Raw genomic sequence first — 72,089 nt, forward strand, 5'->3', positions numbered from 1 at the left:
CCACTTAAGTACGCATACCGGTACGCATACTTAAGTACCCGGATTGGGCTTGTTTTTAGTTCACAAACTCCAGCAGAAATTCATGGGATGTGAACTTCCGGCAGTACGGGTACGCGGACTTAGCTCCGGACATCCTAAACCAGTAAAGTACGCATACTTTGGTTCAAGGATTTTGGACTTACACAAGTATGAGTTCTCATACAATGTTTATATCCATTCAAGGTTATATATTCTAAACTCTCATTTCAATCATTGAAACATTCTTAGAGGATGTTATATAGTGGTTATTCACACACTTATTTTTCGTCAAAGCGATTTCAAGAGATTGAAAAAATCAACATGACTTTCGTTACGAGTAAAGATGAACTTGGCCAAAGCGAAAGCTGACCAACACACATTTCTAGAAATAGATAAGCGAGATAAACTAGGCTATAAATAGCAAATTTGTATAATCAAAGTTTATATAGTAATACGACTTTTGTCTCAAGATAGGAGATTGAATAAATATACTTTTGAGTGATAGATAAGTTCAAGTCTCCACATACCTTTTTGTCGATGAAGATCCACCAGTTCCTTGAGTAGTTATTCGTCTTTGCATGATGAACGCCGTGGAGTCTAGAGCTCAACTACACTTACTATCCTAGTCCGAGACTTAGCTATAAGTAGACTAGAAATCAAGACTTATAGTTTTGGAAACTAAACTTGACAAACAAGCTTGAGATAGCAACGGTTGCGAGTTCGACCGAGCAGTGCTCTAACAATCTCTCCCTTTGTCAATTTTAGTGACAAAACTATCAATACATATGTAATACAAAATAAATAAACTTTTCAGCTTCTCATCCACATGCATGATCTCCTTGGTTCTTCAACATTACTCGAAATCTTCGTCACTTCCAAGTACTCCAATGATTCCAAAGATAATCAAATCAACATCACCGTTGTTGAAGGTCCGTATCCATAACAATGAGAAATCAAAAGCTCTTAATCATTGTTACACAGTGTCATAGTATTATTACACAGCGTCAAAGCTCAATTGTATCACAACTTCAACAATAATACTATGGTGATGTGTATCACTCCCCCTTAGTCAATACTTCATCTCACATGAAAACCACTCCCCTTACATAATGATCTGAAAACCATATGTATTTGTAGTGTGAACTACACATCAATTCTCCCCTTTTTTGTCAATAAAATTGGCAAAGGTAGGAAAACTAGTGGGATCCTAATGAAATTTCCATAGAGACACTTTATGACCAAAAGAAAGTACATATCAACTTTTTAGATGAAATCATATAGCCGAAACTAAATGCATTCATCAAGGAGTTTATAAAGATATAAGATAACCCCTATAATATTCCACAACCGCACTCCCCACAAAGATTTGACAATTAAACACAAGTTCAATTAAGAACTCTCCCCCATAAAATGTCATTCCCGAAAGAACAACAAGAGCGACCTTACTTTCACAAGAAAAGAAGGATTTCTTTGGACATTAAAAAATCACATAAAAATATGAATTTGTATCCAAATATTTCAATTAAATTAACCACGAGAGAACCGATGACTAATTTAATCGGAAATGCTCACATAAGAAAACTTATGGAGTCGCACAATATATACATAAAAATATGCATCAGGGAAGATCAATACTGCGGAATAAACAAAGATTCATTCTATTCTTCATCACTATTTGCAGAATGACATATAATAAATAGACTTAATCTTTGTAAACAAAAGCCCATCCTATCTTCCTATAGATGGTGGATTTTCGACAAGGGCTAAAATTGTAAACTCATAATTATACGAAGCTATGATCCAACAATCAGACGTGAGTATTGAGACAGGGGTCTCTCATCGAATTCTCAACGGAGAGTACTTTCTCTCAGAGTACATGTAAATATGTAGTATCACGACTGGACAACGGTGTATCTCATGAATACTGAACACTTTCAATGATTATTTCTATACAGTATCACGAGATGGACGGCTCCTAGACAGCTTGCTCTGCTAGTATAGAGCGATACAGTATCACAAGGAACCCAGGAATAAGCTACCTATTGGGAGTTGCTCACCTTGAGCCATCTTAATAGCGAAAGGGATTACGAAAGGCTTTAACAAATGTCCACTGTCTTCGAATATGTATCTGGATAACCATAAGCATAAGAAAGCGATAATAGGTAACATACCGGTGATGGGACTATCAGAAACTTCATCTCTTGGCCACCAACGTGTCAACCAATGGGCATAACAACCTTTACTACCAGACGCCTTGTTCACTTCTTCCATCGCAGCTGTCAGAGTGTCAAAAACCACTTTTTCCTCATCCGAAAGACCTCCAGAGAAATTACCTGTAATCGGGAGATGCATCAAGGCAGCCACATCTTCTAAGGTAACAGTAAATTCTCCCCATCTACATATGAAGGTGTGAGTGGGAACACACCAACGAGCCAGCAAAGCCACGATAATTTTCACATCATGATTAATAGACAAGTCTCCAGAGGCTTGAATAGCTCTCGTCACTTGTGCCTGGTTGAGCATAGGCCCGACATGAGGGAAGCCCAACATATGCCTCGCCCATCCAGATTTTTTTTCCAAAGGGCGTCGAGAAAGCTTAAACTCTATGGTCGATGCAAGGAAAAGCCCTCGTTCGAGACAAAGCCGTATTACCATCTTCGGGGTCACCAATTTATTCTGGGTCACAGTCCTAGGGTTGATCAGAAGACGATATACTGGGGATTTGAGATATGCTTCAGCTCCTTTTGGATCCTCCTCAAAGAATGCGTCATCTATATTCGGAATGTTCTTCACGCCAGTGGCATCCTCCTCTTCTTCACCAATGGAGGTCTCGTCCATGCATGCATCATCCCCGGAGATGTCATCATCAGTATACGATTCGTCCCTTGAAGTATCGTTGGCTGGGGAATTGGTCATTTTGCTAAAAACAAATGCAAAGTCCACATTACATTCTACTTCAGTATGCTGTCCAGACACGAATCAAGGAGATACAACAAAAATGGTAACTCTTAACTCTTACCTTTTGTACTTCCACTAACAATAGTAATAGTAACGATAGAGTTAACACTTCAAAATCGTTCGTCTCTTCGAAAACTGCAAAAACAAACGAAACTTTATTAATTTCGAAACTGATTTTTCATAAAATCACGGACACAATTTTCATAATGTGAACATTCACACAACTGACCTATGAAGTTTACAACAATAAAATATTTCATCATAAATATATTGTCTATCTTCGAAGATTCCTCAAAACCCACGTTTCTGATTTTTCAAAAAACAGCAATTAATGCGACATTGCTTACATAAATTCTCAAGGATTTTATCTAATGAAAACAAATTCATGCAAATAAAATATATCATCATATTTTGCACAATATATGTCACGGCTGCATATATAAAAAATAAAAACTATTTTCCTTCGTATCGTCGCTACTTGTCTTTAAAACGAAGGTTTATTTCAAAAATATTATGAAAGCTCACATCTCATATATATGATAAAGTTTTGTATTTACATGAAAGCTCATAAGCAAAATTTTATCGCTGGACACAAGTTTATCATATGAATTTTCCTTCGAGTCGTCGTAATTTGTCTTTAAAACGAAGGATTATTTCGATTTCGTGAAAATTTACTCCTTTTATGATAAAACCGTGGTACACATGAAAGATCATACACTAAGTTTTATCACTGGACCTAAGTTCATATATTAAAAAAATATCTCTCCTAAATCAAGGATTATAGTTAGTTTTCAAAACTAACGATCGAACGAACATACGTTTTCAAAAACGAGTTTTTTTTTCATAAAACTCACACTAATATATACACATGTATATAATTTCTTCTTGATCAAGGCATGCGAAGGTCATGAAGGTCATAGAATCAGCAAACACCAAAAAAAAAAAAAAAACAACGTACCTTGGAGCGCCGGCCAGAAATTGGCCGACGGCGACTGGCGGCAGCGAAAATTCAACTTCTCGTGCTCGTGAAGATGGAGAGGTGATGAACATTTGGTCTTGAAAAAACAATAAAAAAATAGGAGGGTTAATCCCTTTTATGCTAATTTTTACTTCCAAAACCTAATTTTCTAAGGATTTCCTTATTGGGCCTGGCCCGCGAATCCTAACCAACCACGGACTCGTCGTCCAAACCAACGGTTCAACACCAATTTATGCTCATCAAACGACACTCCAATAATGACATTGAAGCCTTCATCAAGTCGTGGTTTGCTCATTCTCTCTAAATCCGGTAACGTCTCAACTTACGACTAAGTTCAATTACTGGTATTATTTATGCCCGGAAAATCACCATTTAATGATGAATGAGGAACACAGCTTTCCTCAGTAAGCAGGAGACTTAATGTAGATGGTGGATTTTCGACAAGGCATAAAATCATAAACTCATAATTTATACGAAGCTCTGATCCAACAATCAGACGTGAGTATTGAGACACGGGTCTCTCATCGAATTCTCAACGGAGAGTACTTTCTCTCAGAGTACATGTAAATATGTAGTCTCACGACTGGACAACAACATATCTCATGAATACTGAACACTTTCAGTGATTATTTCTATACAGTATCACGAGATGGACGGCTCCTAGACAGTTTGCTCTGCTAGTATAGAGCGATAACGTCTTCAGGAACAAACGACGAGTTTACCCTGACTATATAAAGGATATGACTTACCGACAAGCTCATATCGGGATAATTAATGCTCCTATATAGCTTGCTCTGCTAGTATAGAGCCACAAAGTTAATTATTCCTAATTACAATTGCTCTTATTCCATGGTCGAATCCACGACTGATCCCATGGAATGGCAATAACAATTGCTCCTATTCTATGGTCGAATCTGCGACTGGTCCCACAAAATGGCAATAAACAATTGTTCTGATTCTATGATCGAATCCACGGCTTGATCTCATAGAATAACAATAACTATATTATCTCATTACTCCGATTTTATGATCGAATCCACAACTGGTCTCATAAATGGTAATAGATAAATCTTAATTACTCCGATTCTATGGTCGAATCTACGATCCCATGGAATGGTAATTCTCACTTTATTATTCTGAATTCGTAGTCGAATCCTCAGCTGATCCTATGAATTAATAGTAAACATCTTATTACTCAGTTTTGTGAATTAGTCTCCACTGAATTCCACAATTAGTAATAAATAATCAACAACCGGGAGTCTGAGCTACCTCTAAGTAAGCCCCGATTCAAATGGTGAAAGTGTATTCAACGACGATACACTAACAGCCACCGCACGAACGAGTATTTCAAAATACAACGAAACGATGAACCTATGCAAAATAGGGAAGAAAATAATAAATTAAAAATATTGACCAAGGTGCTGGGAACATGGACACACGACCTACTGACCGTGTCGTGGTCAGTTCCACGCTAGTTTTATATTTTTAATACATTTTTATTATTTTCCATGATTTGATGAAAATTCTCTCATCTGATCAAATCTCCTTCGTCTCGAGGAAGCTCCTCGGTTTCATGGTACTTCCATAAATCCATAACAAATAATATAAAATTAAAGAAAGGAGTGTGAGGCGTGACCATTGGCCAATCGGCCATGCCTTGGTCCCAGCCGGCCCGACACCCCACGGTTCCTTATTATTTTATTATTCTTATTATTATTTCTCTAATTTCATGAAAAACTCCTTGACTTCATGGTATTTTTTGCACAAATCATCATATAATAATAAAATAAAATAAAATTATGAAAACTTGTGGGACCAGGCCACTAGTCAGCTGATAGGCACATTTTTATGTCTAAATTGTACTCAATGTCTCTATTGTTAGTGCTCGATTTTTGTACTAATTTTGATGCTTTGTGTGTTTGTAGGTGTTTTTGGAGAAATACACTTGTGTGGAAAAAGTTGCTCAAAAAGTGCTATTTGGACTCCCGGAGAAAAGTACTAAAGGAACCCTCAATTTGGATAAGGGGCACCTCAGTTGGGAACCTGCTATTCGCACCCCCAGTTGGTTAGGGGGACATCATCTTCAACATTTCAAAAATTCGTTTTGGCGGGAAAAATTTATTCTCAACTGTGTAACTTTTGATCGATTCTTGAAGGAGTTCTGGGTAGACTAAAGGGCTGAAACTTAATGGGTAGTTGTGATATTCCTAACAAAGACAGTATGGGTGTTTGTTTCGATCAAATTTGTCTGGATAACTTGGTTTAATCCAAACAGGGAGTTGGAGGAAAAACATGAGCTTACACGAGTTATGGTGAATCTAAACGTGTACTGCACGTGTTTGGAAGCCTTAATCAACACTTTGGAACGTGAAGAAGATTTATAAGGAATTTAATCCAGCTGCAGATGCGTAAAAATCAAAATCATTGATAAAAAAAAGAAAGAAAATATCCCGAGTAAAAGAAGATTATTTGGGATTAATGGAGGAGATTCAACGCGCATTTTTTCTTTAAATAGATTCCCTGGGAGTCCTAGAGAGGGTGTCGAGAGTCTGGGGGGCTGAGGAGAGTCAGAGAAGAAGAAATTCGAGTTTTCCCAAACTCGATTTCTGCTGTTGCTGCTGCTGCACCAAGAACACGAAGAACATAAGACCCACACAGAGCAGTCTTATTTTGCTACAGTTTCAGCGACTGTCGCCCGACAGTCTTATTTGTTACAGTGACAGTTTTATTTGTTACTGTCGCAGGACAGTCTTATTTTCCGAGGGTCGTAGTTCTCTGGTTTGTAACAAATATAATTGTTACAAACCCGGTTTTGAATTATTTCTCCCTTTTCATCATTTGTAAACACCCTTTGAGCAATAATAATGATTTTTGAGCGTGTTTCCAACATGATGAGCGGCTAATTCTCCCACAACCAAGGCAATGAGGAAGCTATTTACGCATGGATAATTGGTAACTATTTTATTCTCTCTAATATTTAATTATAATTCACTCAATCACTGCTTTTGCAGAGTTTTAAATTGTTTGCGTAATTTTCCTAATCAGTTGTGATTCAATTAGATAGGTTATGCTTTGTTTAGATAATCTATGCTTAAGGGATACAATTGATGTTTGAGAATTTGCTTGATTATTAGTGAGTTAAGATATAAAGGACTTAAAAGATAATTAGAGTTTTGGATTATTTACCATCATTAATTCATGTGTAATAGTGGAATCAATGTCTTGGTTGTTTTCTCATACCTCTCGCCCACTTTGTTAATATTTTTGTATATAATTTTATTAAATCTTTAAATTTAATCTTCACAAGTCCGAGAGTTTGAACCTCATTACTACAACATCGTTCAAAAATTAATGTCATTTTGGCGCCGCCGACGCGGATTTGTGCTTAGGTAGAATTTTTAGTTTTTTTTTTAATTTCATTTGTTCTTTTTACGTTTCTTTGGGTGTGTCTTTGTATTACAGGTTTGAAGTTGGATACTAAAGACTTGGAATCAAATCTTAAAGCCAAAAGAAAAGGAAAAAGACAAAGCAAAAAAAAAGAGTGAAAGAAAAATTATAAAAAAAAGGAGAGAATTTATTTTATTTTATTTTAGAGACCTTCCATTTTTTGTAATTATTATTTTTTTATTTCTTTTCTTTTGCACTTTATTTGGACTTTGGACTTGGACAATTTTTGTTTTTAAAACCCTAAGGAAGGGTACATTAAATATAAAACTGTTTGCAGGGAAGGACGACGATTACAATATCGTCTCGGCCCCTCGGGTTCGCACATGACATAGGAGTCGTGGCCCGAGTCGACTTCAGCGGTTCTGCGCCCGTCTGGTACGGGAGGTAAGCTTTCGAAACATCCGCGAATCCCCTGTCAGCGGGTTTATTGTATGCCTTAAGGTGAATATATGCTGAGGATTTGAATACGGTTGTTTTAATTTCCTAGTAAAGGGCAAGGCCTGGCCAAATTAAGATAAAGACTCGGATTTCATCACCGTTTCCTTCTTGCCCGCCTTAGGAAAACGAAACCAAACGCGAACCTAAGCTTAAAATTTTGACTAGAACGAGACCTATAAGGTAACGAGCTTAATAGGAAAGTCGTTCGAAAAATATTGGTTACTCTTTTGAGCATACTTTGAAGTTCATGATGGTTTCTGCGAGTTGAATGCGTGACTGCGCCGCCTTATAATACCGGTGAGACCTTGGGTATCAAAGCTCCTCGCAGCTTCCCTCGTCTCAATTCAACTTACTTAAACTCGGATTGATTCCAGAGAGGTTTGCTCAGATTGTAACGAATTCCTTTTCGAAAGATTAGAAGCTGGTCTAGAAACAATCTTAGTGGAGCCATCATGCTTGTTGTTTGCTAGATTTTATAGGTTTGATTTGGTCGAGTCAGCCTTGTTTGCGATTGTGTAGAATTCCCTTGCAATTAAGAATATCGAACTGGTATGATAGAAGCCAATACAATGATTATCGACCTGAATTTGAATATGAACATCATCATTTTTATGACCATGTTGGGAATAGTGGTTGGGAACGCCATCCTTTGGAAGGACATGGGTCATACCCTGGTGAGCCCAATTACTATCCACACATGCATCAGTCTTACGAGCAAGAAGATTATAGTACTAGTTCTTCGTCTCTAGAGGATACAATCAAACTATTGAAAAGTAGTCCTTTTTATGATCCCTCTGTTCCTATTCCTCCTTTAGAATAGTCCCTCAGGAAGTTAGCTGAGTCGACGCGTAAGTTAGCTGAGATGAATAGTATAATTATAGACGAAAGAACTACAATAATGAGTGAACCTTCTTTAGAAGACCACCTCAAGCGGATAGCTGAGACGAACGAAAGAATTGCTCGAAATTACTTGAATTTCCAATATAGTGTATCCAATAATACCCTTGAGAATGAAGATAGTTATTTACATAATCAAGATAACAAGGTTAGAATTGGTAGCACTACTTGTTTTGATGAGGTTCGATCTTTTTCATGTTATTATGATGAGGATAGTGTTGATGGAGAATCATACTTATGTAGGAATAGTGATCAGGAAATGGATACTCCTATTGAGCTTTACAATGATAATATTATTTCTATTTCAAATCCAAATAATTTAATAATTATTCACCTATTCAAAAGGACGAGGATTTGAGTAGAGATACCCTCGTTTTAGACGATGTAGTATTTCCTGTTTACAAAGCCGATAATGATTTAGAGGAACGAGTTTATTCTGAGAATAATGTTTTAGAGTCTAGCGATTTAGAAACAATAGTCTTAGACGAAGAAGATGAACTCGTAGAGCTTTTAAATATGAGTGAGGATGCATCACCTGAGTATAACCTAACAGAAGCAATTGACCATTTTCAGGATTCCGATGATCTAGAAATTAGGGAAATTGTAGTTAGTCTACCTAGAGACACACAAAACTCTAAGTTTGGGGGTGATTATCATTCTCCCTGTGCTTTACCTTTAACTCTTAGAAAGTTCCCTCGTGTAGGGCTTGACATTTGTGCCTCAACCATCGTACAAGATTATCTCCATACACGTTTTCCCGAACCTAATAATGTCCAGAAAGAAGTTCAGTCATTAGAAATCCATCCTCTGGTTGATGTGGTTTTCCCAGGCTATGATACCCTTATTGACTTTGTTTTCCCACCAAATAGTTTTCTTCCAAATGTGGGAACGTTTATATTTCAAATGTGTCGAATATTTAGTTATGAGACTAAACCTAAATGCTTTAAGAAATTAGAATCAACACATTGTCTTAAGAATGACTATTACCCTCATTGTGGTCAATTTTGTAAGTCAAACCTGATTGACTTAGAGGATCCTCAATTATTTAGGTTATTATTATGTGCTTCTAAATTTTTATTTGAGTTTTTACAAACTCTAGGACCTAATAATTCGGATCTCACTTTTGAGGAGTTGCAGCCTAAAGAAATATATTTAGACCCTTTTATAAAACCTGAACCTGAACCACAATTAGATGTGGTTGTCTTAATCAGGAAACTAGATAAGGGCATGCTAGTCTTGTTCATTTTCTTGGTTTACTGCAGTTTACTTTGGTCATCTCCATTTGGTTTTGAAGACCCACAGTTATTCGGGCTACTGTTATACATTCGAGTTGACTAATCCTTTCCTAAGTCTGGCTGAAGACTTTAAACTTAGCACTTCTTGGGAGGTAACCCATGCTCATGCAACATGGTAATATCTTTCCTTAACTCTTTTTCTTCAAGTGGTAACAGTTTCTCCTTGTTCATGCTTTTAATTTTATCTTTAGAACATCGAGGACAATGTTAGATTTAAGTTTGGGGGTGGGGAAGAACTTTTTAGTTGCACTTTTGAAACTTCTAGCGTCACATGGTATCCGGTTAGCTAAGTTTACATATTATTTCTCACCAAAAAGATAGAAATTGGAATGCTAGGGATAACAACCTTTTGAGACATTAGAGAAAAAGACATTGAGATCCTTGAAATTCAGGAGAGAACTTGTTCCTTTTAGAGGGTAACCGTGATGGACCTAACCATACATGATGGAAAGGCAAGTAGGTCAGGAAATGCCAGAAAGACAAAGCAACCTCACAATGTAGTCTTAGTTACTGGATTGCGACTCTCTCTCAGTAGAAACTTATCATCATCAACAAGCGGAGCGACATCAAAATCTATGAATAAAGTTGAAGACGTTTTAGGTTTAGAAGCAACAATAGAAAAGAATAATTCAAAAATCAAAGTTGAAGTTATAAGAGCAAATGATATAAGTTGTTAGAATCCATGATACCAAGACATCACAAGTTGCGAAGATCCAAGTTTTGAAAGTCCTTCTCTCATGGCCATGTAAATTGTTGTCTTGTAATTTTTGTTTCCAAAAAAAAAAAAAAATGAATGAAAAAAATGAAAAATGAAAAAAAAAATCATCGTTACGTTTTGTTCAATAAGGCCAAAGGGAAGTAGAAATTTATAAGTCAAGGAAGAAATCGAAGAGACGAGTTAATTGTCAAAGTTCTATGAGGTTCGATAGTTTATCATCAACAGTTGAAGACCGAAGAAGACGTTGTTTCTACTGAGCACTATGAGAGATTCGAAGAAAGATACATTTGGTTGCTTTGTTAGTCCGCTTTCAATCTGGCACAAGATCTTTCTAGAACTGGTTTAACTCATCACACGTAATTAGTCCAGCTGTGTAGCAGATATCCCTCTCATCTTTATCTCTCTCCTAATATTATCCAAATGTAAAGCAGCGGACGAATCTTACAATGTTTATCTAGTTGTGTAGCGGATATCTCTTTATCTAGCAGTGTTGCAGATGTGTCTCCCCTTTTCTTCAGTCAGCTTTAGAGCTGACACCTTTAATTTCTCTGGCATTCTAGTTACTTGGATATAGGTTGAAAATATGTATGTCCTCATAGCTCTTTGGATACTTGTGACCAATTAGAAGTCATGGTTTTGTGGGTACACCTCTGGTAAACCCTCCCGAGATTAACTCGGTCACTAGGGCCACCTAGTGAGTTAGGATTTTATTTTCCAGATTAGTTTTGCTCGAGGACTAGCAAATAATAAGTTTGGGGGTATTTGATAGACACATTTTTGTGTCTAAATTGTCCTCAATGTCTGTTTTGTTGGAACTCGATTTTTGTACTAATATTGTGTTTTTATGTATTTTAGGAAATAAATATTGTTGGAAAATTCGGCTCGAAAAGTTGCTCGGAACACCCCCGGAGGACACTTGCTATACAGAGCCCAGATTTGGTTAGGGGGCACCTCAATTACTAAGGGGCATCCCAAAAAGGCAGCTGTTATTCGCACCCCATAGCTGGTTAGGGGGGACACCATCTTCTTCATTTGAAACTTAAAAATTGGCGGGAAAAATGTGGCAGCTCTCTGAGAATGTTTCGATCGAAATTTGAAGATGTTCTAGGTGGACTAAAGGGCTGAAACTTCATGGGTAGTTGTGATATGTCATAAAAGAGCTGGTATGGGTGTTTGTTTCGATCAAATTTGGCTGGAAAATGTGTGACAAGGAATCAGGGCAGCCCGTGCATGAGAAGAATAGTTCACGGGTTTTGGAAGATTTATGCGTTTTCTGCTCGTGTATGATGACTCTAGCAACACTCTGGACCGTGAAGAAGATAAATGAGGGGATTTTGCAGCTGTAGAAACACGTGAGAAGCTAAAACAGGGAAGAAAATATTCCCAGAATATTTTTCTTCACTTCCGAGTTTAATGAAAATTTGTGAGAGTTATGGCGTGATATTTTGCTGTTGTTGAGTATATATAGGGTGAGGGGATCATAGAGAAGTCGGACGAAGAGATTGGGAGAGAAAAAGAGCACCACAGAGCGAAAAATCAAATTTGCAGAGCTGCCATTTCTGCTGCTGCAAAACTGAAGAACACGAAGAACGGACCTGCACCAGCAGTCGTTTTCTAACAGTGTCAACGACTCACAGCCGTGGGTCGTACATCAGAGGCAGACTTATTTTCCAGCGTTTGCGACACAGAGCCGTGGGTCTTAGAGCAACAGTATCAGTGACACATATTGTGGGTCGTAGTTCTCTGGTTTGTAACAAATATAATTGTTACAAACCCGATTTTGAATTTTTCTCCATTTTCATCATTTGTAAACACCCTTTGAGCAATAATAATGATTTTTGAGCGTGTTTCCAACATGATGAGCGGCTAATTCTCCCACAACCAAGGCAATGAGGAAGATATTTACGCATGAATAATTGGTAATTATTTTATTCTCTCTAATATTTAATTATAATTCACTCAATCACTGCTTTTGCAGAGTTTTAAAATTGTTTGCGTAATTTTCCTAATCAGTTGTGATTCAATTAGATAGGTTATGCTTTGTTTAGATAATCTATGCTTAAGGGATACAATTGATGTTTGAGAATTTGCTTGATTATTAGTGAGTTAAGATATAAAGGAATTAAAAGATAATTAGAGTTTTGGATTATTTACCATCATTAATTCATGTGTAATAGTGGAATCAATGTCTTGGTTGTTTTCTCATACCTCTCGCCCACTTTGTTAATATTTTTGTATATAATTTTATTAAATCTTTAAATTTAATCTTCACAAGTCCGAGAGTTTGAACCTCATTACTACAACATCATTCAAAAATTAATATCAGGAGGCGTGGGAATACAGACAGAACTAGGTTAACTATAGATTTAGTTGCTTGGTCTCAACTATACGAAGTTGGTGTAATTTTGTGTAGCGGCTTAATCCTGAGAGTATTCAATTATGGACAAGGTCCCGGGATTTTTCTGCATTTGCGGTTTTCTCGTTAACAAAATTTTGCTGTGTCATTTACTTTTATTTTCCGCATTATAATTGCTTTATTATAATTAAATTAAATTACACAAACGTTAATTCCTATTTACTTGATAAGCAATCCTATTGTGTTTGGTTAAGTCCGAACCTTTTTATCAAGTAAACATACTTCGTTGTTGTATTGTCTCGATCTCGTATCCATAGACGATCATACGAAGTGTGAACCAATTAGTTGCATTGTCTCGACTCAGTCCATAGACAATCACTTTCGGAGAAAGAACTTATAGGTAGGAAAAGTTTTAACTTAAGGTATATTTGGGTACCCTCGCCTTTTTAAACTGGTATTACAATAGCCAATACAACGAATATCCGACTGATTTTCAAAATGGACATTACTTTTACCATAGTTTGAATAGTGGTTGGGAACATCCACCTTTTGAAGGTTATGGCTCATACCATATTTAGCTCAATTACTATCCACACACCCACCTGTCATACGAGCAAAATTCTGATAATTCCTCTTTACTAGAGTCAACACGTAAGTTAGCTGAGTCGACACTAAGTTAGCAGAAATAAATAACTTAGTCATGTACGACAACAATGCAATGTGTGAACCTTCTTTCCTAGATAAAATAAGGAAGTCATGTGAGTCGACTCAGAAAATTTTGTTAGAGGCCCAAAAAAGAACTGCTCGAAATAATCTTAATTTCAAATATAGTGTTTTCGATAGTACCCTTGAAAATGAAGATAGATATTCACATAATCAAGATGACGAGGTTATAATTGGTAACACTACTTGTTTAGATGAGGTTCAACCATTTTCATGTTATTATAATTATGATGAGGATAGTGTTGATGAAGAATCAGACACATATATGCATAGTGATCAGGAATTTGTTACTCCAATTGAGCTTTACAATGATAATATTATTTCTAGTTCAAATCCAAATAATTTAAATAATTATTCACCTATTCAAAAGGACGGGGATTTGACTAGAAGTATCCCCGTTTTAGACGACGTAGTATTTCCTTATTACAAAGCCAATGACGGTTTAGAGGAACGGGTATATTTTGAGTCTAGGGATTTAGAAAAAATATACTTAGAAAACCAATATGAACCCGTTGATATGAATGAGGATGTACCTGACTTAGAAGAATCAATTGACCATTTTCAGGAATCTGATGACCTTGAAACTAGGGAAGTTGGTACTAGTCTTTCTAGAGACACTAAAAACTCTAAGTTTGGGGGTGATTATCATTCTCCATGTGCTTTGACTCTTAGAAAGGTCCCTCACTTGGGACTTGACATATGTGCCTCAACCATTGTGCCAGATTACCTTCATACTAGCTCTCCTGAACCTAATAATGTCCAGGAAGAAGTTCAGTTGTTCAAAACCCATCATCTGGTTGATTTGGTTAGCCCAGGCTACGAACCTCGATTGACTTTGTTTTCCCACCAAAAAAATTTTCTCCAATTGTGGGAACTTATGAAATTCAAATGTGTCAGATATTAAGTTCTGAGACTAAACCTAAGTACTTTAGGGGGTTAAATCGACACATTTGCTTAAGATTGACCACCACTTTCATCGTGGTCAATTGTGTGAGTCAAAACTGATTGACTTTAAGGATCCGCAGTTATTTAGGTTATTATTATGTGCTTCTAAGTTTTTACTTGAGTTTATCCAGAATCTAATACCTGAATCGGATCTTAGCTACGAGGAAATGCAGTCCATGAAAATATTTAATCTAGACCCAGTTATAGAACCTGAACCTGAACCACAACTAGATGTAGTTGTCTTAAACAGGAAACTAGACAAGGGTGTGCTTTATCTGTTAATTTTCTTGGCATGTTGCAGATTCCTTTTACTTGTGATAGCCCTATTTGGTTTTGGTGATCCGCAGTTATTCCGGCTATTACTTTATGATTATATAAGGTGACTAATCCTTTCTTAGTCTGGCTAAAGACTTTAAACTTAGCACTTCGTGGGAGGTAACACATGTTTTCGGTACTCTGGTAATATCCTTCCTCACTTCATTTAAGTAGTAACAGTTTCTTCTTGTTCATGTTTTTAATTTCGTCTTTAGAACGTTGAGGACAATGTTAGATTTAAGTGTGGGGGAGTGGTTAACTTTTTGTTTTATTTTTTCAGGAATTTTTTTTTGCAATTTATGATCAGCTGTGTAACGGGTCTAAAAAAATAAAAATAAATAATCGTTATGATTTTTAGGGTCATGACCAGCTGTGTAACGGATCTTTTGTAAGGTATTTTCTATGCCAGCTGTGTAGCGGGTCTTTTTCATTCTTTTTCAAATTTTCATTTTATGACCAGCTATGTAGCGGGTCTTCTTCTGTTTTGCTCGAGGACTAGCAAAATGTAAGTGTGGGGGAATTTGATAAGCACGAAAGTGCAACGCATTTTCACCCTTAACTACATTATTTGGGACTCATTTTATCACTAATAAACTTGTTTGTAGTTATTTTTGGGAATAAACATTTTTGGAAAATTCGGCTCGAAAAGTTGCTAAGGCACCTCCGGAGGACATCTGCTAAAGGGTCTCTCAAATGGATAAGGGGTATCTCAATTACTAAGGGGCACCCAAATTGATATTGGCACCCAAGCAGCTGGATAAGGGGCACCTTCATCCCCTTCGTTTGAAACTGATTTTTGGCGGGAAAAGGTGTTCTTCAGAAAAACAGAATTAGGGTTCGTATTTTGGAGGCAATATAAGGAGACTCAATGGCTGAAATTTGTTGGGAAGACTTTTTCAAGCTTAACAGGCGCTGTATGATCAATGGTTTCGACCAGAATTGGCTATAATGGGGAGTTGAAGAAAAACGGAATCTCGGGTTTGTCTTCAAACGGAAAGCTCTGTTTCGAATTCTGAGGAGTTTGAGCGAGACTCAATCACTGGATTTGGTTGGTTTGGGCCTGTTTGGATCCAACAGAGATGGTGTGGTCGATAGTTTCAATTTGATTTGGCTGATTCGTCGGGAATGAAGAAAGCAGAGGTGTGTGTTTTTCCGAGAGATATTCATGGGACTTGGTGCGTCGACGTGTGTTTCCAGCGTGATTAACACAATCTGAGTCGTGTAAACAACCATTTCTGCGTGTTGGAGTGAAGATTGGCAGCTGCAGACACATTCACATGAAGAAAAAGGAAACAAAAATATTCCCGAATTTTTGTATTTACCGTGAGAATATTTTGTAATGATGGGGGGTTATTTTTGATCCTGTCGAGTATATATAGGCTGCTGGGATGTTTTAGAGGGGCAACGGAGAAATAGGGGTGAAAATAGAGGTGATTTCTGAGCTGCAGAGAAGAAATCAGAGGTTGCAGAGTCATTTCTGCTGCTGCTGCACCTCAAGAACACGAAGAACATAAGACGCCCAAGAACAATCGTTGTGCTACAGTGACAACGACAGACAGTTTTTATCGTTCTCTGTAACAGTTTGGTTTGTAACAAAAATCACTGTTACAAACCCGGTTTAATCATTTTTCCTCATTTTCATCTTTGTAAACATCCTTTGAGCAATATAAATGAATTTTGAGCGTGTTTCCAATATGAGGAGCTAGACCCCAACACTGGGACGACGGAGGAAGACGAACTTCATACATGGGTAAAATTATTTAATTCTGTTTAAGACTTTTGCATTAATTTTAAGTGAAATATGATTTGAATTAATTGGTTGTCATTTAATTTGATGAGGTATGCTTAACTTAAATGTTTTGATACATCATACTTAGGATTTACAACTAATCTTTTGAGAATCTACCTTGGCAAAATCAGAGTCCATGTTAATTTTATTTGTTGAGCTTTATTTGTTGAGAATAGATAAATTGAACCTTATGTTATGAATTTGAGGAAATCTTAGTCCTAGTAACTCTCTTCATCTTGTGACAATATTTTGTATATATTGTTCTTTTATTTTAGTTTATTAATTCTTAAAATCAATCTCATCAAGTCCGAGTGAACGACAACCTTTCTTACCACTATCTAAAAATTCGATCACCTATCAGAGAAATTAATCTCAAGCAAATCTTACGATTGTACTCAAATACGATAGAAACAACAAGATCAGATCACGCAACTACAGAGAAAATAGTTGGGTCTGGCTTTACAATCCCAATGAAGTCTTTAAGTCGTTAACCTACAGGGTCTCGATAAAATTCTGAGGTTAAAGGAGAATTGACTCTAGCTTATACAACTAGTACCACACATGAGGTGTGGGGATTAGGTTTCCCAGTTGTTAGAGTTCTCCTTTATATAGTATCCAAATCAGGGTTTGCAATCTAAGTTACCTTGGCAACAAAGCATTTGATTTTCACCTTTAGATGAAAACCTGATTGATTCAAGCTAATATCTTTCAACCGTTAGATCGAACTTAGCTTGTTATACACAAATGAAATGTAACTTCATTTAGGTTTGAGTAATCGTACCTAAACGTGTACACCTAATTGGTTCAATAATAGTTAACCAATGGTTACCCATATGATCACTTTCATATCAACCTTATTCATCTTCACCATAACTAGTTCAAATGACTCAAAAGAACTAGTTAGAGAGTTGTTCAATTGCTTAGATCTCATAGAAGTATATAAGACACAATCGAAGCAAAAACGATTTTGATTCACTCGAATCGATTCATGAACATTATAGCCACAGTTTGTAAAGATTGCATTCCTTAATTTATATATGTCTTAGTTCACGAATAAACCGTTTTTAGAAAATAACCCACTTATACGCATACCGGCACACATACTTAAGTACCCGGATTGATCTTGTTTTTAGTTCACAAACTCCAGCAGAAATTCACGGGATGTGAACTTTCGGCAGTACTCTTACGGGTACGCCGACTTAGCTCCGGAATCCTAAACCAGTAAAGTACACATACTTTGGTTCAAGGATTTTGGACTTACACAAGTATGAGTTCACATACAATGTTTATATCCATGTTATATATTCTAAACTCTCATTTCAATTATTGAAATATTCTTAGAGGATGTTATATAGTAGTTAGTGTTTCTAATATTCACTTCATGATGCCTCAATTCTGGAAAGACATCCCCCATCAGTTCCACCACAACTCTTACAAGTCTGGACACAGGCACAAGCACAAACAATTAGAGACAGGGTCAAAACGAATACAAATACACAGTTACTGCACGCATCAGATTCAATTAAGCTTTCAGCTAAATGATTTATTGAGACAGCTAAAATACTCGTGTGCAGATTCTGGCATAAAATAATGATGTATATCCTTCATCCCAAGCACTGAAATGAGAAGATTTTATCTAGTATACTTTCCATGTTAAGAAGGTATGAGTTTCAAAAGTTTTTATCGTGCATCCTTGAGCCTCAACAGCTTTATTGTGCATCAGCCTAAAGCAGTTCAATCCATGGAAGTTTTATTGAATAGAATTCATACCCACTGAAGAAACCTTCTTGACCTTTGAGTACTTCACTTCCATAGCGCACTGCTCGTCTAAGAATGCGACGCAGGACATATTCACGACCCTCATTGCCTACATGTGGTATATCAAAGTGAGTCCAAATAATTTATTATTCACAAATATGGAAAATCAAATATAAAAACTGATACTGAATTAAGACGGCTCTAATGCACAACCAAAAAACAAATAACCCAAGAAACCACACAGAAAGAAACTCTTTTTAGCTTAATTAAGCTTTGCCTGGGGAGTTTGATAGTTCTTATATGAGACACCAGTTGAGCCTCAGCTTCGATAAAGGAGGTGATAAATTTATTAATTGGGCATATGAATGAAATTAAGAGAGCAACAACACAACAGGAAAGGAACTGAACAATTAATTAAACACTCATTTTCAGCTTTGGACATTTCACCTGGACGAGATCCATCTGCAATCGCAAAAGAAAGAGTTCTAATATGGTCAGCCACAACCCTGTAAGCCATGTCAATTTTGTCCACGTCATCTGCTCCAACTTTTCCAGAGTATGGTCGAGCTCCGGTGGCCTAAATTTTTTAAATCCATAATCGTTAAAAAATACTTTTCAATCAATATCCTGACTCTTATGAAGTTAGATTTTACAACTAAACTAAGCAACCATCAAGCGCTCACATGAGTGTACAGATGATATCATGAAAGTAAGGAAAAATTAGAAGAAAAAATACTTCTCTACTTAAGCAGAGGTATGAAATAAATGGAATTTGGTTCGAGTCAACACTTGGGTTCAAAGAAAAATGGATTGAAACTCCACGGATAGTAAGAAACAGGTCAATAGGCTAAGCCACAAAGGACAGAGAAGTTAATCCATAGTTAAGCAAGGAAACAAAAAAAGTGGCCACGGTGAAACCTCATATCTATGACTAAGTGAAAAAGATTAACAAGATCCAAATGTCACTTTCAAACTCCCAAGAACAGCGGCACCATCTTACACCATATCTTATATCCCTCACAAATTTAGTCACGTTTGGCCTAGCTTACTCCCTTAATGGATTGAGAATAAACATAGAATAAGACATGCATAAACCACATATGATCATCAGTCTCAGAGACTTTGTAAGATAAAGAATAAAGGCGAAAGACGAGATTACTGCATTATCACCATACTTGTTGGATTGCATAAAAAATGGGCATGAACACATCCGTGTCATAGTTGCTCATTTTGTTTTGAAGAATCGAAGTCAACCGCTCAAAACCCATCCCAGTGTCTACATGCTTCGAAGGGAGAGGTTTCAGAGAGACATCTGCTTCCCTGTTGAACTGCGAAAGAGAAAGAAACAGAAGTAAGGTTAGTTAAACAAAGTGAGGGAACATAACATAGCCTAAAGAAGTGGTTACAAATGAATTACTTAGTGAACCATTACCCATCGGCAAAGTTTTTACCTGAATAAATACAAGATTCCATATCTCAATGCATGTTGGATCGTCATTGTTGACCAATGAAGCAGCATCTCGGTTGCCAATTCTATCAAAATGGATTTCTGTGCAAGGTCCGCAAGGACCAGTATCGCCCATCTCCCAGAAGTTATCCTAATGATGGTATAATAAAGGCAAAAGTATACTTGAGCTCAAGATAGAATTTCACCCATGGTAATAAAGACAACTTCACTGTCTAGCATAGGTATAAAGAATATTATGCGAGAATATTACTTAAAGAAAATAGATGTATGGTTCTAAATGAGTCTCATTTTTTTCTTCCACGGTTCCACCATAACTGAAAGTGTAATTATTAATTCAACGTTGTTCAGATGTAACGAGTGATAGCATAACCAATTTTACATTCATAATAATCCTATGAATAAGCCACCAGGCAACCACCACAAAGTTGGTTCAATAATAAATATGCCAGCAACAAGAATAACATATAAACTATTTATATCACAGCATTTTGTATTTAAATAAATATATCAATGTATTCTGAAAATGAAATATCTAGTATCTACAACCATTACATTCATCAAGGCTGTAATAAACATTAATTTATACGTTTTGAATGATTGCAAAAGCAATTAGGATTCTGTTGGTTCGCTAGTTTGAACGGCTAATTTACCACATCAAAACTTTTAAAATGTGTTATAATCGACTCTGGATTTCCGAACTTGCACTGGCATTAGGATTCTGGTCTTTCACATTCCTTTTTTTTTGTTTTTTTGGCAGAAATCATGTGAAACCATGAGACTCTTATCTATACTCGAGACAAATTATATCTACCAGAAACATACCTTGCACCCAAAGGGCAAAACGCGAGCAGGTGGCAAAAATTTCAGCCATATATATCTTGCTTCATTATCAGCTTCAAGGCCCAATTTCTCGTCACCACCAAAATACGTGGCATATATACGGTCAGCGAGTAACTTATACACCTGGGGATCAAATATCACTAGCTAAATACCAAACTCTCAGTGTTCCATAAAGATTACAAGAGAAACAAACAACCAGCATAGCATGTGTCAATACATAATACAAGAAACAAGAAAGACATATACTGTATGAAACAAGAAACAAGAAACAAGAAAGACATATACTGTATGAAATTCTATTCCATCATTCTATCAAAAATACCTTTTCTAACAAGTATAATGAGATAAAAGAAACGTTGAAGTTGAAAAACTCAACCAGTTCCACTTAACAAACCTGCGTGAGAAGCTCCCATGCCCATGAAATAGCTTGAGTTTTGAAGTAATCTCCAAAGGACCAGTTACCAAGCATCTCAAAAAATGTATGATGGTAGGTATCTTTCCCAACATCATCCAGATCATTATGCTTGCCACCAGCAGGAATACACTTTTGAGTATCACAAGCACGCTTGAGCTTACCCAAGTCAGTTCTAGGATCAGCAGTTCCTAGGAAAATTGGCTTGAACTGGTTCATGCCTGTAAAAACCATACCATGTTATGAGACCTTAATATCTATAATCAAGTAATAACATACTAAATAGCTAAAGTAAAATTCAAATCCCGAAAAGGGATTATCTATATAGATTCATACAAACTTATCACGGATTTGATATTTCAAAATAGGAAGGCGATGAGATAGAGAGACGAACCAGCATTAGCAAAGAGAAGAGTAGGATCATTGACAGGAACAACAGGACTAGACGGCTAATTCGTGTGATCTTTTTGTTGGAAGAAACTAATAAAAGTCTCTCTCACTCTGTTAGCAGGCCAATCTGTAGTCGTCGGCTCGATTCCTGGCATCTTCTTTGTTGTTGTCGTAGTAGAAGTAATTGTAGAGAATGAAATTGAAGATGTTTTGATTAAACAAGACAAGTAGAGTGTACGTGCGTTGCACGTCGGCGAATAACCATCTTTTCATAGATATTTTGCATCCTCAAAGTTCCAGACCCGCAATCTTTTCTGTTGGGCATTGCATAACTTGCCTATCTAGCCATATATACACCTGTAATGAGATCTAACGCACATAAGACAATACAATACACCGGGAAGAATGGAAATTTTTCTTAAAACTAACATCTCATCTGGGTATCAGTTGCATCCAACAACGGCACTTCCATGTCCAATTCTTGCACGTACATATTATTTTCAATCAATCATTGTGTTCAAAACAAACCAAATCCAAATTCGGTAAGAAAGGAATAATGACAAATAAGTAACATTACAGAAAGTGAAAGAAGAACGTAAGTTGAGAAAGGTTGCACTTTATATCTCAAGAATGTGAAGAAATTTCAGGAAGAAAAAAGAGAAGTGGGTGCCATACAAACATCAGCTATTTGTTAACCCATACAAACAGACATATAGCTTTCAACACATGTGCACCTTGATGAATTTTGGTTAAGGAACATTTGTTAAATGTAGCTTCAAATATATATGTAATGTAAGGATGAAAAAATTTCAATTAATGACGAATCAGTGAAACCATTCTCTATTCAAATGCTGATACTATACTCCATGGATGTGGGGTTCATTAGACTTGGCTTTGGATGAAAATATTCAAATAATTTGAGCAAAACCCAAAATGCAGAACACAGAGAGATCCAAATTGAAAATCTCTAAGAAAACTTAATAAAGAACAATGAGGATTTCTAACATCAAGGTATAGCTCGTTCGGAGTAAGAAAAATTAAAACCTAAAATCACAGTTAACAAAATGATTAGCAAAATGCAACTGTTATTTCTAATCAAACCAATAAGTAAGAAGAGATTAATACAATGGAAAATGGAGTTTTAAACCAAGTGTGAGTAATAACAATGTAATTATATCAAACCCAAATTGTCAATTTGGGGGAAAATTCAATAAACCCAGAATCAAGAGTTAAACTACTAAATCAAAACTAAAAAGATCTTACCAACAACATACGACGATTGCATCTTCATATTGTAACCGTGAGTGTTGATTTCGTAACCCTAGAAATTGGATTTGTTAATAAGGGGTTTGGAGTAGAGCTGGCAAACGGGCGGTCCGGGACTGGCTTGTTACGGGTTACACGGGTTCGGGTTAACACGGGCTAAAACTTGCGGGTTGATATTCTTCACGGGTGGTCATTTCTTCGACCCGCATCCGTAACGGATAAAGTTTGCGGATTTGCGGGTTATCCGGCTTGTTTGATTAAAATTAAAATTAAAACTAAATTACGTCAATTTATGTCAAATTACAAGGATAAAAATCAAATTACAAGGATAAAAATCGTAAAATAATACAAGATACAAAAATTAAGTTAACCTTGCACAGAACAACCCACATTAGTCACGACAATCATCATCATCAAGTTCTTCTTATTGTTCTTCCAGGCTTCTATCTCTTCAAGTATAACCACCAGAACCCGTTGTATCAACATGTCTTGACTGATTTTACTACCAGAACACTGAAACCACCAATCTCGCGTCACTTCTTCTCACTAAACCCTTCTTCTCACTTCTTCTCACTAAACCCTTGTGTAAACCCCAATTGCTGGTAGAGAAAGTTGGTGAATGCACTGATCTTTCAGGTGTTTTATCAAACATACATATTCTGGTGGTGAAAGAGATGAGAAAGCTGTGATGTTTCGACAATCATTCAAGCATTCAAACTCCCACAAAACCCATCATTTCAAGGGGCAGCAGAACCCATTATTGCTTCTTACTTATTGTTCCCTATAGAATCAGGCAATAGGATACATACAAAATCTAAATAAGAAAATAAAAATTGACCCAGATTCAGAAATTGATTCAACAATTGATAAAACAGAAGTTCAAGTTCCTCAAATTAATCTACACAATCAATCATGCAAAACCAATATTAGTATATTACTAAACCCTAGTTTTAAAATTGTCAATTTATTGCCTTAAATCATCATCACCATGGAGTTAAAGTACCAACTATGTAGGAGATACAGAGATGAAGAAGAAAAAAGCAAAGCAGAAGAAGAAAAATGGAGGTGGTGAGGAGGCGCAGCCGCAGGAGAAGACAGTAGGGTGTGGGGAGAGAAAGAAAAGAAAGGGGAAGAAGAAACGAAAGGAAATGATTATTGTATGCTAGGGTTTTGGTGCGTTTATACCTTAAACGTAGGGATAAGATGAAACCTAGAAGATCTGACTGTCAGGATTACATAAAACTTATTAATAAGGTAATATGGACGGGTTTACGGGTTGTACTCGCGGATTTACGGGCCGGGACGGGTTAACCCGTTTACTCACAAGCCGGCATTTCTCCAACCCTAACCCGGCTTGTTTAAACACCAGCCGAGACGAGTGCGGGTTTTTCACGGGTCGGGTCGGGCAAACCCGCGGGTTTTGGCTTGTTTGCAAGCTCTATTTTGGAGTTTTAGCTGTAGAGGGAGCGTAGAGTTGAGGGAGAAAAAGAAACGACCGAAGAGAAGGAAGAGAAGAAATCGATTTGAATCCACTTAGAGAAAGAAAGGAAACAAAATGAACGGCTGCGCTAAGAAATAAAGATAATCCAACGGCTGGTCAAAAACACGGTTATATTGAAATATACGTTTGGTGTACGAAAAGTACGCCGGTGCACCAAAAATGGTTAGTGTTTTCAAGTTGAGTTTGTTCCCATTAAAAGGGGAGAAATGTAGAAGTAGAAAGGTGGAATGGGAAGTTTGTATTTGAGAAAACCCTAACCCTAGAAATAACTGAATGTCGTAATCTCCAAAACCCCATCCATTTAATCTCCTCTCTCTGCTAACAAGACTGCATTCTGAACTCCCATCGGAAACTTCCATTACACAGTAATGCCTTTCGGGTTGAAGAATGCAGGAGCCACTTATCAGCGAGCCATGACCGCAATATTTCATGACATGATGCACAAGTAAGTAGAAGAATACGTTGATGATGTGGTGGTGAAATCAAAGACTCGAGCATCCCACCTGGACATTCTGAGACAAGTCTTCGAGATGTGCAGAGAATACAAACTAAAGATGAATCCTCTGAAGTGTGCTTTCGGCGTTTTTCTGGACAAAACGAAATCCATCACTACCATGCCTCCTCCACGAACTGCGAAGGAACTCCAGAGTTTCATGGGCAAGGTAAACTACATTCAGAGTTTCATCCTCGGACTGGCTCAATTCATTGCTTCATTCACTCCTCTACTGAAGAAGGGAACAAGTTTTATGTGAACGGTCGTTCAACAAGAAGCATTTCAGAAAATAAAACAAATATTGCTATCACCTGCTGTCATGAAATCTCCAGTGCAAGGAAGACCGCTGATACTTTACACAGCCTCTAGCGATGTCGCTATTGGAGCAATCCTCGCCCAATAGGATGAAGAAGGCATCGAACGTCCAATCTACTACTTCAGTCGCACAATGAGGGATGCTCAACTACGATATCCAAAGGCTGAAAGGGCGTGTCTAGCTTGGTTCATGCAATTCAGAGGTTCAGAAATTATCCACTGTCAAACAGGGTCGTGCTGGTGGCCAAGGCTGATCCCATAAAGTTCTTACTATCGAAACCTGCTTTGATCGGGAGACCAGCAAAATGGCTACTTCAAATGTCAGAATTCAACATAGCGTGCGTCCCTCCAAAAGCAATCAAAGGACAAGTGGTTGCAGACTTACTTGCTTCTTTACCTGGAGAAGACATCATAATGTTGCATGATGAAGTGCCCGGTGAGTTTCCAGAAATTTCAATCATTCAAGAAGAAACATGGTTACTATATTTCGATGGACCAACAATAGACATGCTGATTGTCTAGCGACTCTAGCATCTAAACTACAATTTGAAGGGTCCGAGAAATCCATCATTGTACAAAGGCGCTCTTTATCATCTACCTGGCTTACTCAAGTCGAAGATGCTCAATCGAACGACTGGCGGGATCCCATCATTCACGAATTGAGAAATTCTCTTACAGACGGGAAAATCAGTCTCAAGGAGTTGAAGAACTTTTTTCTGGTGCATGGAGCCTTGTGTTATCGCATTCTAGATGGATCCCTATCACGGTGCCTTGGGGATGAAGAAGCAAGCGAGCAACTCAAGCGCATACATGAGGTTCTTGGACGAGAATGAAATTCTAATAATCTTGAAAGAAATGCATGAAGGTGAACACCAAGGGAAAAAGAAATTGTTTCTCCAAATCCTTGAGAAATATTACTGGTCAACCATGGAAGATGATGCAGCTGCCTACGTTCGGAGATGTCATTAATGCCAAGTTCATGGTAACCTCATTCACACTCCTTGTCTTCCATTACATTCTGTGAGCAGTCCGTGGCCCTTCTACAGCTGGGGACTGAATATCATAGGAAAGATCAATCTGGCATATTCAAAGCAACATGAATACATCATCACAGCAACAAAGTATTTCACCAAATGGGTCGAGGCTATTCCTCTTCGAAGCACCACTGGAGTCACGATTGCATCTTTCATAAAAGAGTTCATCATATGCAGATTCGACGTTCCTAAACATATTATCACGGATAATGGGACTCCTTTCGCCAACAAACATGTTGCAGAATTGCTCGAAGAATACGAAATCAAACATATTTCTCCACTCCATACTATCCCCAAGGAAACGGGCAGGCGGAGAGTACCAACAAAACCTTGATCCGGATTCTCAGTCGAACAGTTCATGACCATCCACGAACGTGGCATGAGGAATTTCCCATGGCTTTGTGGGCCTACCGAACCGCACCAAGAAGATCGATTGGCACTTCACCATACTCTCTCGTTTATGGCGCTGATGTCATTCTCCCAGCCGAAATCAAGGTTCCCTCTGCAAGAATCACAGCGGCTAGTGGAGTACAATGGGATGAAGCAGAAGTCTCAGATTCAAGAATTGATGAATTGGACATGCTCGATTCAAGAAGAGCCAAGTTGGAAACATACGTAGAAACCTACAAACAAAGGGTTTCCAAGGCCTATAACAAACTGGTAAGACCTCAAACATTTCAAGTAGGAGATTTGGTTTTAAAAACAGCAAAACATATCCAACAAGACATGTCCGCTCCCAAGTTCTCTCCATAATGGAAAGGACCTTATGTGATAATCAAGACAGTATCCATCGGATATTACAAAATCTTAGTTGTTAATGGAGGAGTAAAGGGAAAAATCATCAACGACAAATGGCTCAAGGCGTATTACGCTTAAATGATCAGCAAAATAATTACATGTTAATTTTCAAATGTAATTTTTATTTCCTTCAAAGAGTATGCATCATGCTCATTCAGTCAAAATTTAAAATTTTCACGAATCTCACAAAATTCTTCTGATCATGTGCTTTATTAAACAAGTCCAATCCCACAAAAAGAAATACCTCTCAAACGCTCACTCAGAGCAAACCATCCAACAGAGGATAATCTCTATAGAAAACCCTATCAAGCTTCTTCCGGAAATTTTTGGTTTTCATCTTCAAGTTCTGGACAACCTTCTCAACTCTTGATGACTCCAAAGCAAGCATCTTTCCTCCTCCAATATGGCAGTGGTCGCGGAGATCGCATCAGCAGCAGCCGCTGCCTTGTGAATTTTGATCATCTCGAGCCTATGACGAAGCCAGCATATGTTGAACTGCAGGGTCTCACAGTTTGAAATCATCTCGTCCCATTTGTGCAGTTCATGATTCTTGACATCTCGCAGATGCATCTGGTTCATCTCCTCAATGATCGGCAGCAATCCTGCAACTGTAGTCAGGAGGGTTGGTAGAAAGCCTTTCCATACTTCGGTCGTAGCAATATGCCCGTACCTTCTCCAAATTTTGGTGTACAGGGGCGCGTGACATCTGGGAATGACGAATCCACCAACCACTTCGTTATTCGGGCAATTTTTGATCATGGGAGCTTCAAATGGGAGTCCAGCTGTTGAATACTCAAGAGCACGAACTCTAACCCCAGCCTCCACGGAATCAATGGAGTTCTCGTCAACACGGTTGTTGCTATCATCAATCACAACCGCGGATTTCCCGTTCTTCCTTTTTCTAGCATAGACGATAACATGAACATCAACCTGCGATGAAACGATGGAGTATTTAATGGTATTGACCATTGAACATGGTAAAAACATCAGTCGAGAAGTTACGAAATTACTTACAGACGTTCCGGCACGATCCGACCTATACCGGGCATGAGCTTTAAAAGTCCGTTTAGATATCAAGCTACAAGAGGAATGCTGATGGTTTTCTTTTGATCAATCATCCTGATCGAACAAAAGACAAGAGAAAAAAATGTAACTCACCGAGATGGATACTGCCCCAGCATGTTCGGCACGAGGTTCACTTCTGGAAGAAACACTGCTTCTGGACATGGTGACGAGAGGTAGGATTGTGATCAAAACTTCTTTTGATGATACACAGAGGCAGCAGATGGTCGACTGTTTAAATAAAACCCTAAGTCCAGCGTGGATGCTTATCCCCTAACAGATAAACAAGTCTGTTGCGGTTTCTACTGAAACCTTAAATCTCGAATCAGATGCGTGATAGATGGGAGAAGCGTAACAATGCTGAGGACTGGCGGTTCGTGCGTAGTCAACATTATGATTACAGATTGATCGTCTGGTAGGCCATGTGTTTTCTAGACAGCTCATGTGATTGCACTCTATGGGTAATTATTGTCTATGTGGACATTGGTCCATCGACTGGAGATGTGAGGAAGATTCAGAAAGGAGATACTACAAGGAATTACGGTTCAAAAAATAATAATCTCTAAAGAAACATCTCTACAGCCAAGCTGCTCAAATAACGAGAGAACATCTACTTCAACGGAAAATAAATAATCTCAGAGAGGTTTATGAGCCAGATTAATCGTCAGATTCGTCAGAGTCATCATATTTGTCAGAATTATCGGATTCATCATCATCGTCCTTTGCAGAATCCTCTTCGGGTTCTTCATCAGAATCATTATCAGGGCTATTGGCGAAGTCTGAATGAATATCAAGATCATAGTCCTCCCAGTAATCTTCTTCTCTGCGCTCAGCCTCAAGGTCGGCTTGAACCAGCCTCTCAATCTCTCTAGTGCGCCGGTCTGGTTTGATTTTGCGCTCTGGTGGCACCCACACGGGTTCGTCTTCCGAAGCATCCGATTCTGAAGCTACACCTTCAGCACGAGATTGAAGCTTCTCCTCAGCTGCTGATATCCGACGTTGAATTCGATCCCTTCGTTGTTGAAGATAAGCTAACATGTCATCCTCAACTTTCCTTTTCAAGATTTCCTCCTGAGTTATTCTACGGTTGATAGGGGGTACGTCGTATTTCATTTCCGCGGAATGGTCCCTCTTGGTTCGAGATTCTGCTGTAGAAATCTTCATCTCAGGAACCTTGGAATCCTCATCCGAAGAACTAGAGGAATACTCATAATCATAGTCACTGCTGCTACTGGAAGTCACCATTGTCTGGAACCAGAAGCACGGGATTATAAATATGCTAATACTGAATTCATGGCCAAAATGGTAATCCTCAACTGTTACCTATTTACGATTTCACGAACTTAGTGATAACAGCGTAAAACCCCAGAACTTGCTCGTTCTTTCAAACCTGCAAAGCCGAGCAAAAAATTTATCATTTAAAGTCAAACATTGGCTTTTAACGAAACTATGAATAATTCACATAACCTTCCATGTGAACATTCACTGATTTTTACGTGTATATACACTATAAAATCACTAAAATCGTACGTACACTATGGATTCATCAATTCATAAATTGTGTTCTTTCAAAACTTGATTTCTATTTTAATAAAACGTGAATAAGTCACGTACCTTTAAAAAAAATCGTGAGCTAATAACTCACGTAAATAAAAAATAATAAAAAAAAAATGTTTTGCTCAATCGAGCATTCATTCACAAAACGAGGGTCTTCCCTATTTTTGTAAAGTCCAAGTAAAATTTTGAAAGTTCATAAACAAATTTTATCGTGAACTCCAGGTATTTTCAAAATTCCTTTAACCCTAAGGATTATTATTTATTACTTTTTACGAACAAACCTACGTTCCTAAAAGCATTTGCAAAGTTCATGCTTCGAAAACAAACTTGGGTTTTCATGAAACCTATTAAACAAAACTTTTGCTACTGCAACTGGATCATGTCTATTCAATATTTTATGTATCTCTTCCATACTAGGGATTTTTGCTCGTTTCTTAAACTATCAAACGAACGAGTACACATATACGTTTTCTAAAAATTTTCATAAATCCTACGCATACATGCAACTAGGGGATTTCTTGTTTTATGAACAATCCATGAATCATAGAACGAACAGCAAAAAAAATAAAATTCGCATGGACTTACCTGCTGGCACCGACCGGAATTCTGTTGGACGGTGATCGGACGGCGGCGGTGCTGGAGCTGGCGTGAAATTTTTTCTTCCCCCCTGTTGCTGCTGCTCACGTGAAGGTGATGAAGAGATGAGGAAGCTTGGTCGGTCAAAAAATAAAATAAATTTTAGGGTTTTTCCCTTTTATATCAAATTTATTTCCAAAACTTAATAAAACATGAGTTTCCTCTTTTGGACTCGGGCCCATAAATCCTAAACCGATCATAACTAGGCTTCTGAACGCTCAAATCAGCAGTGCCTCATCTCTCCACGCATACGAGGTGACACTCTATCTTGCTATCAGGGTCCTCATCTGCGTATTTGCTCGTACATGACATCATTGGAGTAAATCGAGGATTCTGGGACTACCTTTGTAGATTGGGTTCAACCACTGATCTCATCGACTGAAAATCACCATTTAATGTTTACTGCGGAACATGACTGTCCCTCACTAAGCAGGGGACTTAATGTTGATGGTGGATTTTCAACAAAGGGAAAAACCGTAAAATCATGAGGCATGTTTTTGACACGGCTTTCAGGCATGCAACGATTCATATTTTATGAAGCCATGATAAGTATGTTTTCGAAAATCCCCACTAGCTGAGCAATTCGATCCCTGGCATCTCATCATGACCTCTGTGCAGAATAACATAATTGGGCGGTTCTCCCTAGATTGAGAGTTTAACGCCTTCAGGACGTCGGTGACACTCACTGTTCCCTGACTGCATGAGTGAGACCCACCTCCACATAGAAGAATAGTTGGGCGGCGGACGCCTTCAGGACGTCGGTGACACTCACCGTTCCCTGACTATGTGGAGAGACTGTGTATAGATTCAGGCGGTTCTCCGTAGATTGAGAGCACTAACGCATTTAGGTCGTAAACAACACTGTGACTCCATGACTATGCACCATTCAGAATGGATGTGACGCTTTAACTGGCTAATATCTTTTCTGCAATAGATTAATTCTGCTGTGACATTCACCACTGAATTCCCAGAATGGTCTATTATTGCTCATATTCTATGGTCGAATCCACGGCCTGATCCAATAGAATGACAATAACAATTGCTCTTATTACATGGTCGAATCCACGGCCTGATCACATGGAATGGCAATAAACAATTGCTTCGATTCCATGATCGAATCCACGGCTTGATCTCATAGAATGGCAATAAACTACTACATTATCTCATTATTCCGATTTCATGATCGAATCCACAGCTGATCTCATGAAATGGTGTAGATAATTTTAATTACTCCGATTCTGTGGTCGAATCCACGATCCCATAGGATGGTAATGCGTGTTTTATTATTCTGAATTCGTAGTCGAATCCACAACTGATCCTATGAATTAATAATAAATAACTATTCATTTTGTTACTCAGTTTCATGAATTATTCTCCATTAAATTTCATAATTAGTAATAAATACTCAACAACTGGGCGTCTGGACTACCACTGAGTAAGCCCCGCAAAATGGTGTGAGTGTATTCGACAATGATGCACGACCGAGTACCCGGATGCACGAACGAGCATCCAAAAATATGAAACAATGAGGAATCCTACGCAAAACAGGAGAAAATAATAAATGTTAATAAAATAATGAGAGGCGCCCAGGGCCGAGCCCACCGGCCGGCCGGCCGTCCATGCCCTAGCCATGGTCGGTCCCGTGCCTCTCCCATTATTTTCCTTATTTTCTGTTATTTCATGAACTCATGAAAACTCCTTGGTTTTAGCAACTTTCCTTGTTTTTGCAAAACTCATGAATCCTCCATAACTTCATGGATTCATGAAATAATACTATAAAATAAGGAAAGGTGTGCGGGACCGGGCAACCTAGCCGGCCGTCCATGCCCTGGTCCCACACCTTACAATCCTTAGCTTTTTATAATTATTACTCCCTAATCTCATGAAACTTCCTCTATTTCACAAAACTCATGGATTCTCCATAATTTCAAGGATTCATGAAAAATAATATTATAAAATAGGGAAAGGTGTGCGGGACCGGGCAACCTAACCGGCCGGCCATGCCCTAGCCGTGGCTGGTCTCACACCTTTCAATCCCTAGTCTTTCATAATTATTATTTTCCTCAATTCATGAAACTCCCTGGTTTGAGTAAAAATCATCATTTCGTCATAATTTCTCAAAATCATGAAAAACCAAAAGCCAACATGGTCACACGACCGGTTAGCCTCTCACGGCAATTTTAAATATTAAAACACTTTTATTTTAATATTTACAAAATATTGATGAATTGAGCATACATGCTCATTCCAACAAAATAAAGAATTTCAGTCAAGATGAAACTCTTCTGAAAATTAACAATGTTGCTCGAACGCACATCAGAAAATGCTGAAACTCTCAGTACTGAGACACAGACACCACAGAAACACGTGCATGCCTTCATGACCGACCAGAGTCATCCCTAGGGCTTGCACAAAGCCGTCCCCACACGTTTTCATAATTCTGGCCTAATTTGCTCAATTGCTCGTATTGGGCCAAACTCTCTCCAACCAACCGGAGGATTGCTCAAACGACCAACAACTGGTCCCATGATCACCAAGAGCCGGTCCCATGTTCTCTTGGTCGGTCCCTATCTCTCTTCTCTAGGTTTTATCACCTAATGTTGAATCCAGCAATATTTCAGAAAATGATGAAACCGACATTTAATCATCATTCTTTCACCAACTCTCAAAACTGAGAACCCTGGTGCATGCTCACTCGAGCACTGGGAACCACATGGATTCCCATCATTCCATTTGGTCGGTCCCTCTTCAGTCATGACCAATTTTTAGCAATTCGACAATTGATAAAGAATTGATCAAAAATTAGGGTTTCGAACAAACGCTCGTGAAATCAGCATTTTGAGCAAGTTCAAACATTAAATTATGTTGATCCAGCAATCAACATCTAAATTAATTATATAATATTCGGTAATCTACTAATATTTTAATTAATATTTTATTGGGTCACGTCACCAGTAAATAATTCGCCGAAGCGAGCAATACTCGCTCAATTGCTCGAATATTGACCCAACTATCAATAATTCGGTAATTCATCAGTAATTTGTCGAATTGAGCAATACTTGCTCAGTTGCAGTCAGATTATAAAAAATCATTAATTTGTTGAATTGAGCAATACTTGCTCAGTTGCTCGTCAAATTCTCAATATTCAATAATTTGCAGAATTGAGCAATACTTGCTCAGTCGCTCAAATACTGGTCAATAATTCACTGAATCAACAATATTGACATCATTTCAGAGAACTACATGTTCGATCCATGAATCTCTGAGCATTAATCACTCATGCTCGATTCAACACAATCTAGACCCATTGTCTAATTAGTCAACAACTGACTAATTAAAACACGTCTGCCTTGCAGACCCCACGATTCGTGAGACATCAATCACGTCACAAATGGGGGATATCACTTAGGGTTTTGTTCTGGCGGTCTATGGCACGTGGATTCATCCACAACGAAAAGTGTACGTAAGCTGTGCAAACGGTTGAGGGAGTTAGCAAATTAGTGGGTGCACGATCAGTCAAGTCTCCACACGACATGGAACTGCTTTACCATGATCTCCCACTTTCCCACTCTTTCACTCAAGAAACCGTCACACTTACAGGGATCAATGTGTTCACTACTCTGACAATATAAATAAGTCTCTGAACCCATGATTGAGGACAACAGATGGCGAATGTTCACTAGCTATCAACTGTCTACATATAATTTCTCGAGTAACTACTCTCAAGAATTCATCAATCCATCAGAACTTATTCGAACTTACCAGTTCATCAATATTGCAGAAACCTTCAACACACTCACAATCCTTGATCATCATTGATCCTACACAATTCTCAGCTTCCCTCCTACAGATCAACCCCATCTCCCTCTTGGCGACCAAATTGACTCTGGAACGACCATTGTCTTGGTTTTGGCCTGATTCATACAGATTGATCTCTCGAATCTAAGCACCCCCTTTACAGCGGTGCATCTGTGTGAGGATTAACATTTTGCCCGACTGAGGAGTCTCGACAACATGCTCGTTTCTCCACTTCCCAAAAAACCGGCGATTCGTTTTTCCCCATCTACAATTGGGTTCTCTTCTTCACCAAAACCATCAAGATTGATATGTGTATTGCTACAATTATTAAAATCAATGTTATCACATAAAAGAGTGACACTTGATTTCCTATCTTCATCAGAATCATAGGTCTCAGACATCTCATCAAGTGTTACAACAAGACCTTTGTTTCCAGTGTATTTTCTACGATTTGGACACTCGTTTGCAAAATGACCAAAACCTTTACACTTAAAGCACTGAGGCATATCCTCGTCATCAGCCTCGTCAGCATCCCTGTTTTTAGGATGAATGCGATTGTGAGGTTTATCTGATGACCTAAGTTTGTCTCTTGAAAACTGTTTACTTCTCTTCAATAAAAGATCCCTAAACTGTCTTGTGATCAAAGAGACTGATTTGTCAATATATTCATCTGATGAATCATCCTCAGAAATATCATCCTCAGAGACATAAACACTTTTACTTTTATCAAGTTATTTTGTGTTCTTTTGTGCTTTGAAGGCGACATCCTTTCCGATTTTGGATGTATGCTCATGATCAAAGATCTTTAGCTTCCCAACCAACGTGTTTCTAGAAAGATTATCAAGGTTATTTCCCTCAACGATGGCATGCTTCTTAGACTCGTATCTAGATGGCAGCCATCTGAGAATTTTCATCACAATGTCCTTTTCAGGAATAGTCTTACCCAATGCAAAAGATGCATTAACAATCTCAGACACTCTGTGATTAAAGTCATCAAATGTATTTTCATCTGCCATACGAAGGTTTTCCCAATCAGAATTAGGGTTTTGAAGCCTAGCTTCCTTTTCGCTGGAATTACCTTCGAATACGATTTCTAAGATATCCCAAGCATCCTTAGACCTAGTGCAGTTTGACACATGGTACTGAAGATTTGGGGTAATGGCATGTATGATGGCATTCAAACCGTCAAAATTTTGCTTTGCAGCAAGTATCTCGGCAGGACTGTAATCACCAATATTCTTGGGAACGTATACATCTCTAACTGCCACAACGGGAGCATCATAGCCATTGACAACATAAACCCATGATTGAAAATCACGTGCTTGAAGAAAAGCTCGCATAGCAATTTTCCACCATAGGTAATTAGATACATCAAAGACTGGTGGTACGTTAATAGAGATAGTACCTTTTCCCATAGAGTCGGATCGCTACAAACACAGACTTGTAAGGTCTTGAACGTGTTTGCCTGCTCTGATACCAATTGAAAAAACGGGGGTCTAACACCACCACCCAATATTTCACTTAGCAATCTGTATGGACTAACTCCGAAATACTTTCTACAGAATCAACCAGACAGTCAGACTCAATCTAGATAAAAGTATCTCGAGGAGTTAATATCTCTCTCTTGATTTGATTTACTCAAGTTAATAGAAATCAGCGAGTCTTATCAAAGAGAGATAACTTGGATGGTACCAAAGACCAATATCCAAGTGTCAATCAATGTAAATCAACAACCAAAAGGTCGGATATTCTAATTGATTGAACTTCAACGCACAACATGTATTATTTCAATTATAAAGATAAACAATATAATGCGGAAATAGAAATAACACAGACACCAGAATTTTGTTAACGAGGAAACCGCAAATGCAGAAAAACCTCGGACCTAGTCCAGATTGAACACACACTGTATTAAGCCGCTACAGACACTAGCCTAATCCAAGCTAACTTCGGACTGGACTGTAGTTGAACCCCAATCAGTCTCCCACTGATCCAAGGTACAATTGTACTCCCTACGTCTCTGATCCCAACAGGATACTACACACTTGATTCCCTTAGATGATCTCACCCACAACTAAGAGTTGTTACGACTCAAAGTCGAAGACTTGATAATAAACAAATTTGTCTCACACAGACAAGTCTATCAAAGGATCAATATGTCTCCCACAGATAAAACCTAAAGTTTTTGTTCCGTCTTTTGATAAATCAAGGTGAACATGAACCAATTGATAATACGGTCTTATATTCCCAAAGAACAACCTAGAGTTATCAATCAACTCACAACAATCTTAATCATATGGTAGCGAAACAAGATGTTGCGGAATCACAAACAATGAGACGAAGATGTTTGTGATTACTTTTTATATCTTACCTATCAGAGATATTAATCTCAAGCCAATCAATCTTATTGTACTCGTACGATAGAAGATGCAAGATCAGATCACACAACTACGATAAAAGTAGTATCGATCTGGCTTCACAATCCCAATGAAGTCTTTAAGTCGTTAACCTGGTTTTAGAAGAAGAAAACCAAAGGTTAAAGGAGAATCGACTCTAGCACGCAAACTAGTATCACACGTAAGGTGTGGGGATTGGTTTTGCACAGATGCTAGATGTCTCCTTTATATAGTCTTTCAAATCAGGGTTTGCAATCAATGTTAGCTTAGTAACAAAGCATTCAATATTCACCGTTAGATGAAAACCTGATTAGATTCAAGCTAATATCTTTCAACCGTTAGATAGAAAACTTAGCTTGTTACACACAAATGAACTGCACGTTTCTAGGTTTGTTAACCGTACCCAAACGTATGTATTAGTTGGTTCAATAATAGTTAACCAAATGGTTATCCATATGAGCATTTCACATCAACCATGTTTTTCTTCACCATAACTAGTTCAAATGACTTCAAATGAACTAGTCAGAGAGTTGTTCAATTGCAAGGAAATCTCATGTACCACAGAAGACACAACTAAAGCAAATATGATGTGATTCACTTGAATCGGTTCATGAACTTTATAGCCACGGTTTGCATACTACATTCCTTAGTCTTTATAAGTATTAGTTCATGACCAACATCTTTAGATATAACCTACTCAAGTTCGCGGATTGGGTTCGCGGACTTAAGTTCACAGAAGGAGTTCACAAACTCCAGCAGAAATTCTCGGACGAAAACTTCCGCCGGTTCGCGGACTTGGCTACGCCACATTCCGTTTCTCTTGATCAACAAAGTTCGCAAACTTTGGTTCAAGGAATAAGGAATTGTACATATATGTGTTTCCACAACAATGCTTATGTCCACCATTGGTTATATAATTTAAACTCTCATTTCAATCATTGGAACATTCTTAGAGGACGTTATACAGTTGTTACACTATTTCTCGTCAAAGCAATTTTCAAAATGATTGAAACATAACATGACTTTCGTCACTAGGTAAAGATAAACTCGGTTGAAGCGAAAGCTTACCAACACATATTTCGAGATATAGATAGACGAGATATACTCGGCTCGAAATACCAAATGTGTATAATCAAAGTTTATATAGCAAACGACTTTTGTCTCAAAGAATGGGAGATAGAGTAGACAGACTTTTGAGTGGTAGATAAGTTCAAGTCTCCACATACCTTTTTGTTGATGAATCTCCACCGGTTCCTTGAGTAGTACTTCGTCTTGTACGATGAATCGCCATGGAGTTCTTGAGCTCAACTACACTTTCTATCCTAGCCCGAGACTTAGCTATAGTAGACCAGAAATCAAGACTTATAGTTTTGATCACTAACATTGACAAACATTCTTGAGATAGAAACGCATGCGATTTCGACCGATGAATGCTCTAACACCAAGTTCCCAAGTTCAAGAGAAGTGGAAGAAGTACGACGAAAAGGAGCAAAACGCTCAAAATCAAGAATCAGGCCAAATATCGAGATTAAATCATTCAAATTCAGGATTTATCATCACCATCTTGAAGAGAATTTAAATATAAAAAGAATGCAAAAATAATGAGGTCATTCCGAGTTCGGACGAAGAAGTTGTGGCCAAAACGAGTTTTTATTGAATACCGAAGACACTAGGGTACGTGTACGGGTACGCATACCCTAGTTCCGAAAATTTCTGCTGGAAATTGAGGTACACGTACGGGTACGCATACCTAGCAAGTAGGAAAACGTGTATTAATACCTTTGAAGGCCTAAGGTCATGTTTGGGATTGTTATTTCATATTTTTGAGTCGGGTTCTTGAACCGAACTTGTTAGAGCATTGCTCGGTTGAACCCACCAAGCGTTGGTATGTCAAGTTTGGTTGTCATATTTTAGTGAACCAAAACTCATGTTAAGAGTCGCTTGATTATTTACTAGATCTAAACTTTGTATAGGTTAGCTTGAAAGCATTAGGATATGAGACATTACAAGTATTGCGAAGTCTTGAAGATGTGAAGAAGCGAGGAGCTACAACAACTACAATCATCCTTCCACTTGAGGTTAGTGATATTTGACTTGAACTGTTTCATTCCCTAACGTATCTTTCAAGTCGTGCATATTGAAAACATAACTGCGAAGCATGTTGAACTCTAAATAGACATAGTATTAAGGAATACAATACGAGGTTTATTGCTTAACCATTAAACTTTGTAGATAAGACATCGCCATAATCATTTGAATGCTATTGTGATTATGTATGGGTATAAGGTGAGGATTTCATCCTAGGGAACAGTGTTTACATGTGTTCTAAGGAAGTAAGTTCATAGACTTGTTTTGTGAACCGAAAAAGGAAATTGTCAGGCGTTATTGGTTTTGTTATTCATTGCATAACTTATGAACAACCAATATGTGTGATAGAGTAGAACCGCTCACAAATTGTTGTGTTTTTGGTAGAACTAATTCACAAAGGCCTGACTTTTGTATTGGTAGAACTTTTATTAGTAAAACCAATCTTAAGTAATCACCTTGGTATGTATCGGTTTTGTGACTGCTATGGGAAGAGGGAACCGATCCTCGTAAGGGGTGAAGGGAACCGATCCTAGTAAGGGGTGTAGGGGAACCGATCCTTGTAAGGGGTGAAGGGAACCGATCCTAGTAAGGGGTGCAGTGCAATAGGGAACCGATCCTTTTATGGGGTGCAACAAATTTACAGAAGAAAGGGGAACCGATCCTGTGAAGGGATGCAACACATATAAGTTAGATATCATATATATGTGGGTAACTGATCCTAGTACCTAGTTAACCATATCTTTGGTAAGCTAGTGTGACTATGCTTAGTACTCACATGGAGGTATAACCGAAACTTGTTTTGGTAGAACCGCAAACCCATGAGTGTGATTGAATGTTTGGTTTGATGAATCACATAGTTTTTGAAAGTCAGATGAACCAATTCTAAACTTGTTTGTAAGTGTGGAAAATTGGTTTCAAGGTTGTAAGTGTGAAAGAGAACTTACAAAGTAAAGATGTCGACAAACTTTGAACACGTGCTGAGAATGTTTATTTCTATAATTGTTCAAAGATATTCCTTAAATGCTAAATGGAAGAGAATCCCAGAATCGAAACATAAGTAAGTTAAGAATCTTTTACTTAAGGTTATTAATTTATCTTGGAAGGAAAATTATGGAATTAGTAATGTGCATTTGCTAATTAAGATTTTCCAAGAGATTTCGATTATATTTTTGGACAGAGCATTTCCAGGAGTTATGAAAACCGAATCTGGAATATATTGAGTATCTTGAGAATATTTTCGGTTTTGGAAATTCCTTGGTGTCCAAACTTCCTTGTCTATAAATAAACGAAGTTTTCCTTTCTAGCAAACTAATCCTTCGTAACAACAGACTTCCTATTTTGTCATTGTTACTGGTGTAGCTGCCTATCGGAGGGGAGAGTAATCTAATTAGGTGAAATCTCTTACGACCGCTCGTTTTAAAGTCTTTTTTGGGATTGAGAATCTCTAGCACGACACGTTGGTGGGAAACTAGATAATTGCGGTTTATCTTTGTTTTCGATTGATTCGATTGACTAACGGTGGTTGAAATCTAGTTGCATCTGGTTTGTTTATTCTTGAGAATCTTCTCTTCTGATATAAGATTCACTCAAACTAGATCAGAGTTTCGACAGGGATCTTTACACTGTTGTTAGTTTTAAAGACGATCTTGTGATAATCCATTGTTAACAGACTCCGTTCTGCGCGTGATTGATCACAAGAGATTCAAGTGATTGTGTGCAGGTGTTTATTGAAGATTAAAGAAGATTTGCAGACAAAGAAGATATTGAAGATCTGACTTGGGTTTTTTTAATCTTTGGTGTGCACAATACTTGTTTGGGAAAAGAGGATCCAATTAATAATCGGTTTATCCTTGTGGTATATTGGATTGGTTAATTGAGTAGATCAGCATCAACACGGTTCCTTTGGGATTAAAGGTGTTGTTGGCTTAATCTTAGCCGATTACCTTAGGGTGATTGAACATAAGATAGATCTATACCTGGCGAAGGAGTTTATGTTAAGATAAACGGAAGAGCCTTTGTCCGACTCATATCACTTGGTTGAATAGAGTTGTTACCAAACAGATTTCTTGTTCCTTTACTGTTTGGAATACGAACCAAAGGGATTGTTTCAAGTACGTGACTTATTTGTAAGTTGGAGGCGTGGGAATACAGACGGAACTAGGTATACTATAGAATTAGGTACTTGGTCTCAACTATACGAAGTTAGGTATAATTTTGTGTAGCGGCTTAATCCTGAGAGTATTCAATTCTGGACAAGGTCCCAGGGTTTTTCTGCATTTGCGGTTTCCTCGTTAACAAAATCTTGTTGTGTCATTTACTTTTATTTTCCGCATTATAATTGTTTTATTATAATTAAAGTAAATCACACAAACGTTAATATCCTATTTACTTGATTAGCAATCCTATTGTGTTTGGTTAAGTCCGAACCTTTATATCAAGTAAACACACTTTGTTGTTGTATTGTCTCGATCTCGTATCCATAGACGATTACACGAAGTGTGAACCGATTAGTTGTATTGTCTCGATCTCATATCCGTAGACAATCACTTTCGGGGAAAGGACTTATAGGTCGGAAAAGTTTTAGATTGAGGTATATTTGGGTACCCTCGCTTTTTCAATTGGTATCAGAGTATGCAAACACGAAAAGATCTAACAATCTGTGTTTGGTGCGATCCAACCTATAAGAAATAAGCCAAGGCAAAGTTAAGCAAGAGCGAAAATTAAAGAAAGGCTCAATTAACGTGTCACAAGGTTTGTGCTCTAAAGGGGAGTGTCTCTCTGTTTCAGATTATTCAAATGATGATTCCTCTAGCGAGGCATTTCTGATTTATATTATTGAGATCTCTAATGAAATATCGAGTGTGAAAACTTCTGAACTAAAAGAATTGAGTAATCAACTTATTTATTGCTCAAATGAACTTCTCTTGACCCTTGAAAGAGAACAAGACTTAACATTAAAGTTTGAAAAACTTTGTAAAGAACATGAATTTCTAAAAGAATAATTCACACAACAAGATAGTAACTACAAAAAGGAAATGATTGCTGAACGACATCATGTAGAAACTTCTGAAAAAGATCTAGAAAGATCTCGTGATATTATCTGTCATCTGGAAAAAGAGATTGATAGCTCTAAAATGATGTTGAACTCTCAACAGGAGAAGTTCAAGGAAAAGGAAGAAAATCTTCTCTTAAAGATAAGTTGTTTAGAGGAATCTCTCAGTATCTCTCTAAATGAAAACATTTCATTAAAAGAGAAAATATCTATGACTAGGAAAATGAATGAAAGTTCAAACAACCTATCTTCCTTATTGGAGTCAGGAAGAAATCATGGAGACACGCGTGGCTTAGGATTTGATGGGAATACTTCTCTAGTCTCTAATAAAGAAACTAAATTTTTCAAATCCGCATGCACACAATCTGAGGAGTCTCCTAAAGATAATACTCTCTACAACTGTTCAGAAACTTGCAGGGAATAACAACCAGTCAATGATCAACCTCTCCAGAAAGGGAGTGATGAAGAAAAAAGGGAATCTGTGCTAAGGAGAGCAAAGAGAAAAAAAAGGGGCCTTCAATGATCTTACACAAACAAGTAACTACAACCATTACAACTTCCGTAATTACAAATGTTGTTATTCGTGTGGTAGTAAAAAACATGTTCAGAAATCTTGCAAGATTCATAAGATGCAAAATGCTCTTTGGTTTGTCTCAAGGGAATTGGGAAAAATGAACCTTGATCCTCATCTCTTATCAAACAAAGTAAAGGGCTATTATACTGATTTTCGGTTTATCATGCATATACCAAAATCGTCTAAAAGAAAACATAAAGGAAGTGAGTTTAAACAGACAAGATTTGTCTCTCATTCCTTAAATGAATCAATCTCTCAACCCTTTCTTGAGTATGACAATATATCATATCTTAAGAAATGGAAGAGGAAGAACGGTCAAAAACAATGCACTGTGTATAAGAACAAAATCCTCCTTACCCGAACACCCTGTGTTATTGTATTTTGTTAAAAATGGGTAATTTTTATTATTTCCTCTTGAGAAAGATTATCGAAAATCCTTGCATACAAGGGTTTCCTTTTTAATAAATGGTAAGATCTTATAAAGACTCTGTCCCTGTTCGAAACCTTTATGGTTCTCTAACAATGAATGATTTAAAGAATGCTATATCTGAGTTGATATATTCCTGTAGATTTCACGATCTACTGACTAGAAAAATTAATATAATTCTCTTCATGGAGAATAAAAGGTCTTACAGCGAGTTTGTGGGAGAATATTGTATTCAGGAGGTGGAAAGTGTTTTGGACTCCTCCAACAAGGGAAGATTTGAAATCTGTTCTGAGTTGTGCTCATATCAAATCATGCCATCTCTTTTTGAAGTAAGGGCCACTACCTTATGTGAAGGAGTTCTTGAACTAATTGGACGAAAGGAACTCTTGAAGGAATTATCCTTTGTTGCTCGAAAGGAAATTATTTTTCACTGTGTTTGTTGGGCATCCTAAAGAGATTTTCGTGATCTTCAAATGATTAGCTTCCACTCCAACAATCTTGAAACATTTGAAGAAAATCTTGATGAAATCATGGAAACAGAAGATAACAAGGATGAATAAGTACAATTACTTATTCTAGTATAATAGACATCAACTTATGATTTCTTTCATTGATTGTATTGGTCTATTATGAATAAAACTATTATGAATAAAATTATTTGTTTTGAGTAATTTTTCTTGTGATAGTTTTTGGTTTACATAGCTTATGCTTTATTGCTTTCATCCTATTGCTATGTATGATTATGAGATGTATGTTTTCGGTTTTACTACGTTAATGTTCGATCTCATATGTGTGAACCCTCATGGTTTGGGTGACTTTTTGATTTAGAGAGATTAAGTTCCAACCAAAGTAGGTAGGCTTCATCAAAGGATTATGAGGGGTTCTCATAGAAACAGTATGTGAAAAAGTCACAATATGTTGAATCGGTTTTGGTTTAGCATAAAAGCATATGTGTTTCGACGATTTTCAACTTTTGCTTGCAATAGTTAAAACCGGTTTTCAACCTTTATCTGGTAAAGGTTGAGGTATGTTGTTATTCTTTTTGTTTACGCATAAGGATGACAACGAGAGAAATTTCGATCTCAATTCTCCCTGGACGAAGATGCTATCATATTGGAGGAATGGATGCGAAATTGAGGTAACAATGTTGTTAGTTAATTGTTTTCATGTTTAAGAAAAGCCTTAGGTTATATTATATATATGTATTGCTTTTGCTTAACGAAATTTAGGTGCAATTGATTTTTATTCCATGATGTGTGTGTGGATGTGTGTTTCAATTGATTCATGTTAAGAAAAACTATTGTTATCTTACTTTATTGTGTGGTATCAATCGTTTAGGCTTACGGAATTGTGGTACTATTGATGTGTGTGTTGATTCAATTGGTTCCAGTTAAGAAAAACCTTTGGTATTGTATCAATGGTTTAGGCTTACAAAATTACGGTGCAATTGCGGTGCTTATAATGTCTTATGTTGATTCAATTGCTTCCGGTTGAGGTAAATAATTTTGCAAGTTGATTGATATTGGTTTGTATGGTCACAATGATTTAGGAATTGTGGTACTATTGTCATCTTGCTTTTGTATGGTCACAATGGTTTAGGCTTACAAAAGTGCGGTACAATTGATGTGTGTGTGATTCAATTGGTTCCGATTAAGAAAAACCTTTGGTATTTTTCTTTGGTATTGTATCAATGGTTTAGGCTTACAAAATTACGGTGCAATTGCGGTGCTTATAATGTCTTATGTTGATTCAATTGCTTCCGGTTGAGGTAAATAATTTTGCAAGTTGATTGATATTGGTTTGTATGAATTATTTATGGCTTAACGAAATAATATGTGTATGGGATGAGTTGTTTAGTCCAATTCGACTCCGGATAAGAAACTAAGTTAATTCTGATCTTAGTTTGTCTTATCAAAGTGAGGTTTCGATTATTCAAGTCTAATCGAATTCCTAAACAAACAAATACTAGTTAACTAACATAGTATTTGGTTTGTTTGAAATTGAAAGGTCTAAGTATATGGATAATTAGAACAAGATGAGAAAGATGGAGTTTATACTTTATTTTGGTCTTATCGAATTAAGCTGGTTTTTCTTGGACAATCGGTTTAGCAAGGGAACTAATGAGATTAGTCGCTTTGAGTTTGCTAAACTAAATGGGAAAAATTATTTCGGGCAATTGTTTCCTTGGTAACATATCAAAATAAAACTACTTTTAGTTTCGGTTTTGATGTTGGTTATCAGAACGTGATGTGTGGAACCCTCGTGCCTAACTCTACAGGTTTGCAAGTCTATTTCTGAGATTTGTAAGATTCTTTTCGTGTTGTCCTTTATTTTTTCGTTTCTTTGTCATTTTTGTGACAAAAAGGGGAAAAAAATATATGGAGTAAACAGGTGATACTGGCATTGATTTTATCTTACTTGGCATATATCAATTGGTATTGCTAGGGAAAAGAACATTGGTACTTGAATGTTATATCTAACGAAAGAATGAAAGCACAGACTAAGGGGGAGTAACATGTCATATTGAGTGTATAACAAAGCCGTGCGGATTGAATATCTACTTATCTTCCTTAGGGGGAGTATTTGCTTTGTTATTATGATGTCAACAGCGACATTTTCAAGGATTGAATGTAAGCAGGTTTACTGTGTTGTTGAATCGGGAATCAAGCGGTGTAATGAATTCTTGTAATTTGTTTATCCATATGATGTAAGAGTTTTGTCACTAAAATTGACAAAGTGGGAGATTGTTAGAGCATTGCTCGGTTGAACACACCAAGCGTTGGTATGTCAAGTTTGGTTGTCATATTTTAGTGAACCAAAACTCATGTTAAGAGTCGCTTGATTATGTACTAGAGTTAAACTTCGTATAAGTTAGCTTGAAAGCATTAGGATGTGAAGAAGCGAGGAGCTATAACAACTACAATCATCCTTCCACTTGAGGTTATTGATATTTGACTTGAACTGTTTCATTCCCTAACGTATCTTTCAAGTCGTGCATATTGAAAACATAATTGCGAAGCATGTTGAACTCTAGATAGACATAGTATTAAGGAATACAATACGAGATTTATTGCTTAACCATTAAACTTTGTAGATAAGACATCGCCATAATCATTTGAATGCTATTGTGATTATGTATGGGTATAAGGTGAGGATTTCATCCTAGGAAACAATGTTTACATGTGTTCTAAGGAAGTAAGTTCATAGACTTGTTTTGTGAACCGAAAAAGGAAATTGGCAGGCGTTATTGGTTTTGTTATTCATTGCATATCTTATGAACAACCAATATGTGTGATAGAGTAGAACCTCTCACAACTTGTTGTGTTCTTGGTAGAACTAATTCACAAAGGCCTGACTTTTGTATTGGTAGAACTTTTATTAGTAAAACCAATCTTAAGTAATCACCTTGGTATGTATCGGTTTTGTGACTGCCATGGGAAGAGGGAACCGATCCTTGTAAGGGGTGAAGGGAACCGATCCTAGTAAGGTGTGTAGGGGAACCGATCCTTGTAAAGGGTGAAAGGAACCGATACTAGTAAGGGGTGCAGTGCAATAGAGAACCGATCCTTGTATGGGGTGCAACAAACTTACAGAAGATAGGGGAACCGATCCTGTGAAGGGGTGCAACACATATAAGTTAGATACCATATATATGTGGGGAACCGACCCTAGTACCTAGTCAACCATATCTTTGGTAAGCTAGTGTGACTATGCTTAGTACTCACATGAAGGTATAACCGAAACTTGTTTTGGTAGAACCGCAAACCCATGAGTGTGATTGAATGTTTGGTTTGATCAATCACATAGTTCTTGAAAGTCAGATGAACCAATTCTAAACTTGTTTGGAAGTGTGGAAAATCGGTTTCAAGGTTGTAAGTGTGAAAGAGAACTTACAAAGTAAAGATGTCAACAAACTTTGAACACGTGTTGAGAATGTTTATTTCTATAATTGTTCAAAGATATTCCTTTAAATCTAAATGGAAGAGAATCCCATAATCGAAACATAAGTAAGTTAAAAATATTTTAATTAAGGTTATTAATTTATATTGGAAGGAAAATTATGGAATTAGTAATGTGCATTTGCTAATTAATATTTTCCAAGAGATTTCGATTATATTTTTGGACAGAGCATTTCCAGGAATTATGAAAACCGAATCTGGAATATATTGAGTATCTTGATAATATTTTCGGTTTTGGAAATTCCTTGGTGTCCAAACTTCCTTGTCTATAAATACGCGAAGTTTGCCTTTCTAGCAAACTAATCCTTCGTAACAATTTGACTTCCTCTTTTGTCATTGTTACTGGTGTAGCCGCCTATCGGAGAGGAAAGTAATCTAATTAGGTGAAATCTCTTACGGCCGCTCGTTTTAAAGTCTTCTATGGGATTGAGAAGCTCTAGCACGACCCGTTGGTGGGAAACTAGATAATTGCGGTTTATCTTTGTTTTCGATTGATTTGGTTGACTAACGATGGTTGAAATCTGGTTGCACCTAGTTTGTTTATTCTTTAGAATCTTCTCTTCTGATATAAGATTCACTCAAACTAGATCAAAGTTTTGACAGGGATCTTTAGACTGTTGTTAGTTCTAAATACGATCTTGTGATAATCCATTGTTAACAGTCTCCGTTCTGTGCGTGATTGATCACAAGCGATTCAAATGATTGTGTGCAGGTGTTTATTGAAGATTAAAGAAGATTTGAAGACAAAGAAGATATTGAAGATCTGACTTGGGTTTTATAATCTTTGGTGTGCACAATACTTGTTTGGGAAAAGAGAATCCAATTAATAATCGGTTTATCCTTGTGGTAGATTGGATTGATTCATTGAGTAGATCGGCATCAACACGGTTCCTTTGGGATTAAAGTGTTGCTGGCTTAATCTTAACCGATTACCTTAGGGTGATTGAACATAAGATAGATCTAGACCTGATGAAGGAGTTTATGTTAAGATAAACGGAAGAGCCTTTGTCCGACTCATATCACTTGGTTGAATAGAGTTGTTACCAAACAGATTTCTTGTTCCTTTACTGTTTGGAATACGAACCAAAGGGATTGTTCCAAGTACGTGACTTATTTATAAGTTGGAGGCGTGGGAATACAGACGGAACTAGGTATACTATAGAATTAGGTACTTGGTCTCAACTATACGAAGTTTGGTGTAATTTTGTGTGGCGGCTTAATCCTGAGAGTATTCAATTCTGGACAAGGTCCCGGGGTTTTTCTGCATTTGTGGTTTCCTCGTTAACAAAATATTGTTGTATCATTTACTTTTATTTTCCGCATTATAATTGTTTTATTATAATTAAAGTAAATCACACAAACGTTAATATCCTATTTACTTGATAAGCAATCCTATTGTGTTTGGTTAAGTCCGAACCTTTATATCAAGTAAACACACTTTGTTGTTGTATTGTTTCAATCTCGTATCCATAAATGATCACGCGAAGTGTGAACCGATTATTTGTATTGTCTCGATCTCGTATCCATAGACAATCACTTTCGGGGAAAGGACTTATAGGTCGGAAAAGTTTTAGATTGAGGTATATTTGGGTACCCTCGCCTTTTCAGAACTAAATACTTGATGGCCAAGCAATGTAAACCTATAAAAAGGTATTAGGTCATGTAAAATCGAGAATCTCATATCACAAGTTCTACATCAAAAACCTATGGTTTACCCCTTTAGGGAGAAACCACCATTATTCATCTTCTTTGTAATATGAGTAGCTAAATCCTTTATTGATTAAGGATGAATTCAATGTTCTAAGCGTGAAGCTTTATTAATAATACAAATCTATTGAGAGTTTTTATCATCTTCGTTTGTTTTTACCATATCTTGGGTTTATGAGTGATACTTAGCTGATTTGTAGTGCACTCTAGATTGATCTATTGATTGTTCTATCGCTAGCGGAAGTTAAGAGATAAATAATCGTCGAATAACTCTCTACACAAGTAGAGATCGCGAGACCTTACAGAGGGATTTTGTGGAGGAATCGTGTGTGAAAAAAACACCAGCAAGTAAACCTTGAGCTAAGAGTTTAACTACTGGGATTAACCTAATTCATAAAGCTTAAAGCGTTCGATTGGATTACACCTCGAGTGAGCTACTACTTGGTGGTTCCGTTGAGTAAAATATGATATTGGAGAGCTTCCGTATCCGTGGTATAAGGAGTTTTGGGGATAACACTGAGCTAGTTTCTATTCTACAGTTGGTGATGAATGGTTCTTACGAACAATAAATAAGTATCCTAATACTGTTAACGCTTGGTAACGGCGAAGGATTCCTTAATCATCTCTTTTCTTTATATTTATCTTACAACCAAAGCCCCCCTTTTGTTATTTACTTTATCTTGCTGATCAAATAACTATCAATTACACAACTCTCTGTGGGAACGATCTCTTACTACCGCTATATTACTAGTTAATTAGTGGGAAATATCATTATTAATTTGTTGTGCCTACGACTGCGAGTACAAACTTTGGCGCTGCTGCCGGGGAGCAGTCGCTAATTGATTTGTTATTTGTTTAGCTTTTTTTTGTTTTTAGATATTTTTTTTCTCTCTAATTGTCTGCATTGTTATTGTGAGTCGTCATGTTTACTTACGGAAATAACATGTACGGAGCACAAGATCAATCACATAATAGTGGTAATCAATATGGTTTTCGATCTCAATATTATGACAAGTACCAACCATCCTATATGGGTATAATCAAAACCAATCTTTTGGCTATGATCAATATCCCACGGAACCTTATGGATATTCTCATACATGTCAACAACCTTATGACGGGCATGTAAGTGAACAATCACAAAGATGGGAGGATAGGTGTGCTTCTAATCGTTTTCTTATGAAAGTGAACAGAAGCTTGATTGGTTGACTCTTCATTTCAAGTCCAAATTGTCCATGCCAGAACCCCTTAATGAACAACTAACCTTGGAGAATAACACATCAACCGAATCTCACTTCAATATATCTAACCAAACTTATGATCGTTTTTATGATCATTCACCTATTCAAAAAGGGGAGACTTGGTCTGGAAATAGTGTGGTGAGTGAAGGTGTGGGTTATGATGAACGTTTTGACCAATTAATCCAAGAGATGGCGCAATCTCAACAAGCGCTCCATACAATTGAACAGAAACGATGTGAGCAGCCCAAGAACTTCAAGAGGGCATGAAAAACTTAAGAAGGGACATTGTTAGAGCACTGCTCGGTCAACCTCGCATGCGTTGTTATCTCAAGCATGTTTGTCAATGTTAGTGACCAAAACTATAACTCTTGATTTCTAGTCTCTTATAGCTAAGTCTCGGACTAGGATAGTAAGTGCGGTTGATCTCAAGGACTTCATGGAGATTCATCAGACAAGTATCTACTCAAGGAACCAGTGGAACTTCTCGACAAAAAGGTATGTGAAGACTTGAACTTATCTATCACTCAAACGTCTATCTATTCTATCTCCTACTCTTTGAAACAAAAGTCGTATGCTATGACTAGATCATACACATTTGGTATTTCGAGCCGAGTATATCTCGCCTATTTATATCTCGAAATATGAGTTGGTAAGCTTTTCGCTTCGACCAAGTTTATCTTCACCTAGTGATGAAAGTCATGAAAAGTTTCAATCACTTTGAAAATTGCTCTGACGAAAAATGGTCTGTGAATAACGCCTGGATAACGTCATCTGAGAATGTTTCAATGATTGGAATGAGAGTTTGATTACATAAACATGGATTCCTTGAACCGAAGTTTTCGAACTTTGTTGATCAAGAGGACCGGAAGATGGAAAGTTGCCAAGTCCGCGAACTCAGTCCGCGAACTTCCGAAGTTCTCAAAACCGAGAATTTCTGCTGAGTTGACAAACTACTTGCGTGAGCCAAGTCCATGAACCCAGTCCGCGAACCAACGAATTTCTCAAACCCGAGAATTTCTGCTGGAGTTTGTAAACTCTATGTGGTATCTTAAGTACGCGAACATAGTCTGCGAACTTGAGATGGTTATATATCTAAAGATGATTTCTAAACTTAATCTTAAAAGACTAAGGAATGCTTTTGCAAACCGTGGCTATAAAAGTTCATGAACCGATTCATGTGGATCGAATCATATTTGTTTCAATTGTGTCTTGTGTAGTTACATAAGATCTCATAGCAATTGAACAACTCTCTAACTAATTCATTTGAGTCACTTGAACTAGTTATGGTGAGAAAGAACATGGTTGGTATGAAATGCTCAAATGGCTAACCTTTTGGTTGACTATTGTTGAACCAACAATATACACGTTTGGGTGCGGTTAACAAACCTAGAGGCGTGCATTTCATGTGTGTATGACAAGCTAAGTTTTCGATCTAACAGTTGAGAAATATTAGCTTGGATCTAAATCAGGTGTTCATCTAACGGTGGATATTAATTGCTTTGTACCTAAGGCAAAACCCTGATTTGAGAGACTATATAAGGGGACATCTAGCAACTCTGCAAAACTAATCCCCACACGTCCGCGTGATACTAGTTTGCGTGCTAGATTCGATTCTTCTTTAACCTTTGGTTTTCTTCTTCTAAAACCAGGTTAACAACGTAAAGACTTCATTGGGATTGTGAAGCCAGACCGATACTATTTTTATCGTAGTTGTGTGATCTGATCTTGCATCTTTTATCGTACGAGTACAATAATATTGATTGGCTTGAGATCGTGAGAGTTCTCCGATAGGCAAGATATAAAAAGCAATCACAAACACCTTTGTCTCATTGTTTGTGATTCCACGACATCTTGTTTCGCTACCATACGATTAAGATTGTTGTGAGGTGATTGATTAATCTAGGCTGTTCTTCGGGAATATAAGATCGGATTATCAATTGGTTCCTGTTCACCTTGATTATTATCAAAAGACGGAACAAACTCTTTTAGGGTTTATCTGTGGGAGACAGATTTATCCTTTGATAGACTTGTCTGTGTGAGACGGATTTGTTTATTGTTAAAGCCTGCGATTTTGGGTCGTAGAAACTCTTAGTTGTGGGTGAGATCATATAAGGGAATCAAGTGCGTAGTATCCTGCTGGGATCAGAGGCGTAGGGTGTACAACTGTACCTTGGATCAGTGGGAGACTGATTGGGGTTCAACTATAGTCCAGTCCGAAGTTAGATTATAGTAGGCTAGTGTCTATAGTGGCTTAATACAGTGTGTATTCAATCTGGACTAGGTCCCGGGATTTTTCTGCATTTGCGGTTTCTTCGTTAACAAAATTCTGGTGTCTGTGTTATTTTTATTTCCGCATTATATTTGCTATATAATTGAAATAATACAGGTTGTGCGTTTGCGATCATCAATTGGAAATCCGACCTTTGGTTGTTGATTGTTATTGATTGATCCTTGGACATTGGTTTTTGGTACCGTCCAAGTATTCCTTGTGCTTGATTAGGACTCGCTGATTTCTATTAGCTTGAGTAATATCAAAAACAAGAGAGAGATATTAACTCCTTGAGATACTTTTATCTAGATTGAGTATGATTGTCTAGTTGACTCTCTAGTAAGTGTTTCGGAGTTAGTCCATACAGATTGCTAATCGAAATATTGGGTGGTGCTGTTAGACCCCCACTTTTTCAATTGGTATCAGAGCAGCCAAACACCATAAACCTAATAAGTTTGTGTTTGTTCGTTTCTTATAAATTGTCCTATGGGAAATTTCTTTGGAAAATTTGCTCTTGGCATCTGTAACGCACGCCAGAAATCCTTAAAGATTGTTCAAAGATTATTATGGCTAAAACCTCTGGTTTCGCATGATAATCTTACTTCATCTAAAAGGGGATATTTAGATGTTAAGAATAAATCAGAAGGAAAAAATAAAAAGAAGGAATGATCGAGGAAACGCTCAATACGCTCAAGGATATGGAAACTCACTAGATTAACTCTTGATCTCTTTGAGGAATACTATCATAATGGATCAATTAATAAAGATCTGTTTAAAGCGTTCGAAGGCGTTTTAAAATTCTTAGAAAAACTTAAATTTGTTAAGTTTGAGAATCGTTCCGAAAAGGGTTCTGTATGTATTAAATCTGTTAATACTGTGTAACCCAAAAATCAGAGGAATCCTTCTTCTAGCCAGAATAAACGAAGGATGGAAAGCTCTAACTTCCCTGACTATCATCATTACTTTGATTATACTACAGGGACTGTTCACACTTATCAACCAGAAATGCCGCATGAGAATTCCTCTGCACATTATGCCTCTTGGTAACACGGCTGGCATTTCCCCATTTGTATATATCTTGGGATGGGGCAAGAATTGGTTTGAGTTGTGTATAGTTTTGTTATTCATTGTGTGAATATCAATTTTAGCTTTGTATTGCATCCGTATCGTTCACATGTGTGTTGCTGCGGATTGCATAACCTTTAATGTGCTAATGGCTAAGAAAAATCCCATCTTTCTCATGTGGGTAGCAGTTGACAAACGGGTCCAATCCCATGTGTGGTCTTATAAAGAAGAAGTTCGCGCACCCTAGCCTTCTTCTCTACCCGTCCGCGTACGTGATTCTAGGGTTTTGTGTATTTCCTCCATTAAAGCCTCCTTGGAGAAAGTGAAAGAAAGGGTGTTCAAATCTCACTCCAAGTAAGTAAATTCCTCTTGCTCCTTTCAATTTCTTAGATCTATGATGAATTCTAAGGGCACAAAAAGGAGTTCTAAAAGCTCAAAATCATCTAGCCTGAATCCTCCTTGTGACCAAGACTCTCTTAGAATTAGGTTTGTGAATGATTCTTGTGCTAGAGTGTTTGATAAGATTGCTTCAAAAGGTTTCATTCTAGAAAAAAGGTTGGATTTTGCTAGTGGGCATGAAGGATATTTGGTATGCTTTAGGAGATTCAAGCTTGGAAATATCTTTGATGGTCTTGGTCAAGGATTTGATTCCCTTACAAGGATTTTCTATGCCAATATTCATGACGTTGATTACAACAAGATGGAATTCAAATCCATGATTGGTAGAGATAGGTTTCTTGTTGATAGAAAATTAATTTTAAGGATTACCAAAATCCCGTTGGGAAACGTACGGCTTCCTAGGCCATGTGACGAACGTCCATCTTTTGATGATATCTCGGTTGGGCTTTGTGGCAAGAAGGTTGTTTGGAATCAAGGAAAGTTCCCAACTAATGATCTTAGTATTGCTTTGATGGCTTTTGGCAAACTTGGTATCCCCAATCTTTGTTCCTCCACAATTGAAAATTCTTGGTGGAGTCACGAGTTTGCGGAATTGGTTTATTTCCTTAATTCGGGTATTTCAAGTCTCGATATTTGTCGTTTCATTATTTTTCAAATGATGTCGACGACTTCACCCGTCAAGATGTTGGGCTATCCTTGATTGATTAGTCAAATTGGCCGTGATCGTGGATGTGATTCTCTTGGAAACTCTCTTGGGGTCCCCAAACCGGTTCGTCCGTGTACCTTTAGGCGCATAAGGGAAAATGCTTGCAAACGACTAAGGATTGCTTCTCTTGACTTTAGTGACCCTAATACCATAAGCCTTCTTCAAAAAATTAATGAGGGTGTACGTAAGGTAGATTTAAGAGTAAAGTGTGTTCAAGAACAATTGTCCTTGGTTGCAACGAAGTTTCCCGAGCTCAAAGAAGATTTGGACGCAATTCAAGCATTTTGGAATATCTCCGATGAGGAAGAAAATGAGTAATTTGTGTTCTCATTGTTGCCTAGTATGTCTTCTTTTTGGCTTAGTTGGAAGAATGACTAGTGCTTTGGATAGCGATGATTATTACTACACGTAGCTATTATTGTTCATCTTCTTATGTTTATTTTTTAGGTTTTTTTGGTTTAAAAATTCTAAAAATATTTGGAGGATGATGGTTTGCAGTATTTAATCTTTATGATTTGTTATATTGCAATTTGTTATGGGATGTTGGTGTTTACGTCCGTGAACTATGTTGTCCCATATTTTGTCAAAAGTAAAGTCGCTCATGATCGGTATTCGTTTATTGGTTTAAGAACGAATAGACTTTTGACATTTACAAAAGTTAAGCCTATATTGTCAATCCTTGACGGAAAATAGGTTAAAATCTTTTGTTTGCAAGGATGATGTCTATTGTTGTTATGCATATAATGATTTAAGATAGAATGAATACTTGTGTGGTATCCACGGTATTGATCTTCATTGATCCATCCTTTTTATATTACCGTGAAGGCTCCATTGTGTGTCTTATGTTGAGCATGATACAACTAAGTCGATTATTTTGATTGGCTTTGTTGATTGTTCCGTAAGATGCTATATGTTGAGCATTATGAACTAAATTAATCATCTCGTTTGGTTATTTAGTTAGTACTCCACAAGTTTCTTCTTGTGTTGAGTACATGAACGGTTAAGCTAATCATGCTCTATGATGAACTTAGTCGTGGTTCCGTAAGTTTACTTATGTTGAGCCCAATCAATTAAATTGATCACCTTCGTGGTTAATTTGATTACGTATTCCGATTAGATTAGTCATGGGTATACTTGTGGCTAGTTTGATTGAGATTTTTGGATATAAAAATCATTCTCATGGTTTTGATGTCCAATTAAATTCTTGTTTCTCTTGAAATTAAGGTCGCTCGTTGTTGTTCCCTTGGGAATGACATCTTATGGGGGAGAGTTCTTTTGAACTTGTGCTTAATGGTCATATCTTGAGGGGTGTGCATTTGTGGAATTTTAGAGGGGTTATCTTTAAACTCCTTGATGAATGCTCTTAGCTTCAGCTATATGATTGCATCTAAATAAGTTGATGTGTGTTCTTTCTTTTGGTCATGAAATGTCTCTTACGAAAATTTCATTATGATCCCCTTCTTTTACCTTTGCCAATTTTATTGACAAAAATGGGGAGAATTAATATGTAGTTCACACTACAAATACATATGTTTTCCGATCATTGTGTAAGGGGAAGTGGTTTCCATAATCGAGATGGAGTATTGACTAAGGGGGAGTGACACATATCACCATAGTATTATTGTTGAAGTTGTGATACAATTGGACTTTGACACTGTGTAATAATACAATGGAACTGTCACTAGTACAAACCTTCACATAGGCCACGTTTTTTGGTTTACAGCCTAGCCACGTTTTGGGTTATTTATGTGGCTACTGGTCATCATTATAACTATAGCCACGTTCTGTGTTACCATGTATCCATAGTGAACCATTTGGTCATGGGTTTAAACCTAAACCTATCAACTGTAGCCATAGGCACCTTTTGGTCATGGGTCTAGGTCTAAACCCATCACCCGTAGCCATAGATGAGTATATGGCCACATTAACCAATTAGGTATGTGTCTAATATGTTGGGTGGCATTAGACACACCTATTTAGCCGAGGCGATAAGTGAATTTATTTAGCCACACTTTAATTTTTTTATGTGTCCAAAATGTAGGGTTCATCAGACATGTCGAGAAGATGTTGTTTACATTCCAAAGCATTGATTGCACCGGTTCAATATACAGATTTGTATACCCACGTGAGTATTGTTTGCGCTACCAGTATCTTGAGTAGCTTATTATTTGATTCTTTAACATCTGATACGCTATAATGTAAATTTTCCTTACCAGTTTCGGAATCGGGATGTTAATCAGTTTATCTTGTCATGTAATGGTCATATTTAATGAAAACAATGTTAGTCACTGAGCAAAAACTATGCACCATTTAGGCTGTGGTAAATGAATCGTGTGATGCTGCCACATCACGTGCTAAAGCATTAACAATACATTTTGTAAGAGAAACTTCATTAAGATCAACGTCTTTTCCAAAACTATCTTTGCAGAAAGTAAACTAACATCTCCGCAGAACAAATTAAACGACAAAAAATTAATAAAATTCTTTGAACTAAGATTGACTAAGATAACTAAAGCCAAGTCCGCAGAAATATGAAATGAATAAGATTGCAATGAAAAATCCAATAATACAAAGAAGTAAATAAATCCACTATAGTCGACTTCCTCGATCTTAGGTTCAGCACCACCAGCTCATGCTGCAAGATCGTCAGCATCCATCCCTACCAGCAGGTCAAAATAAATCATGACCAAAGATTGTCATAAGATACACTCAGAAATTATCTTATGGTAGTCCTCTGCATATTTCAGAGTCCTGTAGTAAAAAAAGAACCAAGAAAGGTATACTGAGACTGAACAAAAATATTTAACAGCACTATTACTAATTTAGAGAAAGAAGGCGTATACCTATTGAATATTTGAATTGCTATGTAAAATATGTATTACTTATATCGCCAACAAAGAAAACATGAATCTCTTTACAAGGATTTATGTAATATGTCTGGGAGTCTGAGCAAGCCCGTGAACAGGTGAATCCTTGGATGTTGTACATGATAGAAGTTTTTCGTGAAGCTTCCTTTTTATGGATATTGGTGGAAATCCCATATTGAGATGATTCAATAGCCCCAGTTATTACAAAATTGGCATCTACGTGCTGCATGTATAAATAAGGTATTACTATAATTACTATGATCCTCAAGGAAGAAAGCAAGTCTCTCTTCAATACCAGCGTAGTTATTGCAGTCAATGCATTTATAGTTCTCAAAACAGAGAATGTTGGCTTGGAAACATTTGCAGTATTTCTTAAGACATCCTGATTTCTTGCAATGGCATCCCTTATTGTGCTTTTCGATTATTGAAATGTCACCATTTTCCTCCTAATATGGGTTTAGAAAGTTCATATTTTTTCAGCAACATAAAGTGAGAATTTAGCAAATGGGATTATGTGTATAGCAATTTTTAAGTTTGAAGTTCTTCACTTTAATATTTGATTTGATATTAGTCAATTTCATTTTTCATGCAGTCTTTCTTACATGTTAAATAGTCAAACATAACCTAGCAGAAGCAACAAACATGGAACTATGGGAAGTTTGGGTTTATATTTACACATATGGTTGTCAATCAGAGACCTATTTTTAAGTAACCACATATTAGGTCATATTGTAAGATACAGCAAATAATGGATCCATGTCAAAATTTACCATCGAAAACATAAGTTAGATGACAGCGTAGATTTATTAATTTGTGTTCAGGGGAAGATTTAACAGTAGCAATCCCATGCTCAAAAATATCCCTAAAGTAATTACTCAAGTTTTCCTTCAGCAGATCACAATGATACACCAAAAATAAAAAGGAAACAAGATGGTCGCTCTAACACAGTTTTCATCGAGTGGTAATTACATATTATAGATGGTTAGAAAACTCATAGACACGTTTTTTAGAAAATCAATGAGTTGGACCACATACCTTAGTGTCACGAACCCCATGAGGACCACTAGCAATCTTTGGCCGGATGCATTCAGATTATGTTGTAAAGTAGCTTCCGCAGCCTCTTTCCTACAGGTCTCGTTCTCAATATTGTTAGAACAATATGTGCAGTTGCATCCATCACAGTTAACTTCTGAAGCAAAGCACTCATTAAATCAAATTAGATAACTTAGAAAACCTACAAATAATAAAAAGAAAAAAAATTAGTACAACCCCAAGATCAATGTGTGAATTTCACGGACAGGGTAAATTGATATACCTTCTAATTCTTCATCTTAAAAACCAATGTACTTCTCCTTCACCTGTTTTCCCGACGAGCTTTGCCAGTCCAAAATCTGAAATCTAAAATGCCAAAAATGGATACAAATAATGGTACCAACAAGTGATTCTCAGGTAGTCAAAGAACTTCTGAACTGAGATTCTCAATGCTCACCACAATCACATAAAATTTTGAGTATCAATTTTCTTTTTGTTGTTGCTAATGACGGAGTTTCCCTAATTTCATTGAAAATTGAATGGCACGAGAGTCTGAGAGACCAAGCAAAAATCAGTTATCTAGAGTCAAAACTGTTTTTAACTCATGACCACAAACAAAAAACTCCAAATTGAAACATCCAAGGGCCTAAAAATAATGGTTTCTTGCCTAAAAATCGATACACGGTCTAATCTCAGCACCCATGGATTGCCATTGGCTTTTTTGCATCCAACCATAACTTTTCTTTTTTCTCAGGATCTCAGTGATACAGAAAGTTTTCTCGGGATCCAAGGGCCTAAAAATATCGAACCTGCAATAGATATAGAAAGTCACATAAAATTGTTGAAGCAAGTTGTTAAATTAAGCAAAAGTTGAGCTGATCTTATACGAAAATTCATATCGAATTACATAATTTCACAAGCCGCAGCTTAGGCTTTCTATAGTTTTGACTGGTATATGACATGATTTTGCTTGCAAAAATAGGAGGTGGTGAGAAGCTCGAATACTAATACAAATCTCATATCCTGCAGTGAAGATATATACCAGATTTGCTACATCGCTAAATTTTCATACAAGATGGCCTGGAGGTTTGTTCTGCGCAAGGGTATGTTAGGATTTAAAGAGAGCTGATAATAAATGCTAACCTCAACCGTATCACGAGCGAACACAGTGAAACTACGGGTAAGTGCTTTCGAAGCAAAATCTTCCCTAGGAAGACTCTGACACGGCGAGCTAATTTCCTTCTCGATGGACTTCACATCTACACCACCTCCAGAAATTAAACCTGACTGTCAGGACCATGCTATGCCTGAGACCACCAAAAACAATGTAACTAGAAGATCAAACAACACTGAGTGGCCCAGTAGAAATAGAATACGTCGATGAACAGGAAATGTTTGTGCATGACATAGAAGATACTAAATAATTCAATTATTTTACGTGAAGTTCTTAATACAAACTAAATGAGAAATTCAGAAGTAAATGTATCTATGAACACCTGAGACGGTAAATCACAGTAACCAGAATTTCAGATGGCTGCAAGCATGTGTACTGAAACCATCGGTTCATTGTTCTGCATCTTAAAAAAAATAAGAACGGACGGAGGTCAAAGCTTCAAGCAATATTAAGAACTTAATATAAATTCTGAAAATTTAACATGTGAAGACAAATAATTTGGGTATAAAAGAACTGGAAATGGTAATGGAAGTTATAGTGCTTAAGTATAACGAATCTTAAAATTACCTGAAGAATCATTTCAACAACATATTTTCTCCACCTACAATAAGATAAAAGTGACCATCGCGTCAAGCTTTTTCCTAAACAAAATTCCTTACAAATAAATGAAAATGCCGGAGAACTTTAGCACCTTAGGACATATAAAGCCCCCCACGTCATGGCTGAAATGGCCTGCATGGGTGGAAAAAAATGATATTAGTGTTTCCGTCCGAAACTGTATGTCTACGCGATGTAGTGCTAATAGAGGTTGCGGTAAGATGACTACCTAAGGTAATATGAAAACTCTAATCATCAAGGAACCAAAGCTGAATATATTGTCTCTCCTGGACCCTGATACTTATTCAGGAGATGTGTACCTATTTATAAAACCAAGCAAATTTTAGTTAATCATTTCCACAAACACATAAAAGACATCAAGTTATCCAAGTTAGTTGATTTGAAATTAAACTCCTAAGCCTGTTCATTATGGTCAAGCCATTTTTTTCTTCTTCTTCGCAGAAAAGAAATTGCAAAACAGCACCAGTGAAGAAGGAAGTTAAATTACAAGAAGCCAAGGGGCATGGAACGATGAGAAAACCCAAACATAAAAGTACATAAAATATATTTGAACCAATAGTCAAATCAAAATTTAGAAATCCACAGACAACAATAAATAATTTCAATTAGCACATATCTTCATACCCAAAATCAATGTACGATTACAAGGAGCAAGATAAATCGATATATCTTCCTTTTCTCCATCTTCGAAATCCCTGAAAAATCACGAGAAAAAATCTAAATAAAACTGATGGGTTTTGGGTTAGGGTTGATTAACCACTTAGAGAGGTGTCGTTTTGTGATTTGGTTGGAGTAAATACTCTGCTAATTAGTTATTGATATTTTTGGTGGTGAACAATCAAAGTCTGTTCATGGGTTCTGTTGAAGGGCTTCAAGCTTGGAAAGAAAAAGAAGAAAACGCCAAGAACAACAAATATGGAAAGATGCGGTCAGGGTTTTCATATAGAAAGAAGTTTTAGTGAAATTTTGGGAAAATAATGCGCCAAAACTTGGGTCGCTCCCGCCAATCGAGATCGCAATTTTCCCTCCTGTAGGTGGGTAATCTATGTCACTTTTTGTGTTTTCATTTATACTCGTTGGATTAGAGATTCTATTTTCTATTGGTGGGATAAACACGATACGGATAATACTTGTTCTACTGTGTTGGTTATGTTTTCTTTTATGTTGGTGATGTTTATTTCAACATGGGGCTGAGAGCAAGGTATTGAGAGCGTGAAGCGTTTTTAATTTTTATGAAGCGATGTGTATGTCGAAGTGTGAAGCGTCGCTTCATGGTTGATGTTTGAAACAAATGATTTCTTATAAATAAATTAGTCGTAACTAGTAATTATAAATTTATTAGGAAGATAATATCTTTATAAATTTTATATAAGTCTAATTTTTATCAAAAACAAAGCATGTGTAGACCAGTTAAACCTACTCCATACAAGTGGGAGGCGGGGTGTTCAATTCCCCCTTAAACACATGAGCTTCACATGACCGTTTCGGAGCGAAATGCTGAAATTTGAAGCGAAGCGTACGCTCTGAAGCTTGAAGCGTACGCTTTATGAAAGATGCGCTTCACATGACCGCTTCGAAGCGAAGTGATGAAATTTGAAGCGAAGCGTACGCTCCGAAACGTGAAGCGTACGCTTTTAAAAACCATGGCTGAGAGTATTACATTTATCTTAGAGCGTGCATCCTCTGGAATGTTTGGAAAGAAAGAAACAATTTTAGTTTCATCAACACCACCATTACAGTTCAATAATGCATGTTCAGAGCCCTACATATCCAGATGAGACTTTAAATATTTGACCTGCACCACGCACTGAATTTTGACTCAAATGCGAGTATTACTCATCTCGACAGTGTGATATGGAATCGTCCCTCCCCTGGTTATAAAGATAAATGTAGATGCAGCTTTCTCCTCTATTGTAGCGGAAGCACGAGCTTATAGCTTTGGGGTTCAGCTGGCTAACATGCTACAAGTTACAAATATCATAGTGGAAAGTGATGTTGCAGATATCCCTAAGGCTATTAAAGGAAGTACAAATGATATATTGTGGTGTATCCGCTCTATGATTCTATCAATTCGAGATCCGTTCAATCCATTTCTACTCAATTTTATCTTAATATCACTTGATAATACTCAGATTCAGTTTTATTCAATTTTCTCTTAATATCACTTGATATACTCACATTCACTAATTATATACGAATTGAATTCAATTTTACCTAATTTCACTATTATTTATAAAAATCATTGTATCATATTCATACTCGATATCACTACATCAGAGTCAATGTGACCGATTATCCACCTAGTTCCTCTAGTTCAATCAGATTGTACTAAACTTTCTCTCAATATCACTAGATCACACTTATTTTTTCTAATCATCCACGGAGGGATCCAGTTTTGCTTAATTTTACTTCATTTATCAAAATCACAAGATAATATTTGACTAATTATTTACGTAATTCGATCTAATCCAATCCAATTACACTAACTTTTCACTCGATATCACTAGATAATACTCACATCGGTAATTATCTGCGAAAGAAATCCAAGTTTTTCCAATTTCACTCAATTTAGTCAAAATTACTAAATATCAACAAAGATTCATCCAAGTTTAAGTTTCTCGATTATATTGGGCACGCTAAAAGATTTATAAAAATTGATTCCTAGATAACATTATAATATCTATGCCAAGATAAAAAAAGGAATTTCCACAAATTGAATCCAATTTTACTCTTTTTCAATCAAAATCTCTAAAATTCATTCGATCACATTGAATCTAAATAGGAACTTACATGGATCCAAAAAGTATTAGTCTGATTTTAGGTTTCCTTTGCTTGTATTGGATGGCGAAACATAAATCAAGTCCAAGATAAATTTATCCGTCTCTAGAATTTGTTCATCTCAGTAGATACAATTAGAAATTTGTAATAGATAACTCCAAGAAAAAATGCATCACGAATGAAACTGAATGACTTCAAGGGTTATTCAGCCGATTTAATGGGTAACGTGTGAAATTGGGTAAAGTTGAATATTTTGATTAGCTTTTAGGGTGTGACCTACGGGCCGGAATAAAAAAGATTTTATCGAAAATTAGAAGGTCGATGTCTTCATGAAAACTTGACGGATAAAGCTTTGACACCATTTATTTTTTTGGGTGAACTTGGAAGTTTCAGTCAAAGTGAGATTCATCGTGGAGAAAATGTTTTTTTTTTTTTTTTTGATAAAAAGGAGTAAATGTATAAATCATGCTTTTACAATACTACGTAAGTTAAATCAAAATTACCACGAACTAAAAGTACGCCGTAGATGGACATTTAATTGTGAACCAAAAATAACAATTGTACTAACATCTAAGATATCCAAGGACAAATAATGTCATATCCATCCACATTTCATAGTTCTCATGCTCTCTCCCACCACGAAATAGGAATTCGAATCCAGTAATTTTCAAAGCCTAATAAATAGAAAATCACTAGATCATAGTCGTTATGACTCAATATACTCGTTATGGATGGTTTATCCATGATCTACTTCAATCTAATTGCCCACAATCTTCCAAGAAGATTACTCGATCATACTTGTTATGACGAATTCTCAACAAATTTGATCCAACTATTCAAGATTTTGCATAAATCGAAAATCACTAGATCATAGTCGTTATGACTCAATATACTCGTTATGGCTGGTTTATCCACATGATCTACTTTAATCAAATTTCCCATAATCTTCCAATAAGATTACTCGACCATACTTTTTATGACCAATTCTCAACAAATTTGATCCAACTATTCACAATTTTACATAAATCGATCATAGTCATTATGACTGAATATATTCACTATGTTTGATCTATCCATTTATTTCCATCCACTTCAATCGAACTATCCATAATTTTGGTTAGTATTACTAGATCATACTCGTCAGGAATGATTATCAACAAATTCATTCCAACTGTGCTCAATCTTTCGTTATTCCATTGAACCACTAGATCATTGTCGAAATTATCAGATAGGGATCGGTATAACTGATTACACGCCTGATTATATGTATTCCAATTTTCCTCGATTTCCCCCCAACATTATTAGATTGACACTTATTTTCCTAATTATCCATAAAATCCAATCCAATGCAATTTAAATCAAATTTACTTTGTTCCAACAAAATGTCTTGATCAAATTTAATTTTTTTAGATCACATGGTTTAACCCACCAGTCCAACCCAGTCCAGTCCATTATGGTCTTAAGGTTTTACTTATGTTATTTCCACATAACATCGAATAGGATGTCCTTAGTAGATCTAACGGTGGATAATAGTTATCATTAGCCCAACCAATAGTTATATCAATAGACAAGAACCTCTTATCTTACGCTCTGTAACACCTCAAATTTCTTTTTTATTTTTCCTCCTCAACCAAAGTTACAGAGTGGAGAGAACTGGAGATAACTAAGCCGAAGGGGATAAAGTTCTTGGCTGAAAATCAGGGAAAGTTTGAGATTTGTTAGAGAAAAAAGGGTTATCAATTTTGGAAATATTTTTAGCTCTACCGTAGGATCAAAATCAAATGGTGTTTTCTTAGGAGATTTTTCCCGAAAGAAGAAATCGTAGATGAAACTCAATATTTTTTTCAGTTCACCCTAAATAATTTTGAGCGGGATGAAAATCAAATGCAAAATCTTTTGGGCAGGATTATTCAATATGTTCGACGATATAAAGAGCCCTAAGATGATGAGGAATTGCATCCGATTTCAGCTAAATCTAACAAAGGTAGATCTTGTTCTCAATTTTTCCTTCGTCTAGAAAACTTAGTTATTCAAACCCTAATTGATTCAAACCTTAATTTTTGATTCAGACCCAATTGATTCAAAGGTTAAGTTTTGACACAAACCCTAGTTCTTAATTTTTGATTCAAAGGTTAATTTTTGACTCAAACAAAACCCTAATTTATTTTAGTTTCTGTGTTTTTCTTTTTTTCTTTTTTTTATTAGTATGAGTAATTGGTACTTCTGATGTTGCTCTACAATCTTGTTTTAATTATTAGTTTCTAATAGAAGGGAATATATGGGGATACTGAGATTTTATAAAAGTCGGTCAATTTTTAGTGTTTAGTCATGCATCTGATTTTGAACATAAATCAAGGTGTGTAAGAAGAGCAATAAAATTGATGGATTATTTTCATATTTGATTCAACTTTTAGTGTTTAGTTATGCATCTGATTTCTGAACATAAATCAAGGTGTGTAAGAAGAGCAATAAAATTGATAGATTATTTTCATATTTGATTCATTGGCAGCAGGGTTTATGCACCTATTTATGTCTTATTAAGAAGAAGACTGGTGTTCTCTTGGGAACTTCTGGATGAATCTATTACCCATTGTTCTAGTGTTTAGTCTAGATACATATATGCATGTTTAAGATTTTCCTCTGTTATGCTTAGGATCTTTATGCATAATCTATTTATTTTAATGAGTATCAATCAATACATGAATTTCCAGAGTATTTATATTTCATGACTGTGCATACACAGAGTGTTCTACACATAAGTTGTTGTTTGATTTATTAAGTTACAACTAATTTGTATTTACAACTTTTTTTTCTTTTGATATTCTGAGACCGCATCCTGCTCTTGCATCGAATCATACTATTACTTCTGTTAACTGTTATGCTAGCAGTATGAAAAGAGATTTCAATATGTGCTTTCATTTTTCTTTGTTATAGAATAGTTGTAGTTTTTTTCCCAAAATACTATCATCAGGAGGAGCATTCATCCAAGTTAGTACTGACATAATCAAGACCATTTTAATTAACTGTTATATTGAATACAAGACTTGTTCATCATCTCAAATGTTATGACATAATATCATGTTTTATAATCAAATCATCATTATGCTCGATTTTTGGATCGAGTATACAAGAATTAAATATATGCAAGCTTATTAACTTTTGATTTTGATTGAAAAGAATTCAGACCATATTTAATTGAATCATATATATGTATATGCAGTTTCTGATATGCCTATATACGAGAATTCCAGTTGGGAGACAGAGTATGATGATGAGTATGCTGATAATGAGAATGCTGCCCTGGAGGTTCAAGCCTTGCAGAATGTAAGAGAGTCAGAGGATGAAGGCGAAGATAGCGATGGTAGTGGCACCAGTTCCGATTCCGATGATGATAGCTCCAGTTCTGATGATGAATCTACTGAAAGTCCTGAACATCCTGGTAAGTGTTTGATCTGTTATACTAGCTTGTTTGTTTTGGACTTAAGTAGAATGTGTATACTCTTACACAATGTTTACTCTTATTTTGGGTTTTTAAACTATAAAAGACACAGGGGCTCCAAACAATACATCAGAGTCTGAGGAGATTACTGTTAGAGGTTTAACTAGACTTAAGAAGCTGAAGAAAAAATTTAAAGGAAAGAAACACGTGATAGAATTTGATAAAATTGGTCGATTTAAGGGGGAGTATAAATCTGAAATTGCTAGTTATATGGGTGTATTGGTACGTCGAGACGTTGGTCTCAGGCACTTGAAGTGGAAGGAAGTGAAGTCAGTGCTGAGGGATAAGTTATGGCACGAACTATTGGTATGTATATTCTGATCTATATTCAATTTTAATTATATTTTTGTTGGGTTACCCGCCATTAATATTCGATTCATATTGTGGCAGCGGTTTTATGAAATTGAGGAGACTAGGAGAAGACAAATTATGAAATATTTTGGTGAACATTTGCGCAACTTCAGAAGAAAGTTGTATGTAAAGTTTATAGTGCCCAATTTGGGTAAACCTGGTAAACTAAATACTATTCCCAAACCATATCGTTGTATTGTGAACCAAGAACAATGGGACGAGTTCGTAAAGTGGAGGCTGTCTGATAAATGCAAGGTTGTATATCACACGTTTTAGTATTATTATTGATATTAATTTCATTAATTAGTCTAAATTTTTTATGAATGAAATTCTTTAAATTTGTATGCTCAGGAGTTGTCCATTAGGGGAGCTAAGGCGCGTGAGAACCACAAATATAACCACAGGACGGGAAGAGCAGGGTATGCAGGGCTGTTGGAAAAATTAGTAAGTCCAGTTTCTTATCAAAAATTAGTATTATTTCCAGTTTAAATTATAGTATTATCTATCTAATATTTGGCTTGTGTATTTTATAATTACTAGATTAATGAGAAAGAGATCCTTGAAGATGAAAATCCTTCACGGTCTTTACTATGGAGGAAGGCACATCAAAACAAAAATGGAGAATACGATGACGATGATGTTAGGGAAAAAGCAGCTCAGCTTGTAAGACGACTGAAACTATCTAGCTATTTGTTTTGTGCTTGAGTAAATGTGAAAATAATTTTGCTTTAATTGATTATCACTTCTAATCCCTTAATTCTTTTTTTGTGCATGAGGATTTTGATAAGCAGCTGGAAGATGGAACTTTGACAAAACAACCATGAAATGATTCTATCACCCTTGTGTTTGGGGAAGAACATGCTGTGCGTGTAAGATGTATAGGCAAGGGAGTGACTCCAACAACGTATTGGCACCTGCCACAGAAAGGAGCATCCAAGGAGCACATTGAACTGAAGAAACAACTGGAAGATGAAAGACGCGCGAACCAAATGGAGAGAGATAGGAAGGATGCATAAATGAAGGAAATGAAGGCAGCAATGAAGGCACAAGAAGAAATGATGAGCAGCTTAATGTCTCAGCTAAAATCTCAAGTCATATTGAAAAATAAAATCAAAAGAAAAACGGCACGGGTATGTTTAACATCATCCAAGTAATTTTGATTAAGTATGTATTTCCTAATAATTATGCAGTATCTAATATGTCAACTGCACTATATACAAATCTCCTATTAGAGAGAAGTCTCTTATGATTGAATCCCCTGTTACAAGCATTTCTCCGACTGAAAGGAATGAATCTAATACAAATAGAAATGACCCTGAATCTGAACATGTATCTCAGTCTACGGGATCGAAAGATAGTTCTGAACTCCAAATGGTATGTTTCTTTTGCAGGTATTTAAAATATATAGTGCTTTGGAGTTCCATTTTTTGTTGATGTTAATATAGCGTATCTTTTTGTAGTCTGGAAAATACAAACAAAAGTCTCCTGCATCTGAGCATCTACCCCTTAGTTCACCAGACAATTCTCAATCGAAAGACAAAACTGAACTTTCAACGGTATGTCCTTTTCACAAGTATTTAAGCATTTTGAGATTTGAATCTCTTGATGTCAATATAACATTTATGTTTTGCAGATTGGTAAATGCAAACTGGCTCATGCTTCACTGAGAAATATCATTGCATGGGGTTCGGTTCTTCCATCAGTGCCAGGTCAGAAGGTTCATGGAGATCCACTCCGGGATGATTGTGTCAGAGTGACGGTTGAAAAATCGATATTAAAGAATCATTGTTTGCCAGTCCCATCTACTCATCTCAAAACAGTAGAGGATGCTGAAAAATCTATAGTAGCTTGGCCTAAAGAGTTTGTGATCTCTTGCTCTAGTGTAAGTTTCTTTATTATACATGTTTATTACCTTCTGCATCCTGACCATATAAATGTTAACATGGTTTTTCCCTTAATTATACATCCACTGGCTTGTTGCAGGGCCATCCACTTTCAGACCCCGGTGAACATGATTCTGACCCAAACGATGAATATGATTCTGACCCAAACACTAAGAAGACAAAGAAGAAGAAACCTTCATATATGAAGAGCGGGGAACTAAAGTCTCGGAGACCCAGCAAGAGACTCAAGACTGCATCCTAATTATTAATAGAAATAGTCGTGGACTATAGGATTTGGATGTTTAAACTTTTAAGTCTCTCTTTGAAAGTTTGTTTTCTCAAGGTTACTGCACAATTATCAGATTGAGATGTTTATTATATTGTGAAATGAAATTATTTTGGTACAATTCTAATTGTAGTCTTCATTAATTTTTTATGGATGGTTATTTAGGTGATTTTTGAATAGCTACATTGAAAACACTTGATGTGTCCAAAAGGTGAACAATAGCTACATTCAAAAAACTTGATGTGTCCAAAAGGTGAACAATATCTAGATTGAAAACACTTGATGTGTCCAAAAGGTGAACAATAGCTACATTGAAAAAACTTGATGTGTCCAAAAGGTGAACAATAGCTACATTGAAAACACTTGATGTGTCCAAAAGGTCAACAATAGCTACATTCAAAACACTTGATGTGTCTTTCGAAAAAATTTAGCCACGGTGCTACAAATTTTTAGTAGCCATAACTTATTAATTGGCCATGTAAAATGTTTATCATGTGTCCAAAAATATGGATGGCCATGGTACCATAGATTAAACGTGACTACAAATCATGTATTAGCCATGTTAAATTATTTTTCGTGTGTCCAAATGATAGAGATGGCCATGATAAAATGAATTTTGCGTGTCCAATTGATGACAAAGGCCACGACTATAATAAAATTTACGTGACTTTAAGGTAAACTTTAGCCACATATAATTAAATTGTGTGTCTATAAGGATCCTATGGCCACGGTGATAGTGAAAATGCTTAACTACCAAAAAAATATTGAGTACCATATAGACACGGTTTTAGAGTTATGGCCATGGTTAATCATATTTTATAGACACTCAAAGTTTATGTAGCCATAGGGATACCTTTTTGTCTCGGCACCTGATGCCACATTTTTGGAGTGAAAAAAATCCATGACGAAAAGCCTATGGACACGGTGATTAAGTGTGGCCAATGTGAATATTTGTACTAGTGTGTATAACAATGATTGAGGACTATGTTTTCTCATTGTTATAGCTATGGATCTTCACCAACGGTGATGCTGAACTTACAACCTTTGGGATCATTGGAGTACTTGGATGTGACGAAGATTTCGAGTAATGTTGAAGATTAGACTTATGGAATAGGAGCTACTAAAGTTTTATCTTCTTTGTATTCCATATGTATTGATAGTTTTGTCACTAAAATTGACAAAGGGGGAGATTGTTAGAGCACTGCTCGGTCAACCTCGCATGCGTTGCTATCTCAAGCATGTTTATCAATGTTAGTGATCAAAACTATAAGTCTTGATTTCTAGTCTCTTATAGCTAAGTCTCGGACTAGGATAGTAAGTGTAGTTGAGCTCAAGGACTTCATGGCGATTCATCAGACAAGTAGAAGATCTACTCAAGGAACCGGTGGAACTTCTCGACAAAAAGGTATGTGAAGACTTGAAATTATCTATCACTTAAACGTCTATCTATTCTATCTCCTACTCTTTGAGAGAAAAGTCGCATGCTTTATATATAGACTAGATCATACACATTTGGTATTTCGAGCCGAGTATTTATCGCCTATCTATATCTAGAAGATGGCAAGTTGCCAAGTCTGCGAACTCAGTCCGCGAACTGCTGAAGTTCTCAAACCCGAGAATTTGTGCTGAGTTGACAAACTACTTGCGTGAGCCAAGTCCGCGAACCCAGTCCGCCAACCGGCGAAGTTCTCAAACCCGAGAATTTATGCTGGAGTTTGTAAACTCTATCTGGTATCTTAAGTACGCGAACATAGTCTGCGAACTTGAGATGGTTATATATCTAAAGATGATTTCTGAACTTAATCTTAAAAGACTAAGGAATGCTTTTGCAAACCGTGGCTATAAAAGTTCATGAACCGATTCATGTGGATCGAATCATATTTGTTTCAATTGTGTCTTGTGTAGTTACATAAGATCTCATAGAAATTGAACAACTCTCTAACTAGTTCATTTGAGTCACTTGAACTAGTTATGGTGAGGAAGAACATGGTTGGTATGAAATGCTCAAATGGCTAACCTTTTGGTTGACTATTATTGAACCAACAATGTACATGTTTGGGTGCGGTTAACAAACCTAGAGGCGTGCATTTCATGTGTGTATGACAAGCTAAGTTTTCGATCTAACGGTTGAGAAATATTAGCTTGGATCTAAATCAGGTGTTCATTTAACGGTGGATATTGATTTCTTTGTACCTAAGGCAAAACCCTGATTTGAGAGGTTATCTAAGGGGACATCTAGCAACTCTGCAAAACTAATCCCCACACGTCCGTGTGATACTAGTTTGCGTGCTAGAGTCGATTCTCCTTTAACCTTTGGTTTTCTTCTTCTAAAACCAGGTTAACGACTTAAAGACTTCATTGAGATTGTGAAGCCAGACCGATACTACTTTTATTGTAGTTGTGTGATCTGATCTTGCATCTTTTATCCTACGAGTACAACCATATTGATTGGATTGAGATCTTGAGAGTTCTCCGATAGGAAAGATATAAAAAGTAATCACAAACACCTTCGTCTCATTGTTTGTGATTCCACGACATCTTGTTTCGCTACCATACGATTAAGATTGTTGTGAGGTGATTGATTAATCTAGGTTGTTCTTCGGGAATATAAGACCGGATTATCAATTGGTTCATGTTCACCTTGATTATTATCAACGGAACAAACTCTTTTAGGGTTTATCTGTGGGAGACAGATTTATCCTTTGATAGACTTGTCTGTGTGAGATAGATTTGTTTATTTTTAAAGCCTGCGATTTTGGGTCGTAGCAACTCTTAGTTTTGGGTGAGATTAGCTAAGGGAATCAAGTGCGTAGTATCCTGCTGGGATCTGATGCGTAGGGAGTACAACTGTACCTTGGCTCAGTGGGAGACTGATTGGGGTTCAACTATAGTCCAGTCCGAAGTTAGATTGTAGTAGGCTAGTGTCTGTAGCGGCTTAATACAATGTATATTCAATATGGAATAGGTCCCGGGGGTTTTCTGCATTTGAGGTTTCCTCGTTAACAAAATTCTGGTGTCTATGTTATTTCTATTTCCGCATTATATTTGTTATATAATTGATATAATACAGGTTGCGCGTTTGTGATCATCAATTGGAAATCCGATCTTTAGTTGTTGACTGATATTGATTAATCCTTGGACATTGGTCTTTGGTACCGTCCAAGTATTCCTTGTGTTTGATTAGGACTAGCTGATTTCTATTAGCTTGAGTAATATCAAAAACAAGAGAGAGATATTAACTCCTTGAGATACTTTTATCTAGATTGAGTCTGACTGTCTAGTTGACTCTCTAGTAAGTGTTTTGGAGTTAGTCCATACAGATTGCTAATCGAAATATTGGGTGGTGGTATAGACCCCCACTTTTTCAGACATGAATCAAATTAAGGAGGAAATGAAGAAGGTTGAGAGAACTTTGGAAAGCCTTTGTAACAGTGATGAAGTTATTCCAACTCCGGATCGTAATATTGATTAAGCCTTTGGTATGACTGAATCATTGTTATGAATGGTGTGAC

The 72,089-nt window shown here is 36.8% G+C and overlaps 2 protein-coding genes across 2 annotated transcripts; both read right to left on the minus strand.

Moving 5' to 3' along the window:
- Positions 1-18,114: 18,114 nt before the first annotated feature.
- LOC113298078 (alanine--tRNA ligase-like) lies at positions 18,115-22,997 on the minus strand. Its single transcript, XM_026546739.1, has 8 exons — positions 21,751-22,997; positions 21,339-21,577; positions 20,927-21,067; positions 20,088-20,234; positions 19,812-19,964; positions 19,084-19,213; positions 18,649-18,745; positions 18,115-18,317 (listed from the first exon to the last, which is right to left on the minus strand). The coding sequence occupies exons 2-8, from the start codon at positions 21,573-21,575 to the stop codon at positions 18,185-18,187; spliced, it is 1,038 nt and encodes a 345-aa protein (XP_026402524.1). The 5' UTR covers positions 21,576-21,577; positions 21,751-22,997; the 3' UTR covers positions 18,115-18,184.
- A 5,875-nt stretch (positions 22,998-28,872) lies between these two features.
- Positions 28,873-29,460, minus strand: LOC113295059 (glutamic acid-rich protein-like). Its single transcript, XM_026543419.1, has one exon. The coding sequence runs from the start codon at positions 29,458-29,460 to the stop codon at positions 28,873-28,875; it is 588 nt and encodes a 195-aa protein (XP_026399204.1).
- Positions 29,461-72,089: the final 42,629 nt, after the last annotated feature.

Source organism: Papaver somniferum, chromosome 7 (genome assembly GCF_003573695.1).
Source record: "Papaver somniferum cultivar HN1 chromosome 7, ASM357369v1, whole genome shotgun sequence".
NCBI classification, from domain to species: Eukaryota; Viridiplantae; Streptophyta; class Magnoliopsida; order Ranunculales; family Papaveraceae; genus Papaver; species Papaver somniferum.

Excerpts from the sequence above, each read along its gene's own strand:
- LOC113298078 (XM_026546739.1), bottom strand. The coding sequence starts at position 21,575 with ATGAACCAGTTCAAGCCAATTTTCCTAGGAACTGCTGATCCTAGAACT. Across the intron at positions 18,746-19,083 it reads TGCAGATGGATCTCGTCCAG|GCAATGAGGGTCGTGAATAT; the intron begins GTGAAATGTCCA and ends TACCACATGTAG. Across the intron at positions 18,318-18,648 it reads CAAGAAGGTTTCTTCAGTGG|ACTTGTAAGAGTTGTGGTGG; the intron begins GTATGAATTCTA and ends GCCTGTGTCCAG.
- LOC113295059 (XM_026543419.1), bottom strand. The coding sequence starts at position 29,460 with ATGGTGACTTCCAGTAGCAGCAGTGACTATGATTATGAGTATTCCTCT.